Genomic DNA, 70,900 nt, shown 5'->3' with positions numbered 1-70,900 from the left:
TGGGGACTCTATGCAGAGGAATCTGCCCCACCAAGGAGTGGCAAATACACTTTACTCACATGTGTTGAGCTGCAGGAAATTGTAGACACCTGCTGATGTTCGTGGATGCTTTTCCAGGATGGGTAGAAGCATATCCCCTACCCCAATAGAAAATGCATCCAAAGTGTTAAAACCCTCCTTGAGGAAATTAAGCCCTGATTTGGGTTGCCTAGCACCCTTCAAAAATGATAACAGGCCTGCTTTTGTCTTGAGCAAGTGTCTAAAAGTGTTGCAAATTAATTGTCAGCTACACTCACCCTGGAGACCACAATCAATGGAAAAAAGCAAGAAAATGAAAATTAAATTAGACATTAAAAAAGAACGTTGCTAAAATATGTCAAGAGACTAATTTAACTTGGGATAAGGCCTTGCCAAGTTGCCCTGCTACTGATCAGACTGGCTCCCAGAAGCAGGCTTAAATTAAGCACCTTTGAAATATTGCACGGTAGGCCGTCCCAGGTGTCTGCCCAGGTGGGAAAATCTGTAAATGTTCTAAAAGACCTAGCAGTTGCCTATTACATTAAACCTTTGGGCATTATACTAACATCTGTTCATGAGTTTGCCTCCAGCAGGTTTGTCTACTAAGGTAGCCTCATACCCTTTCCCTCCCGGAGGTGGAGTCCTCCTTAACTGGGCAAGAACAAGGACCTGAGCATCAGCTGCCTATGAGGTGGACAGGACCACACGTGGTGTTACTTCCCACGTGCCTGCTTGTCATACGAGCTGGAAGGAAAGCCATGGATTTATCACACGTGGGTTAAAACAGCACCACCACCGTCAGGATCAGAAAACGACCCAACTCCTGAGAGGCCTAGAGAGCAATGGGTCCGTGAGCCCTTAGCAGACTCAAGGTTGCTCTTTTAAAAAGGTAAGTACTGAGAGTGTAATTTCATTGTAGCTGTCAACCTATTTGTTTGATCTTGTCCAAATAAATAGCTCAGGAATCTAGTGTAATTACAGTACAGTAGGAAAGTTAACATTAATAGATACATATTGGGAACTAGAATCAAGACCCCAAGTTCAACAAAGTGCTAAGGAGTTTCACCAGGTTCAAAAACTTGTAGAGAAAGAAGGGAAAAGATTGTACTAAAGACTCTAAGGAATATTCCCAAGGCTGACCAGTTCCATTCCATGACCACCCCTTCGTTGCCCCCGTTCAGCAGGAAGTAGCCAGGGCAGTCTTAACCCCCTTCCCCACGGGACTACGGAATGGATCATTTGGCAGCAGGGAACTGATGGGGAAGAGCAACTCTGACTCCGTATGGGACCTGTTCCTTTAGCTCTCACCCCACTCTGCTTCCTAGGCTTAGTCTTGCTGGTTCTGCACTTTTTGTAAAAGAATGTTGCCTAGAGCCTGAAATGTACGGGAGAGCCTGTTCTCAAGGCTCTGACTTTTAAAAGTATAATACTTTTCCATTCATGTAGAGATTAAAAGTTGTGAAACAGAAAATAACATTTGTCTTGTTGGAGGTTTACAGGAATGTTGTGACTTGACCTACATGGATAGCTTCAAGAACAAAGGATTCCAATGCCGAGAAGTTTGCAACAACTGACCACACCCCCTCCCCTTCTTAGTATAAAAGAAGCCTGAATTCTGACTTGGATGAGATGGGTTCTCTGCACACTAGTCCTCCATCTTCTCGATCTGCTAGCTTTCCAAATAAAGTCATTATTCCTTGGCCCAGCAACTCACTTCTTGATTTATTGGTCTGTTGTTTGGTTAGCAGTACAAGCTTGGGCTCGTTAACAACTCCAGATGAGTGGGGCCAGGTAAGCTCTTTGAATCACGGAAATTAAAATGGAAGTGAGTTCATGCCGCTGGGCTCCTTTGCCCAGGTTGGCAGGATGGTACCGCAGCTACCAGACAAACTGCCAGAGGCCCTGCCAGTAACACTCAAGGTTCCCTGTTCCTGGTGGCCAAGCCCACTCAACTCCCGGAAGCTGGGGGCCTTAGGTAATGGCTCCTTACTGTTTCCTTTCGTTTCCCCCAGGCCTGGGAGGTACTGGGACCTTAGAAGAAACTGCTGGCAGCCCAGGGCACAGGCAACAGTTTGAATGAGGTTTTGTGGGAAGGGAGAAGGGGCTGGCACGAGCCAGGCAGGACCTCCCTTATGTGTGTGCACGTGTACACATGCAGGCACTCACAACCATGCGAAGCAAATGCCGTGTTCAACGAAAGGATGAATAATGCAGAAGGGAAGAAAGGGTTTGTCAGAAGGTGGTCCTCTGTAGTGAAAGAGGCATCCCGCTTAAAAAAGAAAGAAAGAAAGAAAGAAAAACAAGAAAATCTGACTTTCCTCTCCCTACAACCAGCTGCTGCTCTGCTCCTGTCCCTCCTGCTATGTTAAATCAGAAGAGGGCCTCATGCAGCAGAGGAGAGGATGCTAATCAAAGCATCAACTTTGTGCCGGGACCCCAGTGACTTTTTCCACTCCTTTAAAATGCCTCCTGATGACATCTGCACACAGCGCAGAGCCCCCGCGGGGCCCCGGCCCTGGGGTGCAGACATAGTCTCTGGGAACAGCCGCATGGCTAGGCAGGGACAGCCCGGCTACCAGCCTCCCCGTTCTTCACTTCCTTCCAAGTAATGACACTTGCTCATGTCGGATCCCACCAAATGTGACACCAGCTCCTCCATCAGCAAGCCCCCAGCAGCCGACTCAAGATCTAGGCGTTTCTAACCCAGGGGCCTCCCCCTGCTCCCCTCCCCAGGGGCTCCCTCCCCTCCTCCCTCCCTTGTCCTGTCTCAGGCTCTCTTCCCTCCTGTTGAGGCAAGATCGTGTGTCTGGCAGCTGTCAACCCAGTGCCCTTAATCAAAGCTCGCTGAATACCCACAATGCCCCAGGTGTGGGGGCAGAGATGGAGGAGCCGTTCCTTCAGCAAGTGTGGGTACAACCAGGGCCAGAGTCAAAGAAAAGTAGACAAGAATACAGAAAAAGAAAGAAAGAAGGGGGTGGGTATAGCTCAGTGGTAGAGTGCATGCCTAGCATGCATGCGGTCTTGGGTTCACTCCACCTCGGCTAAAAGTAACAAATAAATAGATAAACTTAATTACACCCCCCCCAAAAAATTAAAAATTTAAAAAAAAATTTAAATTTAAAAATAATAAAATCAAATACTGGATACATCAAAAAAAAAAAAAAAAAAAAAGGAAGGAAGGAAGAGAGAGAGAAAGAAAAAGAAAAAAAAAAAAAGAATCGAAGGACAGCTTGATTTCTGTACACTTCAGGCTTGACCCTCACAGAAGCCGAGAGAAGGGAAGCTGGGTTTTTGTAGCAGGTCAGCCCCAGACTCCGTGGTGGAGACCCCAGGAGCAGATCTCCTGGAGTTGGGGCTTTCTGGGGGAGCTTCAATCCAACTAACACTGCCAAGTGGGCACCGAAGACTCCTTTAGACAGTGTGGGTTCCCAAGCAGGTCCCAGGGCAAATGCTGGCTCTCTGCTGCTGCCCGTGTCTGCCATTGGTGAGCAGGGAGCCTTAGTAGCAAAAGAAACCTGGATGGGGAAGAGCTGGATGTGAGAAGCCAGGGGGAGTCTCCTGCAGTATGTCCCCTGAGGGGGACCACTGACAATGACTCCTGTCCACCTTCCGGCGGCTGATGCAGTCGAAAGAGCCCTGACCTTGATTCTCAGTTTACTCTATTCATTCATTTATTCATTCATTCATACTATTTATACCATATGCTCGTGTTTAAATCTTAGCTTGCCTCTTTGAGCCTCTGTTTATTTTGTATGTTAAATGGAGGTAGTTGTCGCTGTGTTTCAGAATTTTATCAAGATTAAATGAAATGATGTATGAAGACCTAGCCTCTTAGACAATATTAATTTCCTCTGCTTCCTTCTTTTAGTTCTCCAGAAAGAAGCCTGCTCTTGCTAATCCTATACCCAGCATCCAAGTTATCACCTCAAACCAGATCACACTTGCTCCTGGAAAATGCTGTTTTGTTGACATGGATGAAACAGGGGAGCTGGAGGGGGCATTGGATTTGGAGAAAGGGGAGGATCCAAAGGAATGTAGCAGGCCAGACAGAAGTGCCTCAGGGGGTGAAGTCTGTGAGGCTGGCTGCTGGCGGGGAGGCAGAGAAGAAAGCAAATTCTCCTGCAAGGATGTCTTCTTAAAGTGGTTGGGGATCTAAGAAGTGGGAGGAAGGAGGAGAGAGTGAATCTTTCTGTATCTTGATTGAAGATCAAAACAATTTCTATTCTTGTAAATTCTGTTAGAAATACAGCCTCCTGAGGCTTGGGAAAGGAATTTATGTCTTGGCAAAGCTTACCAAGTTGCCTGGCTGGGAGCCATTTGGCAGTTTCTCTAGCAGGAAAGTCATAGAAGAAGCAACAGTGCCCCCTCCCCAGGCTACAGCAATAGACACAGGGAGTTGGGCCTGTCCATTCCTGGTCTGGGTGACCCCACGGCCAGGGTACATCCCTGAGATGCACAGGGCAGCTCCCTCAGCTGTCCCTCCAGGAGCCAAGGAACTCACCAGCCGAGGTGAATGACCTAAAACTGTGCTGTTCAGTTTGGGATTCCTGGAGTTCATGAAGCCTTGGAGAAGCATGGTTTATCTGGGGCACCATTTTTACTCAAGAAGCTTTTTTTGAGGGGTGGAGGGTGGGTAATTTTTACTGAAATAAACATGAATGTTTTATGCAATGTTCACATGATTTTTTAACAACAAATGTGAGATTTCAGCTTGAATAGGCTGTTATGGTCCCCAAACTCACCATTTGGTCCTATTTAATCTTTGAGGTTTTCAATAAAAATCATTCACAGCTTTAGATTACGCTTCTAGGTCACTGGAGGGTACACACCCTTTCTTCTCTCCTTTTCTGGGTACTTCATAAAGAAAAGTTTGAAAAGCCCCTCTTTTAAGAACTAGATGTTATGATGACCTCTACCTTAGAAGTCAAAGTGACAACCCCCGACTCCAGAGAGCACTCTCAAATCTGGTCACACGCTAAAATCATCAACCGATCCATAAAAAGATACCAGGCCCTGCCTGCAAAGATTCTGCTTCATTCATCTGGAGTGGGGCCTGGGCCGGGGCCTGGGCATAGCCCAAAGCCGCCCCAGTGGCTCCCATGTGCAACCAGGGCTAAGAGCCACTCCTCTTGTCAGAATCCTAGACCCTTTGGGTCTACCGACACCCCAGTTCTGTTTTTTCTTACAAGAGTCAGATATTTAGCCCATTTTCTTTCCAAGCTGCCACGAGCCACAATTCTACTAAAATCATCTTCCCTCTGACTTTCCCGTAGATGAGGACATAAGGTCCTCCTTTCTACCCCACCAATCAGTTCCTAGACAAACACCCAAGGAAAGGAAGTGACATTTTCGAAGTATCTCCCATGTGCCAGGTGCCATTCTGTACACTCACAATTGTTTTAAAACCATCCAAAAAGCCAGATGTTAACCATCCCCATGCTACCAATGCAGAACCTGAAAACCAAAGAAATTAAGGAAGATGCTCGAGACTTAGCGGATTCAAAGCCATTCTGTCTGACTCAAAATTCCCTGCCCTTCAAGACAATAACAGTACATTGCCTTACTCCTTTCTGTTTTTAAGGGGGGTTTCTTATTTATTTTTCATTTAGTTGCCAAACTATTGCTTCACTGCAGGGACCACACAGAGGTAAGCACACAACAGGATGAACTAGCGTTCAAGATATCCCACACGTTACTAGGGGTCATTATTCTGGTCTTTGTGGAACTCTAATAGAGCTAGAGCCAAGTTCATAGGCCTTTGGACGGACCCAGGGGAACTGTCACTAGTTCAGCCTTGTCCATCTGCAAGGAGGAGCTAACCACTCTGCTCAGCCCACGGAGATTCAGAGTGGTACTGAAGGAGGAATAATAAAATGGCCGCACTTAGGCTAACAGCTGGCTTATTCTTATGCTTGCCCTTAAAACGGTCCCCTGACCTGACTGACCGGTTGCTACTCACAGTTCTAGGCCCATTGTTAAAACTAAAGCTATTGGTCTTACAGTTTCTACTTTACTCTAGTAATCAGAAGATCTAATCATGCTTGGCCTCTGAGGGAGACCTTCTCCAGGGAGAAGGGCACAGCACTGTAACCCTACAAAGTAGGCTAAACACCAAGAAGACCGCTCCCTGAGTGCTTACGAGATAAAGAGATGGAAAAAGTGACCACGGCTGGCCTCTACAGACCTGGTCGCCTGGAGGCGTCATGACGCCATTCTAAGTCTTCTGATGATAAAATGATCTGCCGATGCTCTATTGTTAGAGCTATGGCTGTATAACCAGCTCCCCACCCTCCCATCCCCAAGGTGGGCCCACAGTTTGGAAGGCACTAGCCTGACCTAAGTCCCCTTTGCCCAGCAAAGCCATAAAGCTGCCTCTTTTCTTCTAAGCTCCAAGACCCTGTCTCTGAGCTATCTGGCTTGTCAGGGATGGGGCCAACCCTTCGGCAACAGTACGGCCGGTTAGATGGTATTGGTTCTTACTCTCCTGTCTGAGAAGGAGCTGGGGCATCTCCCCTTCCGGGCTGCTCTGTACATAGCTCTTGAATCTTGACATTTTCATGACCCCCTGGGTAAGTAAGACATTTCCCTACCTATCCCCCAAAGGTAATTGCACACGTGGAGGGTTCTACGCTGACCTTATCGTCACCTCTCTTGCCCTTCCTGGGGGCAGTTCAACAATTCTGGTCCCGAAAGTCCCACCTCTGCACTTGGCTAGCTTCTGCCTGATTACTTGATTAGCAGAGCGTGTTTGCTACCATTTAGTAAAATCCAGCTGCTTTACCTTTCATTTATTCAGAGTGTTTACGAAGGGTCAGCCACACCCAGGCCAGCCACGTGGCCTAGCATTGTGCTAATGGAGGCACAACTTCATTGCCTCCTTCCTCAGGGAGCTTGCAGCTACTACAGTAACCGAAGGATGCTGCCATGTATCGAAGGACCGCCTTGCCGCAGGCTCCCTACTAGGAGCCTGTACTCTGTATGTCATTTAGTCCTCCCAGGGTCGCATGTAAAATTCCCCCACTTTACAGATGGTGGCGCCGAGTCTCACTGATGCTTAGCCAGTCAGCTCAAAGTCAGAGACTTTAGCTCAATGAGTGACAGAGCTGGAATTTGAATGTATGTCTGGGTTCTCAACCCATGCCTTCCCCTTTGCATTGAAGAGTCTATATAGGATAGAGGTTAGGAACTCAGACTCTAGGGGCAGACAGACTTAAGTTTATTTTTTTTTCTTTTTCATAATCTCAGTTTACTTTTTATTGAGTTATAGCTATTTTACAATGTTATGTCAAATTCCAGTGTAGAGCACAATTTTTCAGTTATACATGAACATACATATATTCATTGTCACATTTTTTTTTCGCTGTGAGCTACCACAAGATCTTGTATATATTTCCCTGTGCTATACAGTATAATTTTGTTTATCTATTCTGCATATGCCTGTCAGTATCTACAAATTTTGAACTCCCAGTCTGTCCTTTCCCACTCCCCTCCCCCTTGGCAACCACAAGTTTGTATTCAATGTCTATGAGTCTGTTTCTGTTTTGTATTTAAGTTTTTGTTTCTTTGTTTGTTTGTTTTAGATTCCACATATGAGTGATCTCATATGGTATTTTTCTTTCTCTTTCTGGCTTACTTCACTTAGAATGACATTCTCCAGGAACATCCATGTTGCTGCAAATGGCGTTATGTTGTCGGTTTTTATGGCTGAATAGTATTCCATTGTATAAATATACCACATCTTCTTTATTCAGTCGTCTGTTGATGGACATTTAGGCTCTTTCCATGTCTTGGCTATTGTAAATAGTACTGCTATGAACATTGGGGTGCAGGTGTCTTTTTGAAGTAGGGTTCCTTCTGGATATGTGTCCAGGAGCAGTATTCCTGGGTCATATGGTAAGTCTATTCCTAGTCTTTTGAGGAATCTCCATCCTGTTTTCCACAATGGCTGCACCAAACTGCATTCCCACCAGCAGTGTAGGAGGGTTCCCTTTTCTCCACAGCCTCTCCAGCATTTGTCATTTGTGGACTTTTGAATGATGGCCATTCTGACTGGTGTGAGGTGATCCCTCATAGTAGTTTTGATTTGCATTTCTCTGATAATTAGTGATATTAAGCATTTTTTCATGTGTCTATTGACCATTTGTTATTTGTTCTTTGGAGAATTGCTTGTTTAGGTCTACTGCCATTTTTGGATTGGGTTGTTTGTTTTTTTCTTATTAAGTCATATAAGCTGCTTATATGTTCTGGAGATCAAGCCTTTGTTGGTTTCATCATTTGCAAATATTTTCTCCCATTCTGTAGGTTGTCGTTTTGTTTTACTTATGGTTTCCTTTGCTGTGAAGAAGCCTGTAAGCTTCACTAGGTCCCATTATTTTATTCTTGCTTTTATTTCTATTGCTTGGGTAGACTGCCCTAGGAGAACATTTTTGAGATGTATGTCAGATGATATTTTGCCTATATTTTCTTCTAGGAGGTTTATTGTATCTTGTCCTATGTTTAAGTCTTTGATCCACTTAGAGTTTATTTTTGTGTATGGTGCAAGGGAGTGCCTAGCTTCATTGATTTACATGCTGCTGTCCAGTTTTCCCAACACCATAGACAGACTTAAGTTTAGAATCCCAACTTTGCCACTTGTAATTGCTATACAGTCTTGAACAAATTAATTAGCTTTTCTGAACTTCGGTTTCTTCATCTGTCAAAAATAAGATATGAAAATACCTATCTCATCAGGTTGTGGTGAGAATCTCAGAATGGTAGCTGGTGTTTTAGAGCTAACATCTAGACCTGGTCTCACCTATAGCCAGGTAGCATCTGTGGCAGGTGCCAGCATCCTGAGAACTGGTCTATCTTACACCTATTCTTTCCAACAGCCCTAAGCACAGTCTGAAGGGCACCATTAGCTCATTTGCAGAACAGATGGATGTCATGTACTGACTGAGTCACTGAATGACCAAATCCTCCAGGCTTCAGATTTCGGATTATCTCCTCTGCCTCCTTCCTTATTTAGGTATCTCTCCCTGAACTCACCCCTCTTCCCTGACTCAAATACAGTCACACTTTCCAGATGGTGATCTTCTGAAATCCATTGTGTATGTCATCATCTTGTGAATAATACCAACCATGCAGTAAATACACAGTAAAAATAAGAGATGCTATCCATTAAATGAGAAAGATTTTTCTCTGTCTTATTTTTAAAGAGCTATTAGACGGAAATTGTGAAGCCCTCAATGCATTTCCCAGAACTTGGAACTTGAGGTCTTTCTCTTATTGCATTTGAAAGGAAAACAAGTCTTCCTCCCAGCTCCAACATCTTTGTCTCATCCTCTGGAAAGAGGAGATTATCCATGGCTTCTAGTGACCACTCAGTGCCAAGGGAATAAGGAAAAACATTTCCCTTGGAAACTCTGGGACACCATTGTTAGATGCCAGTGTACCCAAGACTTTCCATCAAAACATCAGATTGGTAAACAATTCCTCTCTGGCATTAAGAGTTTTCAGGATGGGCGAGCAGCAGGGCCTGGACTGTATCACCACGATCATCTTTCTACTGACCTTTTTATATTCAACTCAGTAATTCTGTTTGGGTGAATTTCCAGTCTTATCCATCATCCCTTGGTTGTTTGAGACCAGAGGCTGTGTTATAAAAACAGTAGCTTTGGGGTCCTATAAAGATGAAGAGGAATGCTTTGGTCACCACAGGAGCACAACTGTGCCTTTGCTGGTAGGAATTTGAATCAGAAGACTCTTCATCCCTTCCAGACGGGAGACAGGGTGGGTCCAACATCAAAAGCAACCAGCTTTGCCTAGTGGTTGTGGTTTAACCCGTACTCTTTTGGGCGGGGAGGAAATAGCAACGGCCTGAACTCCTGGAAAGTCTAACTGGCCTGAAGGCTTAAGAGTTTTCCTGGTCTGGTACTTATTCCACCAGGCACTGGGTACTAAAGACAGGCCGAGTCTGCAGGGAGCCAAAAACACAGTTCATTTTAAAACCTTTAGCTGATCACCTACTGAGTGCCAAGCACTCTATGGCCAGCTGGGGACAGGAGCTATAGAAATGAGCATCATAGCCGCTCTTTCTAGTTCTCTTGCAGTCGAGTAGCTGAGAAGTGCTGGTTTGACAGCTACCAGAAATCACCAGTGTCCCAAACGAACCTCCTTCACATGTGGACTCCTTGGGCAATCGGGGAGACTTTAGTATCCCCCAGTTGGTTTTTGAAACCATATTGAAAACAAGTTCTGAGGGCCTAGGTCCAGGAACCAGGCCAACAGAGAGGCAGCAGTCAAAATGGAGGTTAGAGTTTATTGACAAAGCAATTTTTAAACTGTGGATGGTTCCCTAAAACTCTGCCTCCTGACCTGGTCCCAGTCATCCCCTCCCTCTTTCTTCCTCCCATATCTACCTTGAAACAGGATGATGACTAAAGAGCCAGTGCAAATTCCACTGCTTTAGAAATGGTCAACAAACCACACGGAGACACTGTGTTTTTTGGTGGATCTTTGTTGGAAAGGATCCCAATCAATGTTTGGTTCCCAGAGTGTACTTTCATTGTAAGTAAATACAGTATTACTCATCATGCTGGAATTAAAAAAACAATGAACATCTGTACCTAATGGGTGGATTTGCTCAGGCTATCTGAGCCCAACTAAGGAGTGTCCCTCGGCCCTGTTACCAGAACCAGTGACTCCCACTGTAGAGTGACTGCTTTCTGGACTCAAAATTAATGAGGATCCTATGAAGCCATCATCACCCTGATGCCAAAGCCAGACAAAGACACTGCCAAAAAAAGAAAACTATAGGCCAATATCATTGATGAACATAGATGCAAAAATCCTCAACAAAATATCAGCAAAAGAATCCAATAATACATAAAAAAGATTATACACCATGACCAAGTTGCGTTCATCCCAGGGACACAAGGATGGTTCAATACACATAAATCAATCAATGTGATACACAACGTCAACAAGAGAAAGGACAAAAATCACATGACCATCTCAATAGATGCAGAAAAAGCATTTCATAAAATTCAACACTGATTTATGATAAAAACTCTAACCAAAGTGGATATAGAGGAAACATATCTCAATATAATAAAAGCTATTTATGACAAATCTACAGCCATCGTAATACTCGATGAAAAGCTGAAAGCTTTTCTGCTAAAAGCCAGAACAAAACAATGATGTCCACTGTCACCACTTTATTCAATATAGTCTTAGAAATCCTAGCCAGAGAAATTAGACAAGAAAAAGAAATAAAAGGGGTCCAAATTGGAAGAGAAGGGGTAAAATTGTCACTATATGCAGATGACATAATACTAGACATAAAAAACCCTACAGGCTCCATACAAAAACTAATAAAAGAATTCAGCAATGTAGCAGGATACACAATTAACATACAGGAATCAGTTACATTTCTTTACACTAACAATGAAATATCAGAAAAGGAAAGTAAAGAAACATCTTTTAAAATTGCATCCAAAAAAATAAAATATTTAGGAATAAATCTGATGAAGGAAGTGAAAGACATATGTGGAGAACCACAAAACATTGACTAAGGAAATTAAAGATGACTTAAAGAAATGGAATGATACCCCATGTTCTTGAATTGGAAGAATTAATATTGTTAAGATGGCCATACTATCCAAAGCCACCTACAGATTTAATGGGATCCCTAAGAAATTACCTATGACATTTTTCACAGAATTAGAACAAATAATCCTAAAATTTATATGGAAACACAAAAGACCCAGGATTGCCAAAGCATTACTGAAGAAAAAAAATGAAGCTGGAAGAATAACTCTCCTAGACTTCAGACAATACTACAGAGCTACAGTCATCAAAACAGCATGGTATTGGTACAAAAACAGACATATGGATCAATGGAATAGAATAAAGAGCCCAGAAATAAGCCCACAGATTTTTGGCCAATTAATCTTTAATAAAGGAGGAAAGAATATACAATGGAGTAAAGACAGACTCTTCTGCAAATGATGCTGGAAAAACTTGACAGCTGCATGTAAATCAATGAAGTTAGAAGACTCCCTCACACCATACACAAAAATAAATTCAAAATGGCTTAAAGACAAACATAAGACAAGACATTATAAACTTCTCAGAAGAAAACATAGGCAAAACATTCTCTGACATAAATCTTAGCAATGTTCTCAGAGGGCAGTCTACCCAGGCAATAGAAATAAAAGCAAAATAAACAAATAAGACCTAATTAAATTTATAAGCTTTTGCACAGCAAAGGAAACCATCAGCAAAACAAAACGACAACTTAGGAAGAGGAGAAAATACTTGCAAAAAATGAGACTGACAAGGGGTTAATGTCCAGAATATACAAACAGTTCACTCAACTTAATAATTAAAAACCAAACAACCCAATCCGAAAATGGGCAGAAGACTTAAGCAATTCTCTGATGAAGACATGCAAATGGCCAAAAGGCACATGAAAATATGCTCAGTATCACAAATTATCAGAGAAATGCAAATCAAAACGACAATGAGGTATCACCTCACACCAATCAGAATGGCCATCCTTAAAAATTCCACAAATGATAAATGCTGGAGAGGCTGTGGAGAAAAGGGAACCCTCCTACACTGCTGGTGGGAATGCAGTTTGATGTAGCCATCATGGAAAACAGGATGGAGATTCCTCAAAAGACTAGGAATAGACTTACCATATGACCCAGGAATACTGCTCCTGGACACATATCCAGAAGGAACCCTACTTCAAAAAGACACCTGCACCCCAATGTTCATAGCAGCACGATTTACAATAGCCAAGACATGGAAACAACCCAAGTGTCCATCGACAGATGACTGCATAAAGAAGCTGTGAAATATTTATACAATGGAATATTACTCAGCCATAAAAAAGAATAAAATTATGCTATTTGCAGCAACATGGATGGACCTGGAGATCATCATTCTAAGTGAAGTAAGCCAGAAAGAGAAAAATACCACATGATATCACTTATATGTGGAGCCTAAAAAGAAGAAAATGAACTTATTTACAAAACAGAAACAGACTCATAGACATAGAAAACAAACTTCCTAGGTGGGGAAGTGGGTGGGAAGGGATAAATTGAGATTTTGAGATTTGCAGATGCTAACTAGTATAAAAAATAGATAAACAAGAAGGTTATATTGTATAGCATGGGGAACTATATTCAATACCTTGTATAAGCTATAATGAAAAAGAGTGTGAAAATGAACATAAGTATGTATATGTATGACTGAACTATTGTGCTGTACACCAGAAATTGACGCAACATTTTAAACTGACTATATTTCAATAAAAAAAAATCTACTGTGATTATTAAATGAGATAATGTAAGTAAACCATCTGGTTTATAGTAGATAGTCAGCAAAGGCCCATTCATTATATTTAATCTTTTTTTAAAAAAAACTCTTAGAAAGTCCTGAAAAGAGTGGGTCCCCAACAAGGACCTTTCTGAGAGCCTACATATTATAGCAACAGCTCAAACATACTGGAGGAGCCAAAACTGCCATTCTTTAAAATTCAAATTCTAAGTTCTTCAAATTCAAATCTGAGGCTTTCTCAACTGGTATTATCTTTAAAAGACAAGCAGTGTTTAAAATTCAAACCCTTGTGCACTGCTGGTGGAAATGTCAAATGGTGTATCCACTGTGAAAAACAGCACAGCAATTCCTCCAAAAAACTAAAAACAGGTTACCATGTGATCCCACAATTCCACTTCTGAACATGTATCCAAAATGACTAAGAGCTGCATCTCAAAGGGACATTTGTACACCCGTGTGCGTAGCGGCATCATTCACAGCAGCTAAGAAGTAGAGCAGCTGAAGTGCCCGTCGGCAGACGAATGGGTAAACAAAACGTGATATGTGCGTACAACAGAATATTATTCAGCCTTTAAAAGGAGGGAAATTCGACCTCATGCTACAACATGGATGAACCTTGAAAACATCATGCTAAGTGAAATAAGCCAGTCACAAAAAAGACAAATACTGTATGACCCCACTTACATGAATTATGTACGGTAGCAGTCAAGTTCATAGAGACAGAAAGCAGAACGGGGGTTGACCAGGGCTGAGGAAGGGTGAAATGGGACATTTTTGTTGAGTGGATTCCGAGTTTCAGTGTTGAAAGATGAAAAAGTTCTGGAGACTGGTCTTGCAGCAATACTTAACGCTTCTGAACTGTGCACTTAAAACTTAACAGAGTAAATTTTATGTTGCGTGTGATTTACTACAGTTTTAAAAAAATTGTAAAGGGGCATTTCTTAGACGTTGGCATCAGGCAGTTAGTTGCGGGAAGAGCATTTAGGATTCGTGGGCTCATCTGAGATTCTATGTGGTCCAAATTCTTCTCGCCCTTGAACCTCAGATTCAGAGCTGTCTACCCAACTGCCTGCACGCCCCCACGGGAATGCCTAACAAGCACCTCTAACGTGGACTCTGTCCCTCCCCATCTTTCTAACGTTGGGAAGTGGTTCTACCACCCGATCAAAGTCAAGGACTCATCCTTGACTTTCCCTAACACCCCATCTGATCCACCTTGAAGGCCTGTCAGCTTCTTGTCTAAAAAAGCACAGTATTCTCTCTTCGGCTGCACTAGCCCAGTCTGCCACCGCCCCAACGGAGCCAGTCGGGCAGAGCCTCCTGCTCCCACCCTTTCCCCGCTTTTCTCCGCACAGCAGCCTCTCCCATGTGGTTTTAAAAATATGAGTCAGACTCCTTCATTTCCTTTGCTTAACACGTGTTGATGTTTAAACATTCAGGGTAAAAATTAACTTCATTCCAGGGCTTAAAGTTCCCTTCACGGTCTAGCTCCTGCCTGCTTCTCTGACCCTGCCTTCCCCTTGCTCCGGGTCTCTGCATCTGCCAAATGGGTACGACAGCAGTCACCTCACACAAATGATCTCAAGACCCCTTGCTAACCTAGTCAATCAAAATCATCGTGAGCATGAGAGGAGGGTGCACAGCGAGTGATCGGCAAACACGAGACTTCCTTTCTCCCCCTTCACCCGAGTGGGGAGAGAGAAGCCCTGCAGCCCAGATAAGTCTACAGGGGTCAGGGATGAAACTGGACCGAGCGCCAGCTGTCCCATGTCCTGCTCCCTTATCCAGTGGCCTAACCACTGCCCCTTGTGGGGCACTTAAGCCCAGAAGGGGGAGCACTGGACCTCCCGTGGGACACGTGGGTTGCTGAGAGAGTTAAGATGCCTCTTCCCAAAGCCTGGCCCTCCCCATCCCTGCATCTGCCCTTGTGGGTTTAATGAGAAATCCAGGCGCTTCGTAAGGGACTGTACAAATAACTTCTAGGGCTCCGCTAACTCATTCAGCAGAAAGAGACCCAGAGCTGCCAATGCTTCAGGGAAGATAAGTGAGTGGAAAGGAGGTGGTTTTTATAGCGTCAGGCAGACGGGAGGATTTTGCGCGGTTGAGTGTGAGCTCCGCCCCTGCAGCAGAGCCGAAAAAGCCAGAATCCAGGCTCCCCATCCCCACTCTTCACAATATTTGATTAGGAATTTGGGGGCGGGCCCCTGGCCTGGCACAGACACGCACACTCTCAGTAGACGCTCTCATTTCTCTCTGCCTCTCACACATCCTCCAACCAAGGAGGCCAGACAGAGGGACGTGGGCACTCTCTGAAGGGTTCAACTCGAGGTAAGTTAGTCCTTTTACTTCAGTTTTCGTCCCTGGTAGTTCCAAAAAGGAAATAAAGGAAAGGGGCTGGGGCGCGGGGAAAGGGCCAGGCGGGGAGGAGTCATTCCTCATTGCCCCATCTGGGCTGTGTCCCAGGATGCTGGAGGGGGAAAAGGAGAGTAGGAGCAAGGGACTCCAACATGCTACCTGTGTCCTGCCGTTACTCTCTGGCTATTGGGGTGGGGTGGGGCTCCGATTCTCAGGCATGAAAAAGCAAAGGGCCAGGTGTCTAGGGAAGCCACTGTCCTAGCCCTGTGTCCCTGCAGTCTCTCTCACAGAGCAGTGGTGGTACCTAATACCGTTATGAGATGGAGGAGGAAGTTGTGTGTGTGTGTGTGTGTGTGTGTGTGTGTGTGTGTGTGTGTGTGTTGCTGGGGTGAAAGGGAAAGAACACAGAGAAGTGTGGAGAACTGACCATGTCCAGGAGCTGCGACGTGGGGAGCCATCCCACGTTGGGGAGTAGCTTCTCTGGACTCTGGGAGAATGGAGAGCTGGGTCTCTAGAATGGAGACGTCAAAGAACAGCAGGGAGTCCTGAGTAAGCTCCCCAACGTGCAGGGTGCCAGTCCTCGAAACCGCCCACATCACAGAACTCCGAGCGCAGGAGGGTCTCCAGCACCAGGGAGGAAATGTGAGGGTACACAACCCAGGAGCAGCGTTGCTAAGGGAAGGGGGTGGGGTTAAGAGAGGCGTAAGGTCCCCACCAAACCCTCTGAGCAGTCATGATTCCAAAGGAGAGGCCGAAGTGGGCAGCCCGGGAAGGCCGAGTCTTGAAGAGGAAGGGGGCTCTTGTTTGCCAAGGTGCCTGGTCTGGAAGGAGAAATGGAGACAGAGGCTCACTGTGCCAGCCTCCAGACAGCCAGCTTGGTCCTACAGCAGCCCAGAGCTGTGCATGGAAAAATGTGCTCCTGGCGGTGGGCCACTCCATCCGTCTTCTCCCCTGGCCAGTGCCAGGGCCCAGCCAGCGTGCCCAGGCAGTGGGCGGCTGGGTCAGCTTCTCAGAAACTGTGAGCTCTTTGTCTGAGGCTGCCTGAGGATGAGCCAGGTGCCTCTCCTCTGTGGCCCAGAGGCTGCTGGAACGAAGCGGGCCTAAGGGAACCACTTTCAGGGGACAGGGAGGCCAGAGAAAGACGGTGGCCAGAAGGTGACCCGGACTGATTGTCACCGTCAGGGTCCTTCTCATCAGTTCATTGGATCTGCAGTTGGCATTTAGACTCCTTTCTTCCTCCTGTCCACAGTTGCCAAGCCCAGCAAGGCCCAACAGCAATGTGAATGTTGTATGTGACTATTCCTGGACCAAGAAATGTTCTAAGGTTTCTCTGTTCACGGGTGACACTAAGAGACTCGTTGCTCGCAGGAGCTACGCAGGGCTTTGGCTCTAGGTATTGAGAGTAAGACAGCCGGCCTGATGCCACCCCGTGTCCCCTCATCTTCCACACCTTCAGCTTCCCTCTCAGATGATACCAAGCCCACATTTCTTTCCAAGCCTACCCTGTTCTCATCTCACTAGCATACAAGCCCAAATGCCCATTCGAGCTTGTATGGCCATTGTGGGGTGGCTAGGTAGGGGGCTACCAGATAATCTAGAAGTCATCACGGGTGGCTCGGGATGGGAGAGAAGGACGCCAGAATCCCATTCTAATGGCCACGTTCCCTTGGGCATGCACAAGAGTCTTGAATTCCTGTTTCACTTTTTGATGCTGCTCATTCATTTCTCTTGGCCCCCTGTGACTCTTGCCTCATGTTCATGGTGGGGCATGAGAAGCACTGACACTTTACTAGACCTCACAGAAGACAGCCAAGCACACTGACTCAGACTCCACGCTCTCGGCACTCACCCTAGAAGACAAGGGCCATTCTGGGTGCCAGTGTCCCCTGTCTGTAGGGGACCTGTAACTGGTATATGAAGACGTTGTTCCGGCCAAGTCGTATGTGTAGCCACAAACAGCCAACCAGAGAGCTCCCCCACCAGCAGACTGTCACAGATGCTGGCGCTGCTACAGACCCAAGGCCTTGTGGTGGCTGCAGAGGGACCGGACCCTTCTCCATAGACTCAAAACCAGAAACCCACTGCCTTGCCAAGAGACCAAAAGATCTTCCAGAATGAGTTCAGATCTTCCCCTTTGAGATCTCAGGCCACTTCTGGAGGTTTCCCGGAGACATGGAAAGAGCCAGGGGGCTTTTTCCTTGGACTCTTGGAAAACATTATTCCCTGGAGGGTCCAAACTGGATGTGGATTCAGGCCTAAAGAGTGCCTTCCACCACTCCCACGCCCATGGGAGTTGCTGTGGGCTTTCCAGCTCCCTCAGGAGTTCCTCCAGGTTGCTAGAGGCCCCTATGGAGCTGCCCCTCCACAAACTGTAGCACCTCCATTCAAGAGCCTTCTAATCAAAGGCTATGTTTCCGTGACTCTGTGACCAGAGGAAAATGCACCCAGATTCCCCCGAGGTAGCCAAGGTCCAGCTGGACCACGTGTGCAGAGGTGGCCCTGGGAGGAGGCCCGGAGGAAGTGAGGAAGGCTGCCGCTCCCGGCGGTTTGACGCTGGAGTCCGAGCTGCAGAGCTCAAAGCCCAAGGCTCGCCTCCCCTGCCTCCCTGCCTCCCTGGAGTCTCACTCATGCTTGCTTACTCTGTTCTCCCTCCCTCCCTTCTTGCAGAGAGACAAAATGCAGTGGGCCTCCCTCCTGCTGCTGGCAGGGCTCTGCTCCCTCTCCTGGGCCCAGTATGATGATGACTCCCACTGGTGGTTCCAGTACCTCCGTAACCAGCAGTCCACCTACTACGATCCCTATGACCCCTACCCTTACGAGCCCTATGAGCCTTACCCTTACGGCGTGGAGGAAGGCCCAGCCTACGCCTACGGCTCCCCAGCCCCACCTGAGCCCCGCGACTGCCCCCAGGAGTGCGACTGCCCCCCCAACTTCCCCACAGCCATGTACTGTGACAACCGCAACCTCAAGTACCTGCCCTTCGTCCCCTCCCGCATGAAGTACGTCTACTTCCAGAACAACCAGATCTCTGCCATCCAGGAGGGCGTCTTCGACAACGCCACAGGGCTGCTCTGGATTGCTCTCCATGGCAACCAGATCACCAGTGATAAAGTGGGCAAGAAGATCTTCTCCAAGCTGAAGCACCTGGAGAGGCTGTACCTGGACCACAACAACCTGACCCGGGTGCCCGGCCCACTGCCTCGCTCCCTGAGGGAGCTCCATCTTGACCACAACCAGATCTCGAGGGTCCCCAACAATGCGCTGGAGGGGCTGGAGAACCTCACGGCCTTGTACCTCCAACACAACGAGATCCAGGAAGTGGGCAGCTCGATGAAAGGCCTCCGGTCACTGATCTTGCTGGACCTGAGCTACAACCACCTTCGGAAGGTGCCTGATGGACTGCCCATAGCCCTTGAACAGCTGTACCTCGAGCACAACAATGTCTACTCGGTCCCCGACAGCTACTTCCGGGGCTCACCCAAGCTCCTGTATGTACGCCTGTCCCACAACAGCCTCACCAACCATGGCCTGTCCTCGAACACCTTCAACTCCAGCAGCCTCCTTGAGCTCGACCTCTCCTACAACCAGCTGCAGAAGATCCCCCCAGTCAGCACCAACCTGGAGAACCTCTACCTCCAAGGGAATAGGATCAATGGTGAGACTTTGGCAAAGGGGAGTGGGGAGGGCTGTCTGCTGCATTGCAAAGACCCGACTCTGAGCGCTGGTGGCAATACAGAAGAACTAGAAGTAGGGGACCCAAAGAGTGCCAGTGAAGCAACCTGAAAGCCCAGCCAGATCTCTGTGCAAAAATGGTACAAAATGGCGTGCTCTTAGATGGCACAGTGGTGCTGGGAAAGGCAGTGGGGAGGGGGTTGGTGCGGAAGACTTCCCAGGAGAGGTAAGTCTCAATCTAGGTCTTTAGAGATAAGTGGATTTGAGCTGGGGGAACACAGGACAGAGCCATTCTGAGAAGTGCCACAAACCAAGGGACCAGGCATTTAACAGGTCACCTGGAGGGGACAGCCAGGAAACTCCTGTGTCTAAGAGGAAGGAAGGGGTGACGTGTTAAGCAGCACGAGGTGAGTTTGGAAGCGTTTGGGGGAGGGCAGTTCATAGACAAGGAGACTTAAGCTCAACTTCCAGGGGCCATCTTGGGAGATAAGTGGGCTGCCGAGAATCCAGGCGTCCGTACTTACGCACTGACCCAGAGAGGACGACCTCTCTGTCTCCACATGGTCGACTCCTGCCTCTACAGCCTGGTCTTATGTTCAGATGTTTATTTGGTTTTTAAACATAACAACTGGTGGAAAGAATTCGTAGCCTCTCGGAGCTGAATGCGCCAGCCCTGGTTGGTTCTCCCTGGAGTACAAGGCGCCCCCGGTGGCAGGGCAGAGGGCCCCCTAGGGGGACATGAACCTGACCATCACAAAACCCTGGGGTGATGGACAAGGGCGCTGGCTTCTTGTCTTCCAGACACTTCCCAGCAAAGGCCTAAAGGGCTGCTTCTCTGTCCCCAAGAGCTAAAGGTCTTCATTTCAGGCTGGATTCTGTAGTTGCTTTTCAGCCCCCTCTCAGGATCTTGTGTTCAGAATGTGCTCACACTACCCCGGGGCCTCTGATGTCTTAATCCCAGCTGGAAGGTACTGTGAGCCAGCATTTAACCTCACTTCCTCTGCAGCAAAGCACCTCCCTCCCTGGGGAAGGAAGGACTCATTAATGGCCACTGGCAAAGGGCTTTGAAGTAGAACCTGCTGAGAGCGAGTGGCATCGTCAAAGCACAGATAGGGGACTGAGCTGACATCCGCTCCCGCGGATCCTTTCTTGCCCTGGCCTCAGGGAGCAGAGCAGTCGTTTGGCAAGATGTTAACGAGCTGGACAGCCTCTGAGTGAGAGAGGCACCAGTCCCAGAGGCTGACAGGGGGGCGGGCGAGGTGAAGAGGTGTCTGGATGTCTAGTTTGAAGTGCAAGTCACCATCTTGTACAGTGCAAACCGTTTTGTATTTAAAGTCTCCCTTTCTCGAGGGTTTTCCTATTCCCCAGGCAGGGGTTGGGGGGGGTGTCTCTAAGTCGTCTCTAAAATGTTGCCTGCTGCGAAGGGTTTGACACTTGCTCGTAGCTGTCATCCCACCCAGAAGTCACCACTACTTACCTGCCACCCACTCTGAATCCAGAAGGACTGTCACTACAGAAATGTCATGTTGTATGCTGTGCTTTATGAGAGTCTGACCCCGAAAATGTGACAGCAAAGAGCAGCTGTCATGGGAGGGAAGCCATTAGTTATTGCCTAAGTGTACAATCAGTGAAATCTGGGGGTGAGAAAAGCTCCTTCACAGCACCTTGTCACCACTCTGCCTTCATGCAGAACCAGACCTGCCGCTCAGATACAAGACGGTCCACCCCCTCCAAAAGCTCTGCCAAAGATAAAATCACTTCAATCAAGTGTCCTAAGGTCTTGCAAGATCGTTCTCCCTTAAGTCAAACCTAATAATCTTCAGTGTCCGCCCTAAACCCCTGCTGGTGCAATTTAAACCAAAGCCCTTTATCTGGTTATCATTTAGTCTCAGTAAACGATAAATAATTAGTGGATTAACACATGTAAAATACTTGGTCCAGGGCCTGGCACATAACTGAAAAAGCAATACACAGTAACTATTACAAGCTTTTCTTTTAATTGCCACTTTGAAGTTGCCAGGTATAGTTTTGTTTTGTTTCATTTTTTGCATTGCAAAGATGGGGAAACTAAGGCACAGAGGAGGAAAAGCAGTCTCTCCAGGTCCCCCAGATCATGTAGCATAGAACCCTGAGCCTCTGCCTTCAGAGTCAAAGGGCCTAGAGTCAGGCATCTCTGGCTGAGAATGGAAGGAGAATCTCTCTGATTCAGACCACCAGCAGGAAAGACAGTTCTCCAAGCTCAGGCCCTTCCCTAGAGCAAACGTGAAGGAAGTCTCCCAGCACAGCCAGCCAGGGACCAGGCGTGGGGAGGGTGGGGGGAGGTTAAAGGCAGGACTGAAGCAACCTTCTGAAGGGGGCGCTAAAAGAAAGACAGGAGCTGAAGGGTGTGCAGGGGATTTAGGCCCCGCCCTCTCTCTCCCCACTTCCTTCTCCCACTAGCATCTCGCTCAGTTTTTCCAGCCTGGCAACAGCAGAAAACACAGCTCAGAATGTTATCCAGTGGCTCTGGGATTCGGTGGAGCAGGGCGGGTACGCCAGGAGGAATTTGGAAAGACTTATGTCAGAATTTAGTCTGGGATGAAAAGTGTCCTCCAGAGTCTCCAAGCAGAAGCCCTGTCCTCTTCATGAGCCTGGGGAAGACAAACGGGGGGGCGGCTCCCAGTACCGGGCGTATGGCTAGAATCTACACACAGTGTGTGTCGAGCAGGCCCTAAGGGTCCCCTGTATTTATATTTGTACAGTTGGGATCCAGGACTTCAGCAGATGCTCCGAAGACCTCAGGCTGGGGTAGAAAACTCTATCACAGAACGTCTAACTGCAGTCCCCGATAGGGTTGGAAGTGGCATTTAAGCTGGACCACTTTATTTCTCCCCAGCCCACCCCACCTCACCCAGTCCACGCAGACACCACAGGCCCCGCCCCTCGCCTTCGCCCCGCCCCCACCTGCCCACTGGGAGGCCATTTGGTCTATTCCCTGGGACAGAAAGGAGAGATCCAAAAGCATTCCAGATCTCCACCCTCCTCTCTGAGTGCTCTCCAAAGCAGGGTATTTCCACCTCCCCTTCTCTTCTCATTATTCTTTGGGGCTGGGTTCCCACCTTACATGCGCAGTACAAGTTAATTGGCTGCAGCCTTACCCCATCTCCTCTTGGTCAATTCTTTTTTTGTTTCGTTTTTAAGTTATTCTTTTTTTTTTTAAGTGGAGGTACTGGGGATTGAACCCAGGACCTCAAGCTCTGCCAATGAGATATACGCCGCCCCCACCACAAGTCAGTTCTTAACAGAGACTGAAAACAATTGTCAGTGCTGATTTAGAAACACTTTCTTCATCTATCTAAGCTCTCCGTACAGTCTTCCTTACAACCTTCAGTTTCATACCCATAACCTCTCCATCCACAACGCCCTTGACTCTCACCCTTGGAAGAGAGACAGGAAAGCCTTCCTCCCACTCCTTCTGCCCAGCCCCAGGCTGACACACAGCTCCTGACCACAACGGCAAGCTGAGGAATGCCTCTAGTGTGAAGAAAAGCAAGCCCAGCTCGGCGTCTGCCTGAGTGTTACAGCCCTGGAGATACAGCTTACTAAGACCCGCCACACGACTCCACCCAAAGCCCCTCGGACAGGAGCATCTCCCTGGCGCCCTCATGCACCCTACAGGCTGAAGGCAGCCTGTAGGGGCTTCAGCAGCCTTTCAGTGGTGACTTTTGCTGTCCCTGCTGGAGTTTTAACTGAGTTCTTGGGTTTTAGCTTTCAAGTTCCTGATCCAGTAGGTGACAGATAGAGGTGGTTGACTTGTCCAAGAGGATGACCAGAAGGGGAACAGAGTGAAAGACAACAGAAGGGTTAATGTTTAAACCAAACAGAACTATATTGTATCTTTTAGGATTACATGGCTTGGGGGGGAAATCTTTAAAAGGGGGGACTTGTGAGATTACAGAAAAAAGAGGGTAAAGTGTATCATATTAAATAAAGGAGGTAAGGGAATTATTTACTTGCCTTTTGAGCTCCATAGCAGCCCCATTTGTCTATGAATTTCTATCTCCTTGAACCTCAGGGCGTTGCTCACTCCTTTGGCTGCTCTCAGAATGCACACGGCAACCCCCTTCAAGCTCTGCACGCAAAGACCCTTGTCTCTCAGCCCAGGTTTTCGCCCTTTAATTTCCTGCCACTTTCTCTATCTGCAGAGTGGTAGGAAAATTCTCCAGATTTAAGTCCCTCCATTTCCCCAGTCTCGAGTAATTCAGCAACTCCTTACTCTCCAAAAAACAATCACGTACTTCAAAGCTGCTAGTTCGTCTTTAACTGCCTTCTGCTGCCCTCTGATGCTCACAGGCGGGAAAAGACCAAGACCTCACTGGAAGGACTCTCAAGGACGGTCCAGGGTCTGCGGAGTAGTGTACAGATTGGTGGGTGGCTAGGACGCAGAGCGACAGACGCAGGCAGACACCGCCCCCCCCCCACCCTCATCTCTAGTTCTGCCCCTTAACTGGTTGCAAGTCTGCATGACTCTGATCCTGGAAAGCGCCTGCCCCACCCAGCCAAGTTCAAAGTATTTAAACAGAGGCTGTCTGGCCTCACTGCGGATCCAGGCCCCTGATCTGGGCTTCTCCTGCCCACCCCCGCCCCTCTTGTCCCCACAGAGTTCTCCATCAGCAGCTTCTGCACCGTGGTGGATGTCATGAACTTCTCCAAGCTGCAGGTGCTGCGCCTGGACGGGAACGAGATCAAGCGCAGCGCCATGCCGGCCGACGCGCCCCTCTGCCTGCGCCTCGCCAGCCTCATCGAGATCTGAGCCGCCCCGCACCGGGCGCGCGGCGACAGCCCCCGCGCCCCTCCGCATCTGGCTTGATGGTTTGGTTTGGCTTTTGCTGGAAGGTCGGGGGCAGAGCATATGGCAGAAGTCCGTGGGCTTCCTCTATCGTCTTTTTCCCTGTAGGCAGGTTTAGGTCGAATCAGGGGTCGGGCAGCCTTCTTCTGCTGGGGGACACGAAACTCTCTTTTCCGGGACAGAAGTGGTGGCAGACGGAGTAACCCCTGAAGTTCCGACCCCAGAAATCTCATTACCCTTAAGTTCTTCACCGTGATCTGGTGTAATGAACCTTAAAAGTTGTCTGGGCAGTGGTACATGGCCGTCCTTGTTAAGCAGTCTCTGACCCTGTGAGCAGCACTTGACAGCTTTCCCACGGGCTGGGCTGCTTGTGCAGTTACCCTGGGCTCCCACTCACTGCTGCTCAGAATATACCTCTTGCCCAGCTGCCTCCTCCTGAGTCTGCCTCACCCACTCAACCATGCTCCACAGACCCCTCTGTACGCCTTAAACAGAGGCAGGAGACCCCCAAGGCATGTGGGCTTCTGCCCAGAAGCCTGTGCAGAGAACTCACACTTGTGTCTGAGGTTGGAAGGGCACCAAGAGTCACCTCTACACCTTCCTAACCTCACTCCTTGCAAGCTACCAGATTGGAGGTCACCAGTATGATGACAATATTCCTGACCTGACGTGGGAGGAGACAACCGATCTCAGGCTTAGAAAAATGTATCGGGCTGCATGTTAGCAGCTGGGCAGTTCTTTGAAGGTGGATCAGGCTTCAGAAGAGGAAAGGCCGAACTGTTTTTATCCTCAGCATCCGGAATGGGGGTAAACACACCTCAAGGTGGCTGAACTGAGGCCGCAGCCCCAGCAGTTTCATTCTTGCCCAGCACTCTCTGCATTCCCAGCAGCTCCCTCCGTGGTCTTTATCCTCAAAGGCAGAGGCCATGTGGTTCTCAAAGCATATAAGGGTAATTGGTCCTCTCCTCTTATGCAAGCAGAAAGGTCTATATCCTGTCGGGAGGGAAAGACTCCGACCAGCCCAGGACTTGCCTGCTCGCCCAGAGGAGGAAGCTGTGGTATTGTTTCGCTATCTGTATTGTTTTGTCCTAAGGCTGCAGTGAGCCAAACCAGCTCTGGCTGGAGATGCTCACTGGGCCCATGAAGCCCTGGCCAGGCAGCCAAATCTTGCCTGTGCTGAGTGCAAAACCCTCTGCTTTCACATCTCTGTGCTGCACCCTCATTACTGAAGGTGGCTGTTGCTTTATAGCTTGGCTGGAGAGCGATTAATTTTTCCCATTGCTGAAAGCCATGTTGCCTGGGGAGACCTAACTCTCCTGCTCTTTTGGGTACTATTGGGATGAAGCCATCTGGGCAGCCAGGGGCAGGACTGCTTGAGGAGAGCTGGCCCTAGTCTGGTCCCTGCCCAGACGCCACTGCATCCCTGATACAGTGTATGCTTTGAAGCACTTTCCCGGAAAAGCAAAGCAGTGATCCTTGGTCTGTGTTCTTGGTTTTGGACCCTGAAATCCACAAAAGCCAAACCAGCTCATTTCAACAAAGGAGCTCTGGTGTGAGGGGCAAGGCTGCCCCCTGCCCCAGGGCTCTTCAAAAAGCATCTGCATGTGAACACCATCATGCCTCTATAAAGGATCCTTATTACAGGAAAAGCATGAGTGGTGGCTAACCTGACCAATAAAGTTATTTTACGATTGCACCCGCAAGACTGGAGTCATTTAAGACAGGCACAAAGGGGTTACTTTAAGGGGACCTAGTGGGGTCACACAGGCCTCAGACTGGGGGAGCCCACTTTCTTATCTCTTCTGCTTGGGCAGATGTAGGTAAGGGGTTCTTTAAAAGTCACCTGTATAAAGCCTCTGGTGAGCAAACTGTGTGCTCTGAAAGTTCTTCTTTAAGTCTACCTTCAGTCCCACTAGCTACATGTTTCCTAACATTTGGTCCCCAAGAGATAAAAGAAAACTACCCCCCCCCCCCAATCATTCTAACATTTGTCTCCTTCAACCATCCTCCCTTGTCTACCACCCAGTTAATTCTGGGGACGATTGGTCCAGACTATTGTTGTCTTGACTGCTCCTGCCCCCTAGCGGCAAGTCAAGTACTGCAAAGCACAGTTGGGCTTGGAAGAGGACAGTACGTGGTCAGTGGCGCATTTATTCTTTTATTCACCCCTTCAATGCATATTCTCTTCTTTTCTTTCTTCCTTCTTTTTTTTTTTTTTTTTGAAAGATTTTGGGGGGGAGGTATTTATTTTCAGAGGAAATACTAGGGGTTGAATCCAGGACCTCCTGCATGCTGAGCACTCAGTCTACCACTTGAGCTGAACCCTCCGCTCTCAATGTACTTTTCTTGAAAGGCTTTAGCGCAAGGTGCTTATCAAATGTTACGTAAGTTAGGAGGGTGGACTAGGCTTGTACTTTTCAGACAATTCACTATTTTCTAATAGAGAAATAACCACAACTGATATTTATTAAGCTGAATATATTATTTACTGAATATATTCACTAATACATTCTGTGAAATTCTGTGCCAAGAATGTTCCAACTTCATCTTAAGCCAGAGTAAGCTAACTGATTATAATTCTCTGGAGTAAGAGTCAGGCAGGAATGGGAGTGTGCAAAAAGATCGATCATAACTGTGGCCCTGGGTCTCTCTTCAAAGGCAGCAGGTTCAGCACATCTGCCTTGGGGCTCCAGTGCACAGAGATGTCACAGGAAGGAGAAGGAGACACAGACACACAGGAGGAGATCCAGCCATGCTACACGGAGGAATCCCCTGCCTCTCAGTTTTGTACTTAGCAGCTCCTGTGAACATCCCAACCAACACAGAGCAGGGGAAAGAATCCAGAGCCAGACCCAGCCCTGCTGCATGGCTTCCCTGGTTTCTAAATCCAGAACTTCTCCAGAGGGTAGCAGGAGGGAGTTACCCATCAGACTCAGTGCCTACCATTTGATCAGTGCACGCTAGACGCTTTACTTACATTACTTCATTCCTAACCGTTCTATGCCAGAGGTACTATGATTTTCACTATTTTATAGATGGGGAGACTGAGGCACCAAGAGGCTGAGGTCACCCAGGAAGGAAGCATCAAGGCCAGGCTCTGACCCCAGGCGCTCTGTCTCCCCAGTCTATCCGTTTTGCTATACTGTTTCTACTGTGCTAGCCTGAAGATCTCTGTGTTACTGGTGTGTGCAGAATTACCAGGCACATGGAGGACACATGATGGTAGAAGGGAGTGTCACAAGTGGAGGGAGGCCATCTGACTTTATTTTTTGTGGACCTAAATCCATGCTGCTAGCATTCACAGTGCCTTTATGAATTTTCCAATTCAAATTCACTCTTCATCAATAAATGTGTGCCCTCGGTCGGGCGCTGGTGATACTGCAGACAACAAAAGCAAACCTTCCCTGTCGTTGAGGGATTTATAGTTTAGTGTGATGACAAAAACTGGACAAAAGAATCACCCTGAGGACCATACAGTTACAAACTGAGAAAGGGCTGTGAAGGAGATCAGACAGGTCTGCACAAGGATCATCAAGGAGCCTGACCTAGACCGGAGATTCAGGGTAGATACGCAGGTGTGGAGGGAGAGTGGACTTGTCTTGATGAGGGGACGGGAGGAGCGATCCAGCAAACATAGCAGCATATATAAACTTTCTAGCGCAGGAGGAAGCTGCCAAGACACCGAAAGACAGCAGAAATGGCCAGAGCACAGGTGACAAGGGAGAGGGTTTCAGGCAATGAGGCTGGAGCTGTGGGCAGGGGTAAAACCATCTGCCACCTTTATTCTCTTATTTCAGACGCAAGTACCACAACACTTTACCAATATCCCAAACCCGGGCTCAGTCTCGCAGTTTGTTTCCAGCAGCGAGTGGGCAGCCTCTCACTTCACACCATCAGAGCTTTTTCTGAAACCATTAAAGGCTTCAGTTCACGCCCACTTTCTCCCATCCTGCTCTGATCGGTACCGAGACCCACTGGACATGTAACCAGTAAACAAAGGGTCAGAAGGTGCGGTATAACCAGGGAGCCTTGACCTTTATGGACCCCTCAGGCAGTCTGCTGAAGCCTATGGACTCCTTCTCAAAATGTTTTTAAAGGCGTAAGATAAAATCCATTGGATTTCCAAAGGAAACCAATTGCACTGAAGTGCAGTTATCAAAATATAAAATAAATAAATATTTTAGGTCGTGTATATATGTTTATTAATGTAATAAACAATAAGATCTAGCAACAAGTCTAATTAACTGCAGTCGTTCCGACGTGCCGGTGGGCGTGACTGGCAGTTTGAAATATTTTTTCAGTAACTGCAATGTAATACAAAAACATCTGTGATTTCAGTTGGTGACAGAGCCTCAGGTTGCTCGTTACCTTCCTAATGGAAGGGAATGCTAAATTTCAGTTAGATGTGTGAAATATCAAGATACAGTGTTTTGTCATCCAAGTTCAGGGACCGTCTCTAAACTGAGCCGTGATAAGACAGGCAGAAAGAGGGATTACAGCAGGAAGGCGAGATGAGGAGGAAGATAGTGGTCTTGTCTCTCTGTGAGCAGAGCTCCATCATTCAACAATTTTTTTTTGTATGCAAAACCCTGAGCCACGTAATGTCAATAGTTGGTGCATTTAGTGTGTGGCAGAATGAATGCAAAGGTCGCCAGGCACTTGCTGTGGAATGTGGTGGAAATAACACTATCTATCATTCCTTAGCCATGTAAGACACTGAGTTGATTTGAGACCCCATGAGGCAGTTTGAAACAATTCACGTATAACGAGTCCTCATCTTTCCTTTTTTAAGGAATTATGAAATCCTTTAAACCTACAACGAAGCACAGAAAGCAATATAACAAAGGCCTGTGTTTTTACCATCCAGATTTGACAAATGTTAACACCGCCATATCTGCTTTAGATGAATTTAAAGAACATTGCAGCTCATCGTAAGTCCCCTTTTACCTTTTCCTATTCCTGTCTCTTACTCCCCAGAGGTAAACTCTTCTCCAAGCTGTGTGTGCTTTCATCATGGGATTACATATTTTTGAATCCACAGGTGAAGCAGAGAGTTGTGTATTTAAACTTTACACAGTAAACAGTCGCACTCTCTGTATTAACTCTGCTTCTTCCAATGAACATGGTGTGTTCAAGATTTGTCCATATTGATTCTTGTAGGTCAGGTTCATTTATTCTAGCTACTGTATGAAAACACCTAAGTTTACTTCTCTGTTCTCCTTTGGAGGGACATTCAGATTATTTCCAATACTGTAATGTAAGAAACAAATAGTGCAGTGAACATCCTATGACCTGTCTTTTTGGGGTTGCATTGGAGAGTCCGTCTAGGGTTTACAGCAGGGTTTCTCAACAGTGCGCTACTGGCATTTGAGTCTGGATAATTCTTTGTTGGGCAGTGGGCTGGGGGCCGGAGTGACTGCCTGTACATTGTAGGATGTCTCTATCCACTAGATGCCAGTAGCATCCATTCCCTCCCTAGTCCAAATCAGAAATGTCTCCAGAGTTGCCAAGAGTTCCCTGGGGGGAAGAGCACCACCAGTTAAGAACCACTGGTGTAGACGCCCAGGAGGGAACTGCTGAGTTGCCAAGTATGAACAGTTTACCTCCGCCAGGTGCTGTCAAACTGCTCTCCAAAGGGGTTGTACAAATGTGCACTCACACCGGCTGTACCTGAGCCCCACTTCCCCACATCCCCATGAGGCCAAGTCCTGACTCAGACTTTGGTAATTTGGACAGTCTGATGGGTAAGACCTGGTACTGATTTTTTTTGAATTTGCATGTCCATCTTCCATTTTCAGAGATGGTAGCAATTGCACTGATCTGCTCCTCCTTACAAGTTATGCTGAGCATTGGTGAGGAAGTGTCAGAGACAGGTGACTACATGACTGTAGGTGAAGGGCAGTGTCAAAGGGGAGCAGGAGAGGAGGCCCCTGTGGGTGCACTGGCGTCTCCCCATGACCAGGGCATCAGGTGACTCATGAGCACTCCTGAAGGCAGCAGCGAGGACGGAGGGTAAGACGCCACGCTCCACAGGGACGGGAAGAGGCCGGCCGTTGTGCTGGTCAGAGTGGGCCACATCCACCTTTTGGCTCTATCGTCACATCTTCTGATTATCCTTTCCTCGTACGACAGAAGAGGACAGGTGGTGGTGGGGAGCCCCCAGTCAGTACCACATCATTTCATGCGTTAGTGGTGCAACCTGGTTGGACTGTAAATTCCTTAAAGGTGGAGATCATGTCAGATGACCCCTCCACATACCCTCCAACAGTTAACACAGAACTGGGTTTGTCAGTTTTTAATACCACCTGTCGGATCATATTCTTTTGGGCACAATGAAAACAGTGACACGAAATGGATTGAACAGCCCGTTACACACACATACACCTTTTCTTCCTCCCAAATATAAAGTGTTTTCAACTGTATGACCCCATTTATTTCCCCTAAATATCTATACATTAAGGAGATAAGTCTGCTTCGTCCATTTTACAGATAGGGTAATTGAGACCTAGCACTTTCTTTTTTAACATCTATTATTATTTTTATTGACGTATAGTCAGTTTACCATGTTCAGTCAATTTCTGATGTACAGCATCATGTTTCAGTCATACAGATACATACATATATTTGTTTTCATGTTCTTTTTCATTAGAGGTTACTACAAGATATTGAATATAAATACTAACTACTCTATAGAAAATAGATAAACAACAGGTTTCTACTGTATAGCAGAGAGACCTATCTCTTTTGATCGACTTACCCCTAATGACATAGGCTCAACTTTGAAACCCAGGTCTACCAGCTTCCCACTCAACTCCGCGCCAATGCTGTGTGCTCCTTGCCTCCTCCCTGTCCCGGCATCTGGCACCACTGAGGTGCCCCAGACACATCACTGTTTTTCTCCTTAAGAATGCAAAACCTCAATAAAGGCCACTTCTGACATCCACGCAGTCCAGCAGGGGACAGAACTGAATGGCCACCAGGGGCCTGTGAGCCCTAAATCGCCAGTCTCCATGTTCACAGAAGAAGATCTGTGGACCAGTGTATAGCATTTGGTGGGGAGGCAAAGACTGCAGAGGAGATTAATGTCTGGGTGACAAGAAAGGACATCAGTGGAGGTGTTTGGGAAAAGCAATCACATCTCGGTGTTAATGTAAGTATATGGAGAGGTTGGGTAGGGCATGCCATAAGTCCATGAAAAAAGTACATTAAATCCTATTAAAATGGGATTATTGTAAATCCTCAGATGAGACTGCTCTCAGTTTTTTGAGAGGGAGGAATTTGAAGAAAGGTACTTGAGGGAAAAAGGAATTCTGTCTTGCCAATGAATCTCTCCCTTGGTAAAATCCATGAACTAAAACAACCAGGACCCATGCTAAGGCTGGGGGCTGTGAGACTACGCTAAGTTTTATTCTGAGTTTTATATTGCTTTACTGACAGCAATTTTAAATGTCCCTGGACTCTGGTTGTTGTCTCTGGCACCTAAACCAAGAATGGAGGGTTGAGACTAAATGTGGGGAAAAAACACTCATTTCTTTGTTATTAATACCTAAAATAATATCACTTATTAGGCACTATGTGCCAGGCAATTTGTCACAATAGTTCTAGGAAGTAGGTGCTATTATCATACGCATTTTTCATAGGTAGAAACAGAGGTTCAGAGAAGTTAAGTGTCTGCTCAAGGTCACACAGCCAGAAAGTGGCAGAATTGGAATCAACCCCTGGTCACGGTTTCTAGAGTCTTAATCCTGATGCTACTCTGCTAGGTTCTTTGAGTCTGTATATCTGCGTGTTCGTGTGCACTGAGGTATGGGAGCAAAATTTATTCAAAATATTTTCTCTTATGAAGTGTAACCAAACACGACTCTATGGGGCCTTCCTGGGACAGACCCCTCCCCCATATCCTCTGCTGTGGCTCCTCTCTGAAGTGCCCGGGTAAAGTAGCTCATGCATATTTCCTGAGTTTTTCAGATGCTAAAAGTCACCACCAAATGGAAGAAATTAACTACTCGATAATCTTGAGCACACAGCGTGCCAGATTGACCACCAACAACCGGAGCACTGTGCACAAACTGATCACAAACCCTGGGACACCCCTCCCGTACCTTGCCTTTAAACATGCTTTGATGAATCCCTTCCAGAAGTTCTGGGTGTAGGGGGCATAGGCCACCTGTTCTCCTTGCCGGCCCCTGCAATAAACCTTTCTCTGCTCCCAACTCCAACTTTCAGTTTGCTTGGCCTTTTCTGTGCATCAGGCCCACGAACTTGTGTTCAGTAACAAAGCTTATGACATATGTCCTCTGAAACACATGCTCTGTCATGTCTGCCTGTGCATGGCAGGATGCTCAGTGGCGTCTCTGGTCTAGGAGTCCTCTAGGAGTCTGGTGCCAGTGGGTTCAGTGTAATAAAGCAGGCGGCTAATTTGGTTTTAGAGGGTAGGTGACTGGTTACCCGGCCATGGGAGGGTGTGAACACACACACAGACATACAGAAAAAAATGAAGAGGGCCCAAGGAACAAACTTGGGGAAATAAATGCCGAAATCCAGAGGGGCTTTGGAGAGAGGAGCGGGAAGGAAACCCAAACCCTCCAGAGCTGCTCAGGAACGGCTGCGCCGGCCCTGCACTCAGCCAGGCCGCAAGGGAGGCCTGAGAAACCGGGGCTTTGGGGACCCGAAACATTCTGACAGCAGGTGGAAGGGGAAAGGGGGTGTCTTGGCTCAGGGGCTGAGGCACTCCCTCTTCTCCCCTCCTCCCACCGCTGCTTCCCTGCCGCCCCTTCTTGGTGAAAGGGCCCACTCTCCGTGGCCAACCTGGGAACAGCTTCGCTCCGAAACCACCCAGCGCCCCAACCCCCAGCCCTCCCCCTTTATTTTAACTCCTCTTGGCCAAACCTGGACTGTCTGGAGGGCTTTGATTGGCCGCTCTGCGCCACCCGGCCAGCCAATCAGCAGCTTGTTGCCAAGGTGGGGCCCCCGGAGAGGGCGGAGGCTGCGGCGCCCGCTCTGCGGTCGGACTAGCAGAAGCTACTTGCGAGCGGGTTGGGTCGCGTTTCAAGGTCGCAGCCGGCTGCTCCGAAGGGATGGAGGGACGTGGGTGGGTGACCGAGGGCTCCTCCCTCGGCCCACATCCGGGAGGGAGGGAGCCAGACACCTGCCTGCCCTCCGGCCTGCACTGCATCTCCGCCCTTGCTTGGCACGGCTGATTCCAGGCAGCCCGCGTGGGATCGCCTGGGCTGTCCCCGGGTGAAACCACTGGCATCTGAGCCTGCATAATTCTTTTTTGGGCAGGGGGATGGGGCACGGAGCGGACTGCCTGTGCGTTGTAGGATGCTTAGCGGCCTCTCTGGTCTCTCTCCACTAGATGCCGGTAGCATCCGTCCCCTCCCTAGTCCAAATAAAAAATGTCCCCAAGAGTTGCCAGAAATTCCCTGGGGGACAAAAGCACCACCAGTTAAGAACCACTGGTGTATATGCCTCAGGCGTGCTGGGGAGGGGAGAACCGCCTCGCTGGAAGGTGCAAACAACAAGCCCACCTCACATGTTTGAGGCCCACCAGAATGGGAAGTAAAGATGGGCTAACAGAGATCCTCCATTGCAGCATGTGCCCCACACTGACCAAGTGACCCCCTCCTGCGTCGTGACCTTGTGGCCTGGGAGGGGCCAGTGAGGGTGGAGAAATGCATGAAGCAGAAGAATCAAATCTCAAGTCCCCTAACCACTTGGAGACTTGAGATTTGATACCATCCTGTCAGTAAAACAGGGCTAACAAAAATGTCCAGACTGCCCCAAAGCAAGGGTCTGGACCAGAGGGTCTCAGAGCCAGGGACCTGGAGCTGTTGACTCGGCCTGCTAAAGGTGGAAGAGGGGTGCAGGTGGGAAAGGCGGTTACCCGAACAGGACTACTATTTTCAGAACAGCAAAGACCACATTTCCAACCATAGCTCATTACAAATGGGAGAAAGGGTGGCGGCAAACTTTCACCCTCCTCAAATTCCCCTTTGGGCTCAGAGCCAATTCCTAAATTCCCTGTTTCTCTCAGTTTCTATAGTGTAGCCGATATAAATGCCTCCTGATCAGGTAATGGTGATAACAATAATCTTTAATACATTAATGGTGTGCTTGCTGAGAGACAGACACTCGTCTAAGTGCTTCACTTAAATTAATCCCCTCAACAACACTGAGTAGGAACAAGCGTTTTGAGGGGGCTATTTTTTGTCCTCATTTTAAAGATGAGAAAACTCAGGCATCTAGAATTTAATAGCTTATCTGTAAGGACAAAGCTAGTACATGGCAGAGCTGAATTCAAATCAAACGTAGGTATTGCGTTTCTACCTAAGGACGCTATCTGACCTTATTCTTCCAAATGTAGCCTTCCTGCAGTGTTGTCAGAAGAAAAGGGCTATTGTGGGTCACCTTTTGGAGCAGCATGTGTCCCCAAGAGCAGGACCTCCAATTATCTGCTTTCTGAGTATTTCCACAAACTCACTGTATGGTCTCACTTTATAAAATGAAACTAGATAAAATGGTGACTTTTATGTTATAAGAGTTTGACCACACACAAGAAGAAAGAAAGAGAGAGAAAGATTTGCAAATATTAACTGCTATATAAAAATTGATTCAAAAACACATGTCTATATAGCACAGGGAATTATATTTGATATCTTGTAGTAATATATAATGAAAAAGAATATGAAAACCGATATATGTATGTATATGTATGACTGAAACATTATGCTGTATGCCAGAAATTGACACATTGTAACTGACTATACTTCAATTTTAAAAAAAAAAAAAGAAAAAGGAAGAAAGAAACCAGAGGAAATCCTCCCACCGCCTGCCCTGCTCAGGCCACCGCTGAACCAGTCTGGAGCACCCCTAAGTGACAGGAGAGAGATGAAGGGGGGACCCCTACACTTCACGGCTTTGTTGTGTGTTCCCAAAATGGGTCTCTCTTAAGGCAGATCCGAATTTTGAAGTTGGGGAGAGGTGGGCAGCGTACAGGAAGGAGAGGCTGAAGAGCTGCCCCAGCTGGTATAGGGAAAGGCTACCTGCAGGGCCTGCTGGGGTCTGGAGGGCCATCTCTGTTTCATCTCCCATCCCCCGTTCTCTTACTGCCTGAGCCCTGACCTCTTGCTTAGCCCTCCCTACCTCCCCACCTTCACCCACCCTGCACCCGATCCCAGAGAACTGGGCACACCGTCTGCCTGTTCTCTCCCTTCCCCAGGGTCCTTGTTCCTTTTATTGATACTTTTAAATAATTAAATGCCCCAATGCCTTCCACACACGGACCCCAGCCCCCAGCCTGGGGTGGTATTCAAAGACCGGGAGCTGGGCTGGAGGGCTGCCAACCCACTGCGTCTGTTCAGCCCCTTTTCCTCCCCCTGCTCAGCTGCCTGGTGGCTAATGTGCCTTTCCTCCCGCTTTGGCCCCTCCGCCTGCCAGGCCCAGGTCGCAGAAACAAACAAAAAGAGAAGGACTGTAAGGGGTTGATGGAGGTGGGGAGGGAGGAATGCGCCAGACCCACCTCACACTGGGAAAGGGGTGGGGACAGAGGGTGGACAGAGAGCACCAGAGTGGCTTTTCCTGCTCCTTATCCCTGCAGAGGAGCTGGGACCACTCCCTTCAGCCCTGGGGAGCTGTTTGGCCAAAGAGGGAGGTGGGGGGGTGTGAAATGGGGAGTGGGTTGGAGGTTGTCAATCACTTGAGTGTTTGGGGACTTGGGCAGCTTCCTCATGCAAATTACTCTAGTGAATCACTGAAAGTTTGGTCCAGACACAAAGAAAGCTGTTTCTCTCACCCCCTGCCTCCCTCCACTGCCCTACAGCAGCCCCCCACCCCCAGCCAACCAAACAAAAGGCCCGAGCGCAGTGGTGCGTGAAGGAGTGAATGGGTGAGACCGTCCCTGGTGACGTCCCACCAGACAGATGGCAACAGTTGCCCCACACCAGCTGCAAGCCTCCTTTCATCCGTCTGCCAGTCATAAAGGAGACCGACCAGCCTGCCTCCAGAGCCATCAGCTCCTCAGAGCCAGCCCAGAGACAGACGGGGTGGGGACGGGAGAGGCTGTCCAGGAGCCAGAGGTGACAGGGGAACTGATGCTGGGTATTTGGCTGGAAAAGAAAAGGCTTGTTCAAAGTGCTGGTGCTGGGGCCAGCCTGCCCATCTGTCCTTCTTCGGGGAGGCTCTGCCCCCACGCTCCTTATAGGCTTCTGGCCAGCTCTGTGCAGAGCCAGGGTGCCTGAAGGGAGACCTCAATTTGGGGCAGCAACGCTACGCTGTGGTAGCTAGGGGCTTTGTGCTTTGAAGGCTTGTCTGGGCATTGTTTTGCCTCTTAAAAAATAGGGTTAAATGGAAAAATCCCAGACCTTGGAAACAGGTGGAGAAGAGTGGGATATGAGTGCTCTGCCATTAAATGATAAAGTTTGAGTTGTTTTAAAATGGGATTTCATCCAAGCAATCCATGAGTGCTCTCAAACAGTAAGAGGCTAGGTGGAAAGGCGTGGACCGGGAATCAGAAAACATGGTTTCCACTCTCAGCTTACCATCTGCTTGTATAATTCTGGGCAAGTCATCTAGCTTGTCTGAGCCTCAGTTTCCTCTCCATAAATTGGGGATAAAATCACCTGCCACCTCTACTTGCCAGCATGGTGGAGAGTAAGCAGATGTGCGATCCAGTGCTCTATAAATAGAAGGCTTTGCTCTCAGTGTCCCCACAGCCACACCGCCCAGGAGGTGGAGTGGGCAATGGCATTTTTCAAAGTCCACGTCTGTTATTTCATGAGGCACCGGAGACCAGAAAGGCCCAGGGCAACGCAGAGATCTTTTTTAAGGAGTAGGGATGGAGGCTCCCACTGGCCCCCTCATCTCCTGAATCTCCCATATTTGTCTCCCTTCTCCCTTCACCTTCCAGCATCAGTCCAGTCTCATTTGGAAGGGATAATGGGATCTCTAGCTTAAGGTGCTAAGAAAACTCAATAAACTCAGAATAAAAGGGAGTCAATCCCTATGTCCTAAAGCAGTAAAAACGTGCAAAGTTATGATTCTGAGGCCACAGGGACGCACTTCTCTGGGCTGAACATCCCCCCTCCTCCACCCCGCACCCTCGCTCTTTCTGCAGAAGGGCTGAGCTGGTGGTGCTGGGGTGAGGGCGGCGGGGCGGGGCGGGGCGGGGAGCGCAGAATGGCTCAGAGCTCAGGGAGCAGGGCTCACAGCTCTCCCACCTGGCTTCATGCCCTGCTCCTCCGCCTCCACCTCCTCCCACACCCCCGCCACCACCTGACCTCCTGTTGTTTGCATTGGCCGAGGCGCCTGTGCTCAGAGCTGTTTGGGGTTTCTCCTCTCTGGCATAAGATAGTAAAGGCATTTCTCAAAACATCTCTTTCTCAATCCTCGCCCAAGCTAACCTTACCCATCTCTGATCATTTCCATTGGTCTAGTAACCATCTAAGCATTTATTTACATATAATGTATCATTCTATGTAATTTCATTAATTTGCATTTAATCCCATGTCAGTGTTTTATGGTCTCACACTTATAATTATCTCCTCACCTCCTTTGGACTGGCAACACCCTGAGGACAAAAACCCTATTCTCTTGTCTGTACCCAACCCGGACCCTGTGCTTCTCATAAGGACCCATCTCTGGATGTAAGAGTGCCCAGACTCCAGGTCCAGGCAGACTTCGCCTGCCTACCAGAGAGAAAACTGAAAACTCAAATCCATAAAAATGTCCTTCAAGCTGCCCTGTACAGCTGACCCTATGCTGAAGCCCAGATACAGACCCTGGACTCCAAGATCTGCATTGATCTGCTTCAATCCTTCACATTCAAATAACACTATAATCTTAATAAGTGCTTTTACATCCTGTTCCACCCTCCTGGGTATCTTTGAATCTCATGCCAGGACACAATCAGTGTTCTTTTTTTACCCCCCTCACCTGGGAGGTGCCATGGGAAAGCCTATTGGTCAAGCAGCGACCATGACAGGGAGATTATTTTCCTTTTGTGAAAACAAGAGAAGCCACTAAGCCCTAAGCCTCCACCCTGAGCAGGTCCCGGTAAGAAAGGAAGTGGGTCACAATGAACACAGGGAGTTCCTGTGTTTTGCACAAGAGTGGGGAAATCAGCGGCGGATGGTGAAGCAATCCATCTGGTCTCTTTTAGCTCAGGGTTTCTCCAGCTGGAAAGAGGCAGAGGGCAAAGGAGAGAGAGAGAGAGAGAGACATACGGGCTGGTGGCAGGGGGAGCCCACTGAAGTGCATAGACTAGACCATCTGGTCCCCCACCCTTCTCGCTCTCAGATTCATACCCAGCGTCAGACCCGGATGCTACGGCAGGTATTGCGACATATCAGGTGATCTCTAAGACCTTATATTCAGGTTGAAATATGACATAAACAAAAAAAGAAATCCAAGGAAGACCTCCACCAACAAAACACCATTGTATGACTGAAAAATTGTGCTGTACACCAGAAACTGACACAACATTGTAAACTATAACTCGATTTAAAAAAAGTAGAAATAAAACCCCAAAACACCACACACATGAGTAAGGGAGGGAACGGTGACTTCTTCCTATAAGAGTTCAGAGGGTTGTTGTGAAATCAATTAAGGCTAGGATAAACGGGAGAATTTCAGAGGACAGGCAATCTGAGTTTGGACATAAAATATGTGTAAGATTGAGATTCCAGACTTCTTATCTTTTTTGACTCTCTGCAACGTGAACTGTGGCTTGGTGTAAAAATTCCTGGAACCCAGAAGACCAGAGGGCTTGAGGGTGAGAGGGAGAATTTAGAGAAACCCTGGGTCCAGTTTTGCCTTAGTTTTTCTTTTTTCTTTTTCCTCTGTTTCTTCAGCCATCCCTGGATTTGACCCGACTCTGTCACTTAATTTCAGTATGCCTGTAGGAAATTTGTTCCATCTTACCTGAGCCTTCAGCTTTTCACCTCTAGTCCAGGGGTAATAACACCAACCAGTGGAGCAATGCTGAGAATTTAATGAAATTATTTACGTGGTGAATGCTCACTAGTGCTGTTTATTATTGTGTTATTGCGTTAGCTCATTGCAAACAAAGACAGAAAAGGATTAAGGAGGTAACATTCCCATTCATTCATTTACAATATTGCTGACAACCAACTATGTGTCAGGCCCTACGTACGTAAGCTCTGAGGATCCAATGCAGCATCAAAACAGACAGTCCTAGAGGGAGGGTGTAGCTCAGTGGTATAGCGCATGCCTAGCATGCATGAGGTCCTGGGTTCGATCCCCAGCACCTCCATTAAAACAAATAAATAAACCTAATTACCTCCCCCTCCCCCCACCCAAAAAAAGGCAAAAAGAAAAAACAGCCCAGGTCCCCAAGCCAACAGCCTCCCAGGGAGACATAAATGAAATCATCACTCAAATGCATGGATCATTTCAGCTGAAATGGAGAAACTTGAACCATAAATACTGCTCTACTTTCCTGGGAAAAGTATTCAGGGAGAAACCCAAGACAGTGTTTGTCTTTGCACCAACAGAGGCTTTCTCAAGGCCCCTTTCTCGGCCTTTGCCTGGAGAGCAACGCCATTGCTTCTGGGCAAGTGGATGGTGGAGGGTAACCCAGCACCACCCCCGCTTGTCACATGGGCATTAGATTCCAGGGCAAGCAGGCCTTTGCCCTGGGGTTCCTGCAGTCACCCACACTTCAGACCTCGACCCTTTCCCCTGGGGAAAGCAGAATTGGGGTGGGAAGCTTCTGGACATTTCACTTGTGATGACCCCTCTGGTCTGACCCAACAGAAGCTCCTGCCCTGCTGAGAAAACCTCCTTCCTCCCTGGGCCCATTTACTGTTTATAAACTCTCAGGAAGGCAGGTGTCAGGAGGCAGCTGCCGTCTGTGGTCGGCTCTCCCCAGACACGGCTCTCCCCACACGGGCTGCCATTGGCTGAAGGGGAAGCCAAAACAGACCCCCTCTCCCCACCATCAGCCACCCAGCCAGCAAGCACAGAGCGAACAGGAAACACCTGGAGGACCTGGCAGCTGGCAAGGGGACGCTCTGCCCAGGAAAAGAAAGGGTTTGCGGGATTAGTTAGGCCAGCGAGGGGCGGGGGGAGGGGTCCTAGTTCTTAATTGCACTTCCTCTGGGCACCCACCAGCTGCTGAGAACTACCAGCTGAGCTGCTCAAATGCTCCATCGTTCCCCCACCACCCAACAACCCAGCGCGCGCGCACACACACGCACACGCACACGCACACGCACACAAGGAGCGGGATCATGCCCCTCTAAGACAGGCTTTCTGAAAGCCAGGACAAGAACACTCATAAAGGAGAGACTCCTCAGAGGGCTTGAGCCTCTGCCCCTCTCCTTCCTTCCACGGCTTCCTCACTCTCAGAGTCTAATCCTCTTCGGACCATAAAAATTTAAACCCATGGTCCAGGTGTGAGGACAGAATCCTTAAACGATGCATCTGCCTATGTTAACTATAAGGGTCCATTTATTTCCAAACTTATTTACCTAGATCTGGGTCCATATCTGCCTACTCATTGCTTATTATTTTAAGTTGTTATGGTTCAAGTAGTGGGTGGAACAGACAACCGAAAAGATCAGATGAAGTCCTAGCATCAGAAGCCACCCCAGAACAAGTTTGCTGGGGTGTAGACCACATGCTGGGAACTGTGCATGTATGCAGGGGCGGCTTATCTCACAGGGCTCCCTCACCCCCTCTTAGGAAATCCCAAATTGGGCAATTTCCATTGTAGGTCCTGAGTGGGAGGATTTTAGAAGAGGGCAGTGGGGAGAGGGCACACTGCGGCTTACTCAACCCACTTTCTTTCATTCCCCTGCCAGTGGACTCAGGCAGTGGGCTCAGACTGTCTCGTGCCAAGTTGTGGACAGCATATGGGGTTATAAAAGAAATAGAACACAAGGGTTCCTCCCACAGAGGTGCAGTATGGTAACAGTGGGAGAGGGGAATACAAACTTGCAAAGCCACCAGACGTCAACCAAAAGCACAACTTTGAAGATGGGCTGACTGTCATACAAGTATAAACAGTAATAAATGGCGTGTACATATTATTAAGAGGCTCTGGAGTAAGAAATGTGTTATAAAAGTGTGAGCAGTTTTAAACCATATGTACAAATGTTGAAAACCCCTGATGTAAGAATGTTTTTAAAGAGGACAAGTAGAATTATTCAGAGAAGGCCTCTTCAAGAGGCAGCAGGTAAAGGAAAAAGCATAGATTCTGGAAAGAGACACACCTGGGTTTTAAACCTGTTTCCACTGCCTCCTCCTCTAATTACTGGTTCTTTGCTTTCTCCATCTGTTGAGGTAACAATATCTCACAGTGTGCTTGTGGACATCACCTGAGACATTCTGTGTATAAGGCACTCACTGGGTGGAGTGTCCAGATGTTCAGCACACAGTAGGTGTTCATGTCAAAGTGCTTCTACAAGCAGTTTTGGGCCATGGTAATTATCAGAGCAGAGAAACTTGCCAATGTGGACGTGGCCGCAGTGAAAGGTGAACAGGTGAGAACAGACAAGGTGAAGGGTCCCGGGGCACACAGGTCATTGCATAGAGTGTTTGGGGTTGGGAAGACTGGGAGAGTCTGATTTGCCCATCTTAGGGATTCAGGATGGCAAAGAAAGGCAGCAGGAAGGGAATGGCATGATGAAAACCAAGTTTTCAGTTGTTGCGGGCTGCTGGCCAGGCCAGGAGGTGAAGCAGGTAGAGGCCTGTTGTGTTATTTCAAGAGCGACAGGGGCCAGTCTAGTATGTGCTGGCCCATATGGGACAGAAGAATCAGAGATTTTCCTGCTCCATCTGCAAATGGAAATGGAATGGTGAGAGGTGATTTAGTGTGACTCATTTTACAGATGAGAAAACAGGCTTAGACAGGGGAAGCAACCAGTCTGTTGTCAAAGACATCTATTACCTAGTTATTATCAAACCTGAAGTTAAGGTCCCTATTTCCCAACTCCTAAACCCAGAGCTAATTCCACCACCCCGCGGCTGGCCTCCCGAGTGGACAGTCGGAAGGAGGATTCCTGTGGACAGTATCAGTGTTCAGGAGATGTGGAGTCTTCTCCTACCTCCTCGGTCAGAATTCTTTCCTAAAAAATAAAAATAAAAAAAAATTTTTTAAATATAATTCTTTCCTGATGACAGCCCAGCCCTGTCTTCTCCAGGTGGGTGATGATCTTCTGGGTAAACCCATCTAGGGAGTTAATTGCCAACTAAGGTTCTCCCAGGTTATGATTCAAGGTGCGGCCACCCATCTCCAAGTGATATTTACATTTCAATGGCAGGTGCTTAAAAACCTAAGAGCCTGCAAGATTCAAAGGATTGTTTATTTTAAGAAAGTGCAATCACAGGTTGGCTACCATGAGCTGGGACCCCTCACTGGCAGACCCAGAATGGACTTGATTTTTACTCTCCCACCCCCATCCAAATCCCTTTCGCCCACTAGCCTCTACTCTTGGCAACTTTGGCATTCATTCATTCGACCAGTATTTACTAACACCTACTAAGCACTAGTCACTACTCAGATAAGGTCCCTGGCCTACATTCTAGCTGCAAATTCAGGGTTATAAGGACCAGGACAGAGGAAGCAACTGAGTATCATGGGAACACATGTTCTAGAATGAGAAAGGGAAATGTCACAGAAAAGCTGCCTGGAAGAAGTGGCCTAAATCTTGAGAGCAAGAGTTAGCCAGATCAAGTGGGTGGGTAGGAGAAGCACAGAGCATCCTTGAGCAAAGGCCCAGAGGCCACAGTCGCAGGCCCAGGTTAATGGGTACCAGTTGAGGGTAGGGAGAGGTGCATCTCCGGAGGGGAGGAGGCCCCTGTGTGCCTTTTGGTTTCTGTCAAGACCATACTGGGATGCTCCTTCCTAAAGATCGCGGCCACGGTGACAGCCTGCTGTCCATGTCCTCAGTGCGAAGCCTTGCTGTTAGTATGGGGGGTGGGGTCAGAAACCCCTACACCCCCACTTGCAGGCGGTCCGGGGGGCATCATAGGTCACAAACTAGGGGCCTATGCAGATACGCACTTAAAAAAATAGTTTAACACTTTAAAAAGTATTAGTCACCATCAATAGAATGTAAGGAGATGTTAAACAGAAGTCCACGTTTCAGGTTTCTCTTGAAAAATTACAAAGTCTGCTATCGCTGGTCTCCCAGGATGACAGTGGACTAGAGCTAAGGGATGGGGTCCTTTCCAGACAAAGTTTGATCTGGCTTTCCAAGTTCCCTGCACCTCTGCCCAGCTATCCTCTTCATTGACTGACTGGCCTCATTCCCGCCCCTAAACTTTAAAGGGCCCCTCCGTGCTGGTAAAGAAAGTAGCGCTGGCTCCAGCCCACCAAGCTACAGCCTCCTCTCACCTGATGTGCTCTGGGCAGCCTGTCAGGCTTACTGCACTAGGGCTGAATTAAGGCGCACTCTTGTTTGTGGGAAGGGCCAGGCTGCAGCTGGGAACAAAGTGACTTGGAGCTGGTGGGGTTTCAGAGCACCAGGCTTCTCTCAAAGCCAGGGTCCACTTGTTTGCGTAAGATCATTATCCGGGGCCCTGGTAACCTCTCAGACTGAGCTCAGACCTTTCTCTTGCCAGCTCTGCAAAGAAATAGTGTAGCGAGAAAGTCAGAACTCCCTAGAACTCACCACCCTTGCCCTTCTCAACTTCCCCATTTCTCTCTCTTCTGGGAAGGAAGAGTAGGTTGGTGTGATTCCACAGGTGGGCAGAAAGGAGATAAGCAAAGTTGTTATTGGAAAATCCCTTGCCCCACCCACTTGGTGTGTGAATGAGCACGTAGCCGGTTTGGTATTAACCCGCAGGCAGACCATGGAGCCAACAGGTCAGAGCTGCTCCGTGGCCAAAGAGATCAGATGTCTGGGACAGACACCATCCATTCAGCAAGAATGGCAAAGGTCGGACATGAGTTTGTTCATTCAGTCAGCAGGTACTTACAGAGGTCACAGCCTGCTGGGACGGTGTTAACTGCAGCCACTCTCGGAGGCATTAGTAGGAATAATCACTTTAATAACGGTTTCCTTCCAGTTACTAGAATGTCAGTGTCCTTATTCACCTCAGGACCAATTCAGAGCCCTTGAAGAGATGAGGTTAAGTTCTAGTAAAGCCACAGTTCTCATTTAGTACTTAAATGTGCAGAGCACTATTCTAAGTAGAACATGGATCTTAATCCTCACAACACTTTGAGATGGGTTCTATTCTGAACCCCATTTTACAAATGGGGAAACGGAGGCCTGGTGAAGCCATTTGCTCCAGGCTTCAAAGCCAGGAGGTGGGTGATAGAGCTGCGGTTAGACCTCCGGGCAGCCTGACACCAGAGCTTCCAACCTCTTGCCTCACTTGTACTTGGAAATTGCAACCTTATCAGGCAGGAGTCTGACCCAGCCAAGGGAAGGTTGGTACCGACTCCACTTCCCAGCCCAAATGAACTTTCCGTTCAACTGACTGAAAATAATGATGATCATTGTGCTAATTTGCCGTCCAGTGATTGCCAGGATAATGGAAATGATTTAGAACCAAAAGCTGAAGAAAGGAACAGAGGTCATTGAATCCACCCCCAACCACCTCCCGCCCCACTGATTTCTGAGACAGGAAAATTGAGGGGCTTGTCCAGACTCACACTGCTAGTTAGGAAGAACATGGGCCACAACCTGTACATTCTCCCTCCCAGCCCAGAACTTTTTCTATCACACCGTGCTTTGTTGGGCCAGGTACCAAAACCGGCCTGGAAGCCAGGGGCCCTCCCTATCTTTCCTGACCACAGGCTGCTCAAGGCGCGGACACTGGCCTCTCAGAAGTGGGTTTCTTCCCCCGGGGCTCGTTTGTTGCAGCATCAAAGAGTCCCCCACCCAAACCTCCTTATCAGGAACCAGGATGGGCTCTTAATCTGCAGCTCCCAGGGCCTCGTCTACACTCGCTGGGGTGGTATTTATCATCCAGAAACAGCTGACTGAGTCCAGGTCTCCCAGGCTGGCACTGTTTACCAAGTAGGGGAAACCGAAAGCAGGATGAACCAAACATGCTTGGTATCTGAACACAGAAGAGTCACCAACTGCAGCTCCTCAAGCATTTCCTGTCCACAGCCCTCACCTGGCCCAGGGGTACTCTCCACCTCTTCTGACATTGGTCAGATCAAAAGTAAACCACACACTGCTTGATCACAGAACCCTCTTATGTAACTTGAGGGACCATTGATCTACCTAGAGTCAACAGCAACGCCAAGATCAATCTGCCATTCCGTGGATTCCCCAGCTTGGAAACAGGGGTGAGCGATCATGCCCTCTTAGCCTCCAAACAACCCTCCCTGAATCTCAGGTCTTCCACTAAACAATGAAATAACTTTCATGAGTGGGGCCTATTAGGAAACTAGAAGATGGATGCTGACTTGATACTGCATAAGAGGAGAGCACACCAGGATGGGCAAGAATTCGCCCTAACCCTGTCCTCACACCCAAAAGTGTATGTGGGGGGGGAGTGTCCTTACAAATAAGTATCTAGGACGTTTGTGTTAGAAGCTAGAAATGAAAGTGGAACCATTCCTTTAAAGAACTCCTTGCCAAAAGTGTGTCCCTAACCAATTCTATTCATACAGATGCGCTGGCTTCCCCCATCCCCATCTCCTGGCTCAGCTACCCTCCCAGGGTGCCACACGCAGCTTCCCAGGCCTACCTCCCATCCAGGACAGCTAGGTCAGACTGCATGTTTGTTGACGAGGGTCATGGAGGTATGAAATGAAGTGTGTGTGTTGGGTGGGGGGCACTGTTCATGAGTCAGTATGTTTGAAATTTACAGCCCACTTATGGCCAAGAAAAAAAAGCTAGCCCAGGTCAAAATGTACTTGTGACCTCAGTGGGAACTGGGGAGCTAGCAAGTGAAGTGGGGGCAGGGAGGCCTGTGTCAGACTCTCATGGATCGAACCCGAGAGTCAGAGATGATAAAGTTTGTTCTTGCTTCCTTGCATAGATCCTATCCATATAGCCAGAGAGCCATGAATGGGCAACAAACCTTTGCTCTTGGTGTTTGCTGTCAGAATTAGCAGCTCTTTAGGCAACTGGTAACACTGGCCTTCAGTCACATGTTCAGCTCCAGTGCCCGAATCCTGAGGCCCAAATTCTCTTGTCTGACAGGAATGGTGGGTGCCAAATGGGAGCCCCAGAGATGACAAGAGAACCTGGACCAGAAATTTCGAACAATTCTACCCAACGTGGAAAGGGGTTCGGTGCCCCCTGTTCACCATCCCAGTTTGTGAGATAGGCTGTGTGTCTTAATTATTAAGACAATAAAATTTTTTTAGTGCCTAGAACCTACTGACAATAACTGTTTGCGGAATGAATGAATGAATGAATGAATGAATGAATGAATGAATAAGAGCAACTAAGGCTGAGCAAGAACAGGATGCAGATGAGCCCTGGCTAGACTACGGGATGCTCAGACTAATGGAGCCCTGGCTCACCCAGAATTTTCACAGGGAGGTTAGAATATGCATTGAAGGAGGGAAGTAAGGAGCTATTTCCCTGGAAAGAGGAGATGCTTGGAAATGTCCCCACTTCTCACCTGATTTTTCTTTCCTATCAGCCATATGCTACCGATCTTCTGAACGCAAATGAAGAGAAATACTGAGACACAAAGGATTTGAATCTGAGGGAAATGCAAATTAGAGACGTGGGATTTTACCTTCTCTGCACCACACGACTTCACCTGCTACGTTTTTATTAAAGTAACAAAAAAAAGGTGTACATTTGTCCATAAAGCTGTACATTCTTCCATATAAAAACACTATTATACAATTAGTAACCTTTGTCTTTGCAGTCAGACTAGCTTACAAATGTACTATTATTTATTTTTACTTAGTAGGAGAGACAGGCCTACTCAACAGTCCAGCTCTGAGTGGTTTGTTGTTTTTAAAGTGAACGTCAAAGAGAAGAGAGAAAAGACTCAGCGTTGAGACCATGAGGCTGCTGATAAAAAGGCAGAGACCTGTTTGCAGACAAGATGCAACAACACGATCTGCAGAGATTCACAGCTTTGTTTCAACCCACAAGCCAGAAAATGAGCTCTTGGGTCCATGGGGCTGAAATGAACATTAAAGCAATGAAGACTGGAAACAGGGTCTGGGGAGGTAGCTCGCCATCTGGAGAGTCGAAGAGGCAGAACTGGCAGGGATGGGTAGGGAGCGTGTTGGGTAAATAGCACCTTTGAGTCAGAATTGGGTACTTAGGAAGTCCGGGAGAGGAGACCGGTAGTGGGAAGGAAGGCTGCTCACTATGGGGCAACAGCAGCAGGGTAGCCAGGTTGACCAGATGTTCCTGCTACGTCCTTCTGAAGGGGATCCAGGTTGGGAAGTTCAAGGCCTTCTGAGGACCCCTAACTAATGTCACTGAGAAACTGAAGGACGGGGATTTCTTCCCAGTGTAGATTTCCATTTTTCTCCAACCCAGAACAGCACATATTGCACAAGTCTACAGACAAATTTGGATTGTACTGAGGGAGACAGCAACCTCTCCCAGCAGGTGCTCTAAGCACCAGGGAGGAAAGAAAACAATGCCCAAAGTTCGGCTTTTAGTGTCAGCCCTACAAGAACACCAAGCAGTCCTGCAGAACGTGGGGCGTTCTCCTACTCAGCCAAGATGTATCTGCAAGGCTGAGCAGCCTGCCACAAACCCAAGGGCAGAGCGAGAGATGGTTCCCTAAGCCCACCAGGGGCACCAGGAGGCTGTCAGAGCCAGTCCTCCTCCAGACCCTCCTGGGAGCCCGGAGGCCATATTGCACAGTGACTGAGAACTCTTGTCCTAGAAAAGAGGGTCGCTCCATGACTCAACCAGAAGGGGGACAGGAGCAGGGTCAGTTAGAGAGGAGTGTTGTGCTTTTAAAAAGAAGGCAGTAATCATGGACCTGGAGTTCCCTGTAGTTTTCTGAGCCACCTCTCGAAGGGATAATGGCAGCAGCATATTAGGACTTTTGTGTGGTTCCAAAAAGAAGGGTTTTTAGCCAAAAAACATCCCCATGGATACTCTTTTGGGTCCCAAAATTCCATTGCAAATCCCTACCCCCCAAGTTACTCACCACACATACTCACACAGAAAGCAGCACATAGCAAGACAAAAGTTTTGTGCAGAGTACCCTTCTGTCCCAGCTCCAATAACCTCCTCCCACCCCTGCTCACTCCCCTGACCCCCACAAAACGCAAAGCTTTAGATTCCTGGTGGGAAGCAGTGCCTACAGGCCCCTGAGAATAGAGTTAGGAACAAGTCACAATTTCAGGAAAAGCTGCTCAGGACAGAAGGAATCAGGAGAGGCCTTTTCACTCTCTGCTTAGAATCTTATCAGAAAAATATAAAAGATTAGGCAACGTAGTATGATTTCAGTCCAGGCTTGAATGCCCCTGAGGGGCCAGGGCTGCAGGTGTCCCGGTGGGGAGAGTGGAAGGTTTGAACTCAGCATCTCTTCGCTCCACAGGACAGATCCTGACCTCTCATTCACAGTTGCTAACCTTGCCTGCTCCCTCTCACATCCTCCTGGGGCGCTGGCCAAGCTTCTCCCATCTCTCCTTGGCCAGGCCCACCCCCTGACCACTCCCCCAACTCTCACAGTCACTGGCTCCCAGACTCAAGCGCACAATTCTCTGAAGGCACCTGGGGAGGCCACTTCCAAGCAGCTCCCTTGAAGGCTTTTTTCTTAAAAAAAAAATCTTTTGGTTTTCTTTTCCTCCCCTTTTCTTAAAAAAAAAATTATATATATATATATATATATAAATAGCTCTTCATTTAAAATACAGATCCCCAGGTTGAGGTATGCAGTGGCCTGTTGTCACGGCAGAGTGAGTACAGTAGAGTGCCTGGTGGGGCGGCGGGGGTCTAACTGGAGACCGCCATGACGTAGTTCTTCGAGGGGCTGCTCCCGCCCAGCAGCATCTGGTTCTTGCAGGTGAGGAGCCCGTAGGAGGCGGCCAGCGGGGCCTCCTCGTACAGGACACAGATGGAGCCGTCCTCCCCGATGCGGTAGGACACCTCGTAGGGGTCCACCCACAGGGTCAGCTCGCTGGGCAGCAGCTGGCGCAGCTGGGGCTGGCTGAGCCCGATCTGCGCGGCCACCTTGCTGATGATGGGGTCCATCTTCTGGTTGATCCGGATACAGCGGTAGCCAGAGCCCTTGCATGGCTTTTCGGGAAACCAGTGGTGTTTGTAGTGCTCTGTGGAGACAGGACAAGGGGAGTATACCCTGGTTAGAAGAACAGCTGGGCCGTGGAGGCAACCACAAGGGGGATGGGGAAAAGAGAGAGAAAGAGCGGAAGGGACCCAGTGACTTTAAGCATGAGCAATAAGGTTTCCCATGAATCTCAGGACCTTCTTGAAACTTTCCTGCCACTGCAGCAGAAAGAAAAAAGGGGGGGGGAGGGGTGGACCGGAAAGATCCCTCCTTCCAGCACAGGGGTGTGTGTGTATATTGTATTTTTTTAACCAAGGTAATAAATGCTGTTTCTGACGTCTTTAAATTTACATAGTGATCCAACATATCAATACCATGTGAACTCAAAAAGCCAAATGCATTTATAGTAGTATTATTGATCACCAGAATGAAGGGGAAGGGCTGTGGGCAATCCCTTATAGCCAGCATATTGCTTTTAGCATATCTCTTGTCTAAGGAGGAGGGGTGCGACTGGGGCTGGCATGTCCAGGGAGGGCCTCTGGAGACCTGTGAGCTGAAGTTTCAAGGCCAAGGAGGCTGCCATCACTGTCAGACCCACAGCAAGTCATCCTGTCTCCCACCCTGTGCCTCAGTGGTTCCCTCTGCTTCCTCGAAAAAATCAGAGACCTGTAGCAATGGCTCAGGGAGGCAAAAATACGATGTTTTGATGAAACACAGGTTGTTCCTCAGAAGGCAGGATATGTGTGGGCACGTTCAGGGACGGCTATCATTGCCCAAGACCGCCGGCCAACCGGCTAGAAGCAACCGGGAGATAGGTCTCCCCCTAGCCCGAAGCTGTTTATCTCATCAGCCTCCCTGGTCTCAGGCCGCACCGCCCCCGGCCCCAACACGCACGCCCATAGAGAGTAGTTACTACATACAAGGCTCTCTCGGAGCTATAATAGGTGGCAGATGGCTAAGGGGGGCCAGAGAATACAAAGGGGGCCTGGATTCCAACTTCGAGCGAGTCAGAAACAGGCCCAGGCACAGCGCAGCCCCGGAGGCCTGAACCACTGCTGGGCTCCGAGCTGTTGAGACGGTTCAGTTGCGCCTTCTTGTTCCACAAGGGCCCCATCGGCGGATCGGGCTTTGTCGCCTTCAGGGTCCTTCGCGGACCTCAGGGTCCAGCGAGGGAGAAAAGCCCGCACTCAGACGCGCAACTACCCCTATTCTGGGGCGTAAGGCGGGTACTCGGGATCGCACTCAGGACTAGGGTCTGCGCCTGCGACAGTGTGGAGGGACGCGCCCTGCCAGCACCACCACGGATCAAGAGCCGAGAGCAGGGCTGGGGAGGCGAGACATGACCCAAGGGAATGGAGCGGGGGCGGGGTAGACAGCGGGCTGCCCCAGGAGCTGGAGGGTACCGAGTCCCGGAGGTGCTCGAGTGGGGAACCCTGACCTAGGTGGAGAGGAAAGACGCCGAGCCCCGCTGGCAGGGTTCCACTGGCCCCAGGACCCTCCGCACGGGCTCACCTGTCAGTGCCTCCTGGAGAGCCCCGCTGAAAACCTTAAGCCGCTGCTCGCTCACGCAGCCCCGGGTCCTCAGGAGGCTGGAGAGGAAACCCACAGCGGCAGCAATCTCCGGGAGCATGTCCGTTCTCTTCCCGGTCCAGCGGGCCTGGCTCATGTCGTGAGCGGCTCAGGGAGCGGTGGTGGCGAAGGGGATAAGTGAGCGGCTTCCGGTAGGACGCGCAGGTCCGCAAGTAACCACTGGCTGGGCCGCGGTTCGGGCTCTGCCCGGACTTTACCCGAGACTCGCCTTTCATACTGTTCCGAGAGGCGGGGGAGTCAGCGGCAGAGCCCATTGGCAGCCGTCAGCGGATGGGGGCGGAGCCCGGCGCCCGCCCCGCCCCGCCCCTCGCCCCGGCCCCGCCCCCACCCCAGCTGCCTCCTCAGCGCTGAGGTCATCGCCTGCTGACGTCAGTGCTGGGAACCCGAGCCGGGTTTGCGAGCGCAGGGAGGCGGGAGGAGAAGGGGGAGCCAGGGAGGGACCCAAGGCTGTCTGCAAAGGAGAGCGGCGCTTCAGGCTGGGAATGCCCCGACTTCATCTCTCCGCCCATCTTCCAGACGGGTGAAAGGCCACCTCCTCCAAGAAGCCTTCACAGACAGCCCCTCTCCCAGGCGGTCTCCTTTTCTCCACATCTTCAGCCACATACAGTCAGAACCACTCACCCAGACGCTTTCTCACCATTTTACCCCGTTGTCGTGTTTCTTAACAAGTCGGCATGGGCTCCTTTTGGCTCTCTGGAAATGGGGACTAAATCTACTTAACTTCCACAGCAATACTAACTTCCCCAACAGGTTCCGCTCTTCTCCCACAGCAATGCTCTTTCTTTTGCCTAGAAACATCCGAGTCTCACCTAGTATTGGGTGGGTCTGGGTGGAGGAGATGTTGCATGAATTTTCTGTCTCCCTCTTCTACACCCGGGACCCTGCTCAGGACCTGGCACCATCACAGGCACGCCTAGAGCTCTGTTGAGTAGGGATAACCAGTATCTCAGGGTCCGGCATACATAGGTGCCCCCTATACATATGTTACATGAGTCAAACCCAGTAATCTCTGTAAATTCTTACCCTGAACTCTGGCCCCCACTGAACACCTTTTTCTGGCAGTCTCCCCTCCTTTTCCTTGACCCCAGGCTTTTCTGCCTCCTTCGCTGGCTGTGTCTGCCCTGGATCCCTCCCCGTCCCCTTTCCTTCACTATGTCCACTTACTCCCCCTTCCCTTTTCTCTCCACTTTTCTTTCCTCAGATCCTGTTCGTGTTGTCCATTGTGGTGTTTACTTTTTTACAGTTGACTTTCCTGTCTGCAGTCTGCCCACGTGTCTCTCATCCTGCCCCTCCTACCACTGGCCCTGTCTCTCCTCCTGGATGTGCAGCCACCACCTCAATGGCAGTCTAAGCCCACTGTCTTCTCTACGGCCAGGTCCCTTCCTGATCTCCATTTCTGTCATATATGCCATCATTTCCCCCATCACTCCACCCAGAAAACTCAGACTTGCTTTTGGCTTCACCTTGTACTTTGCTCCTCAGATCCAAGCACAAGACCTGTTGCTTCTTCATAACTAAATGATTGTCGTGGACTCTGTCAAATCCCATCCCCAAATCACCTTTCCCACTGTTAGTAGACTTCCCTTCCTATAGTTCTGCATTCACTTGCTCTTCTTCCACTCAGATCATTCTGAGACACCCTCCATTTGTCCACTGCATTAAGCCTAGACTCCTTTGCTTAACAGTTAAGACCTTTCATAATTTGGCCCCACCTACCTTTTTAGGTTTCTGCCACTTTGTGCTCCAAGGTCACTCTCCTCACTGTTCTCTAAGCATCAGAGCAGAGCCCTAAGCATTTTGCCCATGATCCCTATCCCTGCCCTGTTACATGGTCCCCATTCCACGTATGCCTGAATGTGCCTAGTCCAGCTGCACCATACCTCATATCATTATCTCCTGGATACCTCACTGCCTCCTTCCCATCTTTCCCAATTCCTCACACTCCTGAAGGCACAGCTTAAGCTCGGTCCTCCACCTTGAACACCTGGGCTGACCACTCTCTCACTACAGAATTAATGCTATCTATACCATTCCCCCGACATTTATAATCTGTTGTTTGGTATTGTTAGTGACCTTTTTAGGAGTTGACATCTTGTCTCAACAACAGTTTACATGCTGCTTGAAAACAGGTTACTATACTTTTATGTCCTCCATTTCCAGGGCTGTTCAGATTTCAAATATTCTGCTCCATTGCTTCACATTGCTCACCAAAATGCCCTGGAATTCTAGTATTTTGGCACTGAACGTGTCTCTTAGGTGGCTACTTCACTGGCTCCTCTCCAAAGTTGGATCAGGCCAGATAAGACTCTTACCTCTGCTCATTGAGTGGGAACCAGTGTATTATAGGAAACAAGGTTGGGACTGTAAACAAGATAACCTTTAGTGCATCGAACAAAGAGATCAGGTGTCAGCAAGACCAGAACAGACCAAGGTCAACTGCCAGGGAGGTCAGGAAACTGGCCAAGGTACCAGCAGGTGTACAGGGTGGTTTGGCACCTAAATCTTAAAATACTTAACATCTTCCTGGGTTTGGTGTTCCCAGCTTGCTTTAGTCCATAATTGATGAAAAAAGTCTGGTGACAGACCATCACCTGTTTTTACCTTGGGAAACAGAACTCTGTCTTTATCTAGGTTTTTGTATCACTCACCAGGTCACACAGCTAGTTCTCAATAGAGCCATAACTGGCACTGGATCTGCTGACGTCTAATGTCTTCATTAGACCATGGAGTCCCTGTGCTATTGTTACAATAGCCCCTGATCATGCCTGGTCCCACAGATATGTTGACCTACATGATAATGCAATGAACTGGGAGGAAACAGTCTACATTTTGGGGACAGGAGCAAGGAGGTCTTATCCCCCATACTCCCCTGTTACCCGGGGAGTGTCTTAATTTCATTATTGGTGATTAGTTCCTGAGCTTAGTACAGGGCACTGATAATCAATGAGAACCAGAAAGCACTTAAATCACTTTGTTTTTTTTGGGGGGGGGTTAATTAGGTTTATTTACTGAAATGGAGGTACTGGGGATTGAACCCAGGACCTCATGCATGCTAAGCACATATCCTGTTGCTGAGCTATACCTTCCCCCTCAACCACTCTGTCATCCTCTTTTCTTTCTACATACAAGCCTAGGGAGAGGAAGTTTAATTTACCCAACATTCGAAGTTTCCAAGTCACTCTACAGTGTAGTTGTACCCAACTCAGGATTTCGATTCTTAATTAGTTTCTTTTAAAGCCAAATACATTTGACCTTAGAATAATCCAAATTACTTTAGAAATTTTCTGAAACTGCCATTAAACTGCTAGGATCCAGCTCCTTAGAAGCTCAAAAGTCCAGATTTCACTTCTTCTTCCCCCCTTTGCATGCTGCCTGCTGCCTCCCTTTCCTTGGCATAGCCAAGGTGTAGTTTGAGCATCAGGGTAGGAACAGTGGGTACCTCTCTCCCTCTTCTCTTCTTCCTCCTGACTCATCTCTACCCCTCCCCCACCCAAGGGCCTTGAGTTGAATTTTGAACATTAAATGCCCTCACACACTGTGCTGGCCTGTGACTCCACCTACTGCCAAGTGGGCAGGTAGTGGGAAGGGTGGAGGTGGATGCCAGTTTATGCCCCAACTGGACCCCTTCTTCTGTGCCCTGTGACCCCACCCAATGGCTCCTCTGGTCCTGCATGCCCACCTCACCCACTTGCATAGCCTACCTGTGTGGGCCCACTAGAGTGACCCACAGCATCCCTGACTGCCCTCCTCAGACCAAATCCCCACGCAGAACCCATACAGAATCCCCAGTCAGGTTCCAGCCCTGGCCCGGTCTGTGGGGTCATCACACCCGCCTTGTTCTCCATTCCCCAGCCAGGTGCAGCCAGATCACGTATGTGACGTCTTTCTCAGCATCCTGTTGGCCCGCAGAGCCTTGGCGTGGTTGTCAAGGTTACCTCCCCGTATCGGAGCACATGTAGAAAACTGAGGTTGAGCAAAGCCAACTGGCAGGCAGAGGAAGATGACAGCAGCTCACCCCTCCACTGCCCAGTATGTAGTTTCAGCAGGTCTGTGTGAGCGCCCATGTGTCTGTGTGTGTGTGTGTATCCATATTTATACTGTTTATAGCAAGTGTACATACTTAAATGCGCACGGTGTTTGTGGACAGGAGGGAGTATGGATATGTGTTTGCAGGTGTTAACATGTACTTATAATAGTACATACTAAAGCACATCATGTTATGAGGTGTGAGTGTTTCGGTGAAGCATGTATTTTGGCAGGAAGAGCACATTTTAGCAGGAGCATCTGAGTGTGGCTGGAATAAATGCTAGTTTGATCTTTTCTTGTTTCAGGCCTCATTGGTGACAGCCTTGCTCTGCTGCTCAGAGCCAATAAACACCATCACCCAGTGGGGGACAGATGCCTCTTCCTTCCTAACTTTCTGATCAGAGGGGCAATGCTGCTAAATATAGTCACAATTCTTTGCAATCACCACTGGGTAACGTCCAAGACATCTTTCAGAGTTCCCTGTCGTTTTCTCACAAAGTTGTATCCTTCAAGATCACCTCTAGGCCAGCTAGTCTGGGAGTTACTCTTTAGAATCAGGAACAGGAATCAAGGACAGAAAAAAGATGATGTTGTCCTTAGAACCTGCTAATGAAGACTGTAAGAAAGAAGGGGATATTAGCTTTTTTAAAAGTGTCTCAGTGGTACAGCACATGATTAGCAAGCACAAGGTCCTAGATTCCATCCCTAGTACCTCCATTAAAATAAATAAATTAAATAAAAACCTAATTACCTCCCCCACCCCACCCCTCAAAGACTGGTTAAAAAGTTTTTTTTTAAGTTTCTGACTTTAAACCCCTCCTTGGCCCCCAGAGTGAACTGAGAACACAGACAGAAATAGATAATGCAAAGATGATTAGGGTTAAATGCAAAACTACCCATCTGGACTAAAGGAAGGCTTGGTTAAAATATAAATATGGAAATGGGTTTTTAATCCCCAGGTCACAGCAATTTCCAAGTCCCTAAGGACCATTTCTGAGAACCTACAGAGGGCTGGAGAAGACTCAGAAAACTAAATAGTCACCCATTCCTTAGATGGAGCACAGGGGATTTTTAGGGCGATGAAATTATTCTGTATGATACCATAGTGGTGGCTACAAGTCATTATGCATTTGTCAAAACCCATAGAATGCACAACATAAAGAGTGAGCCCTAATGTGAACTATGGACTTCGGTTGATAATAATGTGCTCATGTTGGTTCATCAATTGTACCAAATATGCCACACTGATGAGGGATGTTGAAGGTAGGGGAGTATGTATGTGTGGGAGAGGAGGGCTATGTGCGAACTCTGTATTTTGCTGTGAACCTGAAACTGCTCTAAAAGAATAAAGTCTATTAAAAAGAAAAAGTCACCCATTCCTCTATTTGGTCTGAAGATAGAGGCAAAAAAAAAAAAAAAAGATTCCACTGTACAAAAAGCACTTAAATTAGGCAGCAGAAGAACGTCCTGATAGGAAAGTGAGCCACCGGGATGTGCTTAGCAAGATGCCTGCTCCAGCAGGGACCCAGACACTCCGAGGTACCAGGCATCTGCACAGCAAGGGATGAGAGCAGCCACAGAGGGTGGTGGGGTGAAGGCTGCAGGCCCCAAGTGGCCTCTCACCTGCAAAGTATCAGAACCACGCGATTTCCAGGTAATGAGCAGAAATACCTGTGGCAGATGCAGGCTCCACCTGCTGCCACCGACCGTGAGAGCCCGCCAGACATCAGGCGGCTGAAGGAACCTGGGCCTCTCCAAGCCTTACTGAGCGCAGCACCTGTGGGTCCGTTCTTTGGTACCTCATGGCACCTAGCCTTTTGTTCCTCATAAAGTACATGCTCGATAAAATGATCACATGAATGATAAAAAGGAAGGTATGAGACTAAAGTACTTACCTATTGGATTTGCACGTTTCCTCCTCCCATACAGTTATACTGGCCAAGCAGAGGTCACACATCCATCTGAGTATTTCTCCAACCAACTCTTTTTTGGAAAGCGTTAGTAAGCCAGACACCACAGACCTTCCATCTGGAGTCAGAAGTGATGTAGGAGATCCTACTATTTAATAATCCAAAGTGTCCAACTTCCTATTTTAACGTACCCATAGGCAAACTTGGGAGCCAAGAGGGTCATGGTTGTCCACAGTAGACAGTGTCTGGATTTCTTCCCAGTTTACTCAACTCTCTCCTGAATATCGTCCGTGTAGCTCAGAAGTCACAATCTGGAAGCCTGTGAGGCAGAGCTGACTCAGTCCCAGGTATATATTGTTCGGTCTGTGTATCGTGTGTTGTATAGTGTTCAAGCATTTAAAAAATTAGTTGTCTGGAGGGGGAGGGTATAGCTCAGTGGTAGAGCGCAAGCTTACCACGCACGAGGTCCTGGGTTCAATCTCCAGCACCTCCATTAAATAAACAAATAAACAAATAAACCTAATTAACCCCCACACCCCTCCAAAATTAGTTGTCAACATTTAACTATTAGGAAGTGTCATATCAAAAAAAAACCCCTAGAATTATTATTTCTCTTTAAAAATCAGAACATCTGTGTAAATTACCTATACTTGAATTAAAAAAAAAAACAACTCAGGTTTAACCACTTCTTTGGGACTTCATTTCCTGATGAAGGCTCCTGCGTCACATAAAACTTATATTGAACTTTAAAAATTTAAAAACTGGAATATCCGTTACCATTGATTCCACATTCCTATTTGGCAATGGCTGACCTAAGACAGGGAGGAGTGTGTCCTTCAATTCAACATAGTTCCCGCCAACTCTGTAGTGTGTCCCTGCAGAGACCAAGTGATGCTTCTCATACCATGGCTGAATGCTGGGATATTATTATTATTATTATTATTATTATTACTATTATTATTACTATTATTAATCATCCATCTTTGCATTACCTGCCTTGACCCTGGAGGTATCTGAATTAGCATCTCCTGTAGAGTAAATCTCAAACCATCATCCTAACCCTAACTTTCCTGCTGAGCTCCCAACTAACTACTTTTTTTCAATTGAGAACTGGATATTTTTGAAATATTTTTTTCTCGTATTTTAATCTCAACGTGTAACCAATCAAGATACTTTTCTCCCTTAGTCCCTGTTTCTTTCTTTTTCATTTATTTTATTTTTTTGTTGGGGAGGTAGTTAGGTTTATTTACTTATTTATTTTTGGAGGAGGTACTGGGGACTGAACCCAGGATCTTGTGTGTGCTAAGCATGCGCTCTGCCACTTGAGCTACACCTTCCCCCCTATTTTGGGGGGGGGGTAGGTTTACTTACTGGGGATTGAACCCAGGACCTCATGCACTCTACCACTTGAGCTATAGCCTCCCCCCATTTCTGATTTCGTTTTCTCTCAAAATAGCCTGGCCACTCTTTTCCTGGTCGCCAGGCAAATAGCTTTAACCCTATCCCTGCTGATCAGCTGCCAAGGCTGAAACAGTCCACATCTGCAACATCTTTCCTGTTTTCGCCTCTTGCCATGGGCACTGCCCTCCCTCCCCGGGTCCTTCTGTCCTGTCTACATTATAACCACAGCCTACTGGTTACTCTGCCCTCCAGTCACTCCTCACTTCAAACCATGCTGAAGACTGGGGGCTACAGTAATCTTTGAACAATATCCTAATTGTGACACTTTGCAGCTTTAAAAAAAACTTCAAGGGCTGCCCGTCGCCTACAGCAGTCATTAAAAAAATCTCTTATCCAGCATTCCAGTACCTACACCCTGGCCCTTCTTAGGCCAGTAATTCAAATCACCTGGAGAGTTTCAAAAATTCAGATTAAGCAGCTTCTCCCCAAGATCCTGATCCAGCAGGCTGAGGTGGGGTGGCAGAGGCATCTATATTTGTAATGAGAACCAGGCCACTCTGATGTAGTGGTTCATGGACCCCCTCACCACACCCTGTCTCAGAGGCACTCAGAGCACTAAATGCACCTGACACACCTGCCCAGACACCACGCGAGCTGCACGGAACCCCTAGTGTCCCCTACAGTGCTCCCCCACTTGGCGTCCCCAGCCCTCCCCTGCCGTAGCGCCTGGCTCATAACTGCTGGCTGAACTGAGTTGCTGGGGAGCAGGGCCAGGCAAAGGGTGGGACAGCCGAAGCCTTCATCCCAGCCAGCACTCTGAAGGCAGCCCCCGCCACCTCAGAGAGACCTCTGCTAACCAGAGACCTCATTTAGAAGAGCAGACAGCAGTCCCTCCTAGCAGGAGGCTTCTCGCACCTTGAGACACGAGACACATGCAGACAGACGGGGCTTTGTTGACCAACCTGGATGCTAATCCTGAATCTACAACCTACTATTTTATGATAAGGCAAACCTTTTACCTCTCTTATCTTCAATTTTTGCACCTTTATAGTGAGGCCAATAAGGTCTTCACAGAGGTACGGGGTAGATGAGAAGCAGTGTATGGACAGTGCTTAGCGCAGCGCCTAGATAGCGCAGATCTCAGCAAAACGCGGCCTGGCCAGAAAGGTGAAGAACAATGCCATGTGGCATCATCTATATGTAGAATCTAAAACAGAGACAAAAGTAAACTTATTTACAAAACAGAAACAGACTCACAGACATGTATAACAAACTCACGGTTACCAGGGGGGAGATAGGGTGGGAAGGGATAAATTGGGAGTTTGAGATTTGCAGATACTAACTACTGTATCTAAAATAAACAAGTTTCTACTGTAGAGCACAGGGAACTGTATTCAATATCATGTAATAACCTATAATGAAAAAGAATATGAAAAGGAATATATGAATGTATATGTATGACTGAGACATTATGCTGTACACCAGAAATTGACACAGCATCTTAATCTGACTACACTTCAATAAATAAAAATAAAATTAAAAATAAATAAGTAAATAAAACACAGCTTGGTAAGGAGGGTATAGCTGAGTGGTAGAGTGTGTGCTTAGCATGCACGAGGTCCTGGGTTCAATCCCCAGTACCTCCAGTAAGTAAATAAATAAACCTAATTTAAAAAAAAGTTTTCGATTTAAAAAGAAAAGCAAAAGCATAGCTTGGTAGTGTCGATTGTCAGAAGCAGGATTTTCAGAAATTATCGACATGAAATTTTCCATTTTGCAGATGAAGAAAAAGAGGCCAGGAGATGGGAAAAGATGCCCAAAGCCACACAGCTGCTTAGTGGCAGGATTAGGACTAGAACCTCCGCCTGCTACCCATCTCGTGCTCTTTCCATTCTTCCATATCCCATCTTGGGACACATGCTTCACTCATTCATTCATTTATTCCAGTTCAGTTAAGGTCAGGAAGTACAGAAAATGCTTGGTTGAGCTAAGGATATGAGGGACTTTGCTGGCCACAAGAGAGTATGGAAGGGAAGCGGGGGGAGTCAGATTAGCGGGGAGCACTTAACCAGAGGTGTGGGGATGAGAGTGTTTGCTCTTCTGACAGTGACCGGTGTAAGAAGAAGGACTGAGGATTTAGTCCTGGCTGGGCCTTGGGAGAAAACTGAACTCAGGGTCTGGGGGAAAGAGGCTCAGCCCTGGAGACAGGAGACCCAGGGTGTTGGGCAGGGCAGGGAGCTGCCACCTGGGCCCTCAGGGGCCAGCAAGGAGACTGCAGGATGACCCCTGCGACATGGGAGGGTGGAGGCCTCCAGGTCCCTGGACTTGAGCTCTAAGCCACCTCTTCATCCCCATCACGTTACCCTGGGCCCTACTGGCCCACACAGACTCACTCTCCTTCTGCCGAGAGGGAGAGCCGGAAAGAGTTATGAATTCCTCAGACTTGTGACTGAGGCTAACAGGATGCCAGGTCCCATCTAGCGGGAGGATCTGCTTCCCCAAAGACAGCTATTCCCTCCAGAGTCGCTCCTGTGCCCTGTGACACCCCTAGTGTCCACGAGTAGAGGAATGCTCTGGTTCCCTTCCCTCCTTTGCCAGCCTGGGCCTGTGGCAGGGACAGAGCAAAGGAAGGCAGGATGGCTGAGGGTCTAGGAGTGAGACAGTGAATAAGGAATGAGGTAGGAGCTGGGGGAGGGGAGAGATGTGGACAGATGGCCAGACCAGTGTTTGGCTGGAAGGGTCCCCAGTGATGTGTTTTGGCTTCTGTGACTCCCTAGGTGCATCATAGGAGCAAAAGGATGGAAAGTATCTGTTAAAAGTCTATTATCCCGGAGGTCCCCCAAGAATGTGACCTCCCACACCTTCACCCCCTGGGCCTTCTCCATTGGTACAAGAAGGTGTGACTGAAAGTGCCGGAAACTCAACAGGGGAACACATGGACTTGGGGACAGCAGCAGATCTGAAGCTGAATTTATTGCCTCTTTCCCAAACTTAGAGGACAGACACGTTGTAAACGCTCCTCATCCTCACTCCCAGGGGCCCGGGATAAACCCCCTTCATCTCCAGACGGAAAACAAGACGAGAGGCCCTGAGACTGCTGGAGCTCCCCCAGGTGTCTTGGCAGAGCCATAATGGGGCTGGGCCTCCTGGGGCTGAGTGTCTGGGGCAGGCAGGAAGCTGGCACCACAGCTGCCATAGCAGAACCCACCCCCACCCCCACCCCCGGTGGGGGCTAGGCGTGGAGAAGGACAGGCTCAAGAAAGAGGGACACGAGGAAGAATCTAAAAAAGAGGGACTGCGGCTTCCCACCTCTGGCCTCCTGGCTTTGGGCCCCAGGTGTTTCTCAACTGCACCATGGCTGAGAGCCAGGGGAGGCTGAGCATTTGATCCATCTGGTTCAGAGGAGGGAGCCTGGTGCCTGGATTAGGAGTCACCTCCCTGAGCCTCAGTTGGCTTGTCTGTAACAAGAGAGTGTGGGCCAGGAGAACCACCCTGCCTCTTCCTTAATCTGTGTGAATCCCTGTGTTGTAATATTGGAGCTGAGGACTCTGAAGTAATTCTCAGGTGCATTTAGCATCTTCCTCAGCTAGGCTTTAATGAGAGCCCATAATGACAACGAAGCAGTTAAGTCAGGATAGTGGCTGGGAAAATAACCATCAACTTTCATTCTGTTTCCTTCTCTGCTCAGCTCAGGGCTTCCTTCCCTCCTTCTTGGCTCAGGAAACTCCCTGAGGGGTTGAGGGGTTGAGGTCTGGGGTTGAGACCTACTGAATCAAAAAGTCAAGTCGCCCCAGGTGTTTTCAGCTGCTTTTCTCTAGCATTAGAGATGTGTGGAAGCCAGGAGAGTCCCCTGGCGAAAGCTCCTGAGGTGAGTGCAGAGAGGAATACTATGATAGATCCAAGAGGGCTCTGAGAAGGCTGAGCTCCCAAATTCCAGCAGAATGAATGATGGGAGTGGGAATGGGTAAGCTCCTAGAAAGATAACAATCCTGTCTCCCAGGGTTTGAATTCCAAGAAGAATCTACTGTAAGTAAGCACCCTTAGTTAAAAAACAACGTGTAAGTTCAGGAAGACCACCAACCACCCACCCCCAGCTTGGCCTGGCTTAGGAGGAGGGACTCTGCCTAAGAACTTAAACACAGGGCAGCTTTGGGCCCATCTCACTGAATTCATAGAGAGGCACAGAACTGTGGAGAGGGGCTAAAAAGAGCCGAATTACTCTACAAAAGAAAACAGGAAGAATCTGCAAGGAAAAGGGCTGAAATTCACAGTTCACACAGTAAGAGCACTCATGCATCAGCAAGAGGATTCCTAAACTGATTTGACTGAAGCAAAAGAGGAGCTCAAGCCAGAGGCCATGGTGCCACGGGAAGGCTTCCCCTCCTCCATCCCCACTCCCAGAGGAAGCTGGAATATCTTGAGGAGGGGCACTTGATTTCCCATAGATTTTTTTTTTAATTGAAGCATAGTCAGTTTACAATGTTGTGTCAATTTCTGGTGTACAGCACAGTGCTTCAGTCATACACGAATATACAGATATTTGTTTTCATATTCTTTTTCACCATAACTACTACAAGATATCGAATATAGTTCCCTGTGCTACACAGTATAAACCTGTTTATCTGTTTTATATATACCAGTCAGTATCTGCAAATCTTGAGCTCCCAATTTATTGCTTCCCACCCCCTTCCCCCCGGTAACCATAAGTTTGTTTTCTATGTCTGTGAGTCTGTTTCTGTTTTGTAAATAAGTTCGTTTGTCTTTTTTTTTTTTTATTTAGATTCTACCATATAAGTGATATCATACGGTATTTTTCTTTCTCTTTCTGGCTTACTTCACTTAGAATGACATTCTCCAGGGCCATCCATGTTGCTGCAAATGGCATTATTTTATTATTTTTTATGCTGTCCCACAGATCTTAGGACAAAGTTTGGAACCAATTTTAGGACCTAAGGAGCAGTTGATCTCAGCTGACACAGTTTACCCATTGGGAGCACGGCCTTAGGTGGCACCAAGTGCCTTCCCTTTAATGAGGATGACTATTTCCAAAAGCAGGGTACCGGGTGTCCACTGTGCAATCTACTCCTCAACAGCTCAGCACAGTTCTCCCTGGCAGGGAGAGGGTTCCGTGGGGATCACTGAGCCAGGGAGGCAGAACAAGGGGTGAGCACCGCAGAGATTCGCCTTGTCTGACCCTCCCATGCCTCACTGCCATTTATATATGGGTCATAAATCAATCACTTGACCCCAGGATCTGAACACCTTTTGTCCTCCTTGTCTTAAAGTGATCAAAGGAAGGAGGCTTGGTGGCCATCCTCGGGGTGGAGGATGGGGGCTCTTCAGTCTAGTTTGGGAGAAATGGTTCTCCTGCCCTCAGGAAACTCCAAGTTCATAAGGAGGAGGGAGCATGCACAGAGTGGACACACACGCACAGCTTCCAGCAGACAGAGAAATGTGGCAGATGAGCACTGCAACACACACACTCCGAAATTAATGAAGGGGTTTGGACTGGAGGAGCCAGCAGTCAGCTGGTGTCCAGCAGAAAGCAGCTTGTTGCGGCTGGGAATTCTGGGCTGGATTTGGAGGCCTTATTAGTAGGGGCAGAAGACAGGCAGGTCCTTCCCTATCCAAGAAACTGCTGATGCCTCTATAAAAAAAATAAATAAAAATAAACAAGAAGACAGGCAGGTCCTGTCCAGTGTCTAGTAAAGTATGAGGCATTCACACAACGGCTGCTAACTCAATGGCTTGTGGCAAGTCTGTCTTCCCTCCCCGGTTTAACTGGAAAGGTCATCTCAAGCATGTTCACCACTTGCTTACTAGCAGGGGCCTGAAACAGCCCATCACAGCCATGGGAGCACAAGGGGCAGACACCAGATGACTTTGTTTACCAAGCTTAAGCTTTTTCACAGGGTCAAAGAGCATTCCCAGAGTGCTGGCTAAGGCCCCAGAGAGGGAGGTTCTGGAGGCCAAGTCAGCCTCCGGGCCTCCACTGCTCCCTTCCTTGGAAAGGGCACCTGAACAGGTTCCTCCAGGATACAAAGTGATCACCATAGTTCTGCAAAGCATTCACAGCTTACAAAGCCGTTTTACAAGTGGAATAAAGCAAGAATCCTCTATACTTCCCGGGACAAGGAAACTGAGGCTTAAGGTTACCCAGCTGTCCTTTCCACTACCCTACACTGGCTTCTGCATCACAGCCTTCTGGCCTTGGACTTTAGGGATCCAGAGCATTAAGGGACCGTCTGGGTGCATCTATAAAAGGCCAAATGTCATCTGCATTTCAATGGAGCTCTGAACATTTCGAGAGAAACCCAAAGAGGGAGGATGCAGGGAGATAACGTCTGGGTAGGCTGACCACCTGGGCTCTCCTGCTCTCAGCAGGAGACGGGAAAGCCGCGTCCTTTCTCCAGACTGGCTCGCCTTTGCTCCAGCCTGGGCATCGTTTGGAAGATGCGAGCCAGGCTACGGACAGCTGGCAGCCGTCAGCCTCGTCTCCCGCCCCCGCGGGCCCCTCCGCAGTTTGCGCCCATATAAGGGCAGCGCTTCCCGTCGGCTCGGGTGGTGACGCGCCGCGGGCCACGTCAGCGGCCGGGGGGAGGGGCGGCCCCGCGACACGAAAACAAGTGACGCCGGCGGAGGAGGGGGAAGGATGGGGAGAGGGTGGGGGCGGGGGGGGCGGGGGAGGGGGGAAGGAGGAGGGGCGGGCGGGGGCGGAGGGGGAGGGGCGGGCGGGGGCTCCGCGGGTTAACTCCTGCCGGGCCGACCCCGAGCCTCGTCTTCGCGCTGTCGGTAGAAAAGTGGCTGCGACGCCGGGGTGGCGTGCGTGACCCCTTTGTGTCCCTGCGCGGGCGCAGGTATTTGTGTTCTGGGCGAGCTGATCTCTGGCCCTCCATGTGTCTGCGATGTGCTTTGTCTCACGGTGTCCAGGGTGTGTTTTTCACTCCGGAGCCGGACTAGAAACTTTGCCAGGGGATGTTGGAAGACAATCACATCTCTCCCCCGTTTTCCTGGTTAAACAAACAAACACAAAGACTCTTGGCACTCGGGCTTCCGGAGTCCCCCAGAAAAATCTCAGCAGAGGCGCTGCTGAGGGAGTGGCTTCCTTTTTACCGAGCTGCCTCCCCCCGCTGCCCTAGCCAAGTCAGATAAAAAGAGGTCAAACCTAGGGGCTGAGGGGGAGAAGCCTAAAAAAAGGAGGGTTTCAAGACCCCTAGTGCCAGGCAAAGGCCAGAAAATCGTAGAGAGAGAGAAATCACAACAGGAGAAGCTCAGGGCTCACATTTCAACCAGGCTTCTTCATGGAGACTCCATTGCGGCAGGGGGTAGTGGAGGGTAATTGGGGTGGGGGATGGGGGGTGGGGGGTTGCCCTTGAGTCCAGCTGTGCTCAGGTAAAGCCTGTTGGAGGGTGCCCCCCTCCCCCCCTTGGCCTGCCTTGTCTCACCTGAAATTGGGAGGGGGAATGGGTGAGGGAAGCGATGAGTAGTCAAAGGATTTTGAGATGAAGGGAGTGGGGGTACGTGCAGAGATGGTGTGAAAGAAATAGGACATAGATGGCTAGAGTCAGAAACCCAACCAGAGGCTCACAGCTTGTGGGGTGTTGGGAGCTTGGCTGCCCTGTCGGGGGGAAGTCCCCAGGGCCTCCCAAACTGTCCCTTCACACCCATGGTGCTCATCCACCCACTCTCCCTCCCCTGCTTAAGACCCACTTCCTCTCTTTAGTTCCCCTGATGGAGAACTGGGGGGTGGGGAGTGGGGGGATACTTTCTGCCTGGCTTCCCTTTTGGGGACTGTCAAGGAAATAAAAGTTTGGGAAGGGACTGAAAATCGCCCCCATGTGGTAGTTCTCCACGTGGTGAATTCTCCCTTCTCAGCCCCAGCTCCCATCCATTCCTCCTCCCCCAGCTTTCCAAGTCGCCCTCCTGTGGGTTTTCACAGCTTCTGGCGTCTTTGCTTATAGCTCTGTCCATGTCTTCTTTCCTTTAACCTCATCATTCTCCTTTTCCCCATGGACCTCTCCTCAGGGCAGGAAATATGTCCTTTTTCATTTTGTTTCATGGCTGCAGTGCCGAGCCCAGGACAGGGCACGTAGTTGGGGCTTTTGTTTACCAGCACATCCTAGTGATGGCACCAGAAGAAGGTGGCCTCAACAGGATTTGGGGAAGCAGGGGTTGGGGAAGAGAGGAAGACCAAAGGAGGGAAGAGGGGAAGCCAAGTCCTGGCACTGCTCACACTCAAGGATTCCTGCTATTCTGGTCACACAAAGCCCAGGATCACCCCATCTCCTCAGGGCGACTTTGTGCTGACTGGTTTTATTCTAGGTTCGCAGGGCTGGGAGAAACCTCTGAAGCCTCTAGCCCCTGCTGCCCCATTCTTCCCAGGAGGAGAGCGAATGTTCTGGCTAACAGGTTAGTCCTTGGTTACCAGTTCCACTTCCTCACAGCTAGAACTCTAACCCACCCCCCCTCCCATTTCCTCTTCTGCTGGTTGTGGAAACAAAGAACCGCTGTCCTCTCCTTGACTGGTTTAAGCACAAGAGCCTGGCTGTGCCTCACCCTCTCCCTTGGCGACCAAAGACCCAGGATCAGTCAGGCTTCCTTCAGGCTGGGTCCCAGCTCTTGGGCACAGGGCAGCGCCCCCCCCCCCCCCCAGGCCACCCGTAGCCCCACCTCTCTCTCTGGGGCTCTTTGCCTGACATGGAGCCACACTCATCCTGGGTGGGTGACCTGCTCCCACCTCAGCCCCCGAGTGCCCCTGGCTGCTGGCCGGCCCCCAGCCCTCATCAGGGTGGCCCCCTGCACACTCACTTTTTACCCCCAAGACTTTGCGTCGGCCGTGGGCCTTGCCCCAGGTTGGGAGGAAGCTGCCTCTGTAGAAGTCAGCGTTTCCTGCTCCAGGAGATTTTGCACGACTTCCCCTGGCAAAGGGCCACTTAAGGGAAAGACCTTAAGTCAGAAGCCCTGAGTTCATGGCCACTCAGAGATCTTGCTGAGCCTCAGTTTCCTCATCTGAGAAATGAGTGTGGTGGAGTCTATTACAGAGTGGCCATCAGGACCCAATGAAATGTGGTTGTAAAGGTGCGTTGTAAACCGTGTCACTGCGGGATGAGGAGGAGGGCGAGGAGGAGGAGGAGGAGACCTTCATGCCCACCACCGCCACGAAGCCCAGGTCACCACCCACTGCCATCTCCACAAGGGAGATGCCTTCCCCAGACCTCAGATCAAGTCTCCCTTCCTTGGGTGGCTGAGTGCGTCCCACCGTCTCCTCAGGGCTGTCTTATCCACATCGTATCACAGAGAGGCGCACCTGTTGCTTGGCGGGGTGTGGAAAGTATTCTCAAGTTTTCCCCCATGGTTTGCTGGTTTGTGTGCTTGGCTTATCTGCTCGCACCCCCTGCTCAGCATCAGGAGAATTTGAGCTTGTTCCTTGTTGATCTGCAGCTGGTACCTCTTTGTTCGCCCACAGCACAGGGTAACAATACGTGCGCTGAATGGCAGCGTGTACTTGGGAGAGGGCACGCAGCCAGACGGTTTCCTGGAACGAAACTTTATTTCTGACACATAAGGATTCATAGACAGATCGCTGTCTGGCTGCAGAAAGGTTTTGTGTATTTTCCTCTCATGAATCAAGCTAATTTGGGATTCACTGGGCATTCAAGAGGGCAGCTCCCTGCAGGAGGCGCCCAGACAACTGAGCAGAAACAAGCCCTGAGAAGAGGGACTGAGGGAATCCCTCCTTTTGGAGAAACATAAAGGTCACTTTATTCCTGGCTTATCACGCAGACCTAGAACTGAGATGGAGAAGGGTTCTGAATCTCCCTCCAGAGGTCTAGAGAAATTTCCCTGGGGGTTGATCATTGTCACCCAGCAAGCTCCCAGAGTGGTCCTCTCTACTAGAGTCAGAGCTGTGTACTGAGGGCTCAGGGCATAGGCTGCTGTGCCAAACTGCGTTCAGATCTTAGCTTCAACAAGTTACCTAATAGTCTCTGTGCCTCAATCTCCTCATCTGTAAAGTGGGAATTAATGGGTTTCTATCACATAGGATTGTTTGTGACTAATGAGGTAATAGGTCCATAACACTCAGGGCTCACTGAATACTGTTTTTATGAGAAAGGGACCTTACTTAAGAAGCCTTCTAATCTATTTCTCTTCTACGATGAAATGAAGTTCTCTCCCTGATTCTGACACCTTTGAGTCAAACTATAGGGGTGTGTGTGTGTGTGTGTGTGTGTGTATGTGTATTTCTTTTGACCTCTGAACTCCACGTTCAGCAAGAGGAAACAGTGGAGCAACTTCCTCTGGACAATGATGGGATAACAGCCACTCAGGGGCCCTGGGAGATGGAAGATCCAAGAATCTTTTCCATGTAAGAAACCCTGCTGGCCACGTGTCCCTGACTTGATTCATTCAGTCCCTCACCTGCCAAAGGTTTTTTAAAAATGATGTTTATCTCTCAGGACTTTCACATTTAATCTTCACAATGACCCCACAGAATAGGCTGTAAAGATAATGTCAGGGATGCCCCCTGGGACCAGCTCTCCTACCCCTGACCCTGGCTCCAGCAGGCTGACTCAGGGGTGAGGTGGGTCCCAACAGCTTGGCCTCTGGGTTACTGCACTGAAGAAGCCACAGGGTGGCTCCATGCGGGTAGAGTTTAGGTCCCATGATAACAGGGTAACTTAATAACCAGTTGATTCAGTGGGTGATTTGGGAGCAGACACTGAGAAGGGAACAGGCTCATCCTCTCCCCTCTTCAAACCCTCCCCCTTAACCCCTGACCTCCCAGAGGACAGGAAGAATGTGACACTGTTGCTAGAACCCAGATTGAAAAGCTGAGTGCCTTTCTAGACTGCAAGCAAGAAATTCCAGGTGCCCCAGGGGCGGCAGCGCTGGTCCAGAGATCTAACTGGTCCAGGCTCACCCTGAGCTGACCTTGTGTGGTTTGGGGTCAGTCACATAGCCCCTTCAGTCACCTGGGCAGGGGCATGGTCCTGCCCTGCTCGCAGGGAGGGACACAGAACCTGGCAGTCCTAGCCCCAGCTCTCCAGCGTGGAGCCTGGAGTCAGGAGCCTTGTGAACTGTCAGGCTCTAGCACCAACCTGCTGGGCTTCAGTCCCTCCCATCATAAAGTGAGGGTGTTGGACCAGCCATCCCTAAAGGCCCTGTGAGCTTGGACAGCCTGTGATGACCTTCTCTGGGCAAAATGACCTCAGTTCCTTCCATCTTTTGTCATTTGCCTTCAGTTTTTTGATCTTACTTACATCCTTAAAAAAAATTTTTTTTTCTCAATTTAGTTCAACATTCTGCAAGGAACTAGTATACGTCAGATATTGAGCTGGGAAATCAGTGGTAGTGAGGTAGCTTGTTTCAAGAGCTTTCAGACCAGTGGGGGAAACAGACACGCAAACTGGTAATGAGACCAGGGTTTCCAGAGGTCCCAGGGGGCAGGGAAAAGGTCCCACCAGGCTAGAGAGGGTATCTCGATGTCTGGAAAGAAACTCACCACCCCTCCCCCACCCCAGGAGGAAGGGGAAGGAGAATTAACCTTTGGTAATCACCTCTTTTGGCCAAACCTTGTGCTAGATAACTCATAAAGGCTATTTCATTCCATCCTTGTGACAACCTTTACAGTAAGTATTAAGCCCACTTTATAGATGAACAGACTAAGATTCAGGATGCTTAGAGCCGCACTAGGAGGTCAAAGTGAGACTCAGATTCAAGCCTGCCTAACTCTAGAGCCCAGGCTCTCTCCATTCAGCTAACAGAAGGCCAAGGGTATGAGCAGTTTAGACTTTGAAAACTGCTCAGTTTGGGCCCCAGTGGCCTTTTCCACGTCGTCCTGGTCCCCCCTCCGGCCACCAGCAGAGCTGCCGCTTAGAGAGGCAGGACTCTTCTTCAGTGGGTTGGTTTCTGTCTATTTCTAATGGCCCAGCTGCCGTGGTTCCCCTGCCTCCCTGCGGGCTAGCCGGGGAGTTTCACAGCCACTGAGCGCCACACTCCAACCTGTCAGTGCTTTATGGCAGCAAGAATCTTACCTCGGTTACCCAAGTCGTTTATTGAGGGCATTGAGGAAGGCAACAAATGGCAGACTCCTTAGTCACCCCTCTGCCATGCAGCAGGAAGAGCGATCACTGCAGTGAAAAGTACCAGAGGGCAACAGACATGGAGGGTGGCGCGGGGGACACACTCTCCTGGGGACAGAGCACCCAACTGCGTGATCCTCCAGCTCTGACCACGTTCTGCCTCTCCTCAGCCATCTCCAGCAGTAAGTACTCAGGGTCTTCCCCCTCCCCATTCGCAGAACTTTCCTGGGAGACCCAAAACACAGGAAGCAAGTGGATGAATTTCTGTAGGACTTAAACACAGATTTCTTTTGAGCCCATTCTGGTGTCCCCTGAGCAATCTGAATCTCTGCTTATTTTCAGAGGAACACGCAGCCACATTTGTCACTCTTGTGAACTGTTGAAAACAGGGACATAGGCATGTTGCAAAGGTCACACTTACTGTACTTTCAGCAGAACCCTGTCATTAACCTATGAGCTGGGGTCCCCACACCCTGGGCCCTGGCTCTAGAGAACCCAGAGCAGGAGGACAGATTCCAGTGCCCATGGGATGCCTG

General features: G+C 48.8%; 2 protein-coding genes and 1 non-coding gene across 3 annotated transcripts; 2 read left to right on the top strand and 1 right to left on the bottom strand.

Moving 5' to 3' along the window:
- The first annotated feature begins 15,483 nt into the window (after nucleotides 1–15,483).
- FMOD (fibromodulin) lies at nucleotides 15,484–25,898 on the top strand. Its single transcript, XM_032466719.1, has 3 exons — nucleotides 15,484–15,675; nucleotides 18,370–19,357; nucleotides 24,015–25,898. Exons 2-3 carry the CDS (start codon nucleotides 18,379–18,381, stop codon nucleotides 24,164–24,166), a joined length of 1,131 nt encoding a protein of 376 aa, XP_032322610.1. The 5' UTR covers nucleotides 15,484–15,675; nucleotides 18,370–18,378; the 3' UTR covers nucleotides 24,167–25,898.
- A 13,503-nt stretch (nucleotides 25,899–39,401) lies between these two features.
- Nucleotides 39,402–39,473, top strand: TRNAA-AGC. The gene has a single exon. It is a non-coding gene; the product is annotated as a tRNA-Ala (tRNA).
- Nucleotides 39,474–46,876: 7,403 nt separating this feature from the next.
- On the bottom strand, nucleotides 46,877–51,144 carry BTG2 (BTG anti-proliferation factor 2). Its single transcript, XM_006178182.3, has 2 exons — nucleotides 50,867–51,144; nucleotides 46,877–49,397 (listed from the first exon to the last, which is right to left on the bottom strand). The coding sequence occupies exons 1-2, from the start codon at nucleotides 51,018–51,020 to the stop codon at nucleotides 49,063–49,065; spliced, it is 489 nt and encodes a 162-aa protein (XP_006178244.1). The 5' UTR covers nucleotides 51,021–51,144; the 3' UTR covers nucleotides 46,877–49,062.
- Nucleotides 51,145–70,900: the final 19,756 nt, after the last annotated feature.

Source organism: Camelus ferus, chromosome 23 (assembly GCF_009834535.1).
Source record: "Camelus ferus isolate YT-003-E chromosome 23, BCGSAC_Cfer_1.0, whole genome shotgun sequence".
Lineage (NCBI taxonomy): Eukaryota > Metazoa > Chordata > Mammalia > Artiodactyla > Camelidae > Camelus > Camelus ferus.
This window is presented reverse-complemented; position numbering and strand designations above follow the sequence as displayed.

Coding starts and splice junctions, on each gene's coding strand:
- FMOD (XM_032466719.1), top strand. CDS start 18,379: ATGCAGTGGGCCTCCCTCCTGCTGCTGGCAGGGCTCTGCTCCCTCTCC. Junction 19,358..24,014: donor CCAAGGGAATAGGATCAATG/GTGAGACTTTGG, acceptor TTGTCCCCACAG/AGTTCTCCATCAGCAGCTTC.
- BTG2 (XM_006178182.3), bottom strand. CDS start 51,020: ATGAGCCAGGCCCGCTGGACCGGGAAGAGAACGGACATGCTCCCGGAG. Junction 49,398..50,866: donor TCTCCAGGAGGCACTGACAG/GTGAGCCCGTGC, acceptor CTGTCTCCACAG/AGCACTACAAACACCACTGG.